Here is a 72,089-nt window from a genome sequence, read left to right as displayed (position 1 = left end):
CACTAACATCAGCAGCAAGAAAAGTATATCACCTGAACTCGTTCATTTTGATTCGGACGTGTCCATTCTTCTCTTCCAGTCATTATTGTGATTAATTTATAATGTGAACTCATGTTCTTTCGGCTTGATAAGCAGGCGGATGATGATGAATCATTTAGAACTACTCAGACGTGAAATATAAGTTACTGTCCTGCCAGTAAATGGGGGGTAAAGAGGAACACGTTCTGTTCTTATTATGCAGGCAGGGGGCTAAGTCATTTGACGTAAGGGAGAGGAGTGTTGAAAGAAAGAATGAAATGGACTGAGTGGAGAGATAAGTGCACAGATAATCGAGGTTACTCTTTCAATCTTCTCTCCCTCATTTCATGCTCTTGGCTCTCTTCCTCTCTCTGTCTGTCTTGACTTTACCATCAGATGGTTCCTAGTCTTGCTGCTTTTTTTTCCTGTCTTCCTTTCCTGTTTTTTTTCCAGTATTTTATTATTTCTAAAGTCTTTGTATATAAAAACAAAACATGGTCTTTAAACTGACACTGAAATAGATATTCTTATTTGTATTTATTGAATCTATTACTATAATTGGTTTATCATCAGTCTGAGTATCCACAGATCAGTGATGTGCCCACAAAACTGGAAATAACTGCCCTTTATGATATGATCATTATTCACGACAATTAAGACAAACACTGAGTAAACAAGATTTTGACTTATTTCTGTGACTCACACATAAAATATTAGACTACTTCTATTTTATTTTTGATCAAATTTAAAACAGAAAAATCTGACAGTTTTCAGAGAGCAAGAGGAACAGGCAGTAAGATGTATAAGAGGGAAACGGGAGTAAGTGAGTGAATGGGTACACTTCTCCCAAACTAGACCCTCCCCACTTCCACTCCATCACAGACTGTAACTCTAGTCACCTTCACAGCTGAACAAAGCGCTCTCCTTTAAGATGTAGCATATAAATACAGTGACAAGCCAAGAGACAAGCCCCTCTCCAGCAGAAACAAGAACTTTTGTAACTTTTGGTAACCATTGCGAGAAATGAAACTTAGGCTCGTAACCACAAAAACAGGGAGAAGTCAGTAATTTTTCGTAAGGCAAAATTTGCACTTTAATGCAATGGTCATGGTTGTACCTCCTCGCCACACATATGGTGTAGACAAATAAGAGAAACCATGCAGAAAAGAAAAATGAGATCTCTCTCGCTCCCTGCCTCTGTGTGTGTATGTCATGCTTCTTGACAATTTGAGCAGCTTCTGGCCTTTTGGCTGATCACTGCAATTGGACCTCAGTGGAAGTTAATCAAAGTCATATGTAAGAGACCATTCATCATGACTTACAGATACATACACACTCGAATTATTCAACATGGATTACATCTGCAAAGTCACACACATGCACACACATGCACACAGCTATACATGGAAATAGACAGCAAAGACCAGCCCTGTGTCGCATTAATGAGATATATGTTAGAGCCTACACGCAGTGCAGCATGAGATTATGGATACATGTGAGTCAGCATATTTGTGTGCAATTGTCCGTGCCTTTGTTGCCGAGTCATTTGCAATCTAATAAGAACACACGTATAGGGTGATATTCTGAGGTTTCCAGAAATGGAAGACAGAGATAGTGAGATAAAGACAAATAGCTTGAAGGGACAGCTGAAGATTGATTTTGTTTAAGATCACAACTGTGTGAAAATCTCTACTTGCACAGACATCAGTGTTTTCTGGCTGGCTATGTTCTTGTTTGTGTTTTTATTTTGGTTGCTCCGTCCAAGAAGTCAGAGGGAAGAAAGGAGAACTAGTTAATGGTGTACACCAGAGTAGGCTGGGCTCAGTACACCATGCATGATCATCTTAATGTCTTCCTAACCACAAATTGACATCATTTGCTCTTTATTGTTCTTTTGTTTCAAAACAATCACATACTTCATTTCATTCACACAGGCACTGATGGCATTAATGATTCGCCTACTGTTACACCTCATTTGTAATTTTCTATTTCATTGCTTTAATTAAACACGTTTATTTTGGTTTACGCGTGGTTCTTATTTCTTACAATTTTGGAATCAGGTTGTAACAACTGCAGAACAACTCTAGTGATTTAGTTTGACTCTTCCACAAAGTTGTTGGACTCTAAGGAGACTCAATAAAAATATTTGGAGCCTATTCCAGCTCATATTGGGTGAGATGCAGGGTACACCATGGACAGGTTGCCAGCCCAAAATTAACACTCGCCAAGAGCCAAATGCTGGCAGATTCTCAATTTGGCGAGTAAATCTTGGAGAGATATCAATCACACTAGCGAGTGAATGTTTGTACCAAAATAGTCATGTGAGAGTCTCGATGCTGAGAGTCACTGCTGTGTTTTGGTGTCATTTAGAGGTGTCTGGCTCTACTGCTCCTCTGCTGTCTGTGTCCCACTGCTGCACTGTTTAACATTCGGGACATCAGCTGATCCACTAACCTATCACTTACCACCTGTCTGCCGCAAGCTAGCATTGTTGCCAACCCATACTTGAAGGTTATGAAATAACATGTAGCCCCACAGTTTGAATCAAGACGACAAACTCTTTATGGCTCTCTCATTGTCAAAAAGCAGTGCATTAGCTCCACTTTTTCCTTTTTTTTTATCTTTCAAAATACAAGCCCTAGACCAATCCAATGCATCAATGCGTACCAGAGGGAATTTATTTACATGCTGAGGCTGTCTTGATGAGGTGTTCAACATATTTAAATAATTTTGCTTCAAATTTTGTTCTGGCCTCTACTTTACATTTGTTGTCATTCATTTATGCTTATTCACATGTATGGCCAATTTATAGTCACCAGTTAACCTAACCTGCATGTATTTGGACTGTTGGAGGAAGCTGAAAACCCCCGGGGAAACCCACGGTGACACACGGAGAACATGCAAACTCTGCGCAGAAGGGCCTCCACACACACCCTGGGTTTGAACCCAGGCAGTGCTCACCACTACACCACCATGCCACCTCTTCTGATTCATTGAACCTTATTTGGGGTGCAGTATGTTTATGTTTGTGGCTGGTGCACGTTCAGCCAAACAGTTTTCTCCTCCTGGACTTGCTGCCTATTAAACTGTCTGCTGCATGTCAAGGAGATGAAAGGAGCTCATGTAATTTCATTACTGAAGCCAAGCCCACCTCCACCTGGCGTTGCACCTTGCAACCACACTCACATCCAGTTTCATTACACACTATACAGTACATAGACATAAATGCAGACACCCACTCCCACACATTTATTTGCTCTATATAATCAGTGCTAAGATATATTAGCACAGTACCAGCTTTTCTTGCCTTAAGGCACACTCTCTCTATTGACTGGCTCTAATTTAGACAGAAACCCCCAGTGTCTTTTAAACAACTTGAGGTAAAAGAGAGTGTGAAGCAAAGAGAATGAGACAAGTGAAACAGAACGAGAAGGTGTAAAGCTGCAGAGTCAAAGGGAGGAAAGGAGGGAAGAAACCAACAGATGAGAAAGGAGAAAAAGAGGAAGAAGAACAAGGAGTTAATGATGCTTTCATTGTATTTAAATGTTATTAGGAGATTGAATTCACAACTAAATCTAGTAAAATGAAGTGGCAAGTTATGCAGCTGCTGAACTGTACTTGGGAAGAATTTATAATAAAAAAGGTCAAACAAGATACCACAGATTTAAACAATGAATCATTCAAATGTTTAATAAAAAGGTTTAATAAAGCTGAAAACAATCTGGAGATTTCATCACATTTGTTGGTGGTGTTATTTTTAACTCAAGTTCTGGTTTTAGCTCAAATCAAGCCAATAAATCCTTGGTACAAAAATATAAAAAATTGGCTGATAATAGTTCTGGGGCTGAAATGCGCCCATTTCTGTTCATTTTTCCTGAATTAAAATAAGTACATTTATCTGAGTGCCAGTGTTCTCTTTGTTTTTGGACCCTGTGTAAAAAAAAAAAAAAAAACACATTATGTATTAGGAAACCCCACATTCATTATGGTGATTCTGATCCTTGTACAATTTTATTTATTTATGTATTTTTGTATTTCTTAATTTAACCTTTTTTTCTAATAAGCTTGACATTCTGAATGTGCCACACCAGTACTTTGCTACTCAATGCAGATGTCACCTAAAAACCAAAACTGGTACCATAACATTTTTTTCAATGTTGGGATTTCTGAGAGAAGACAAATTATTTCTTGTTTTTTTTTTCAAGTTTTACAGCAGGAAGATAAAGAATGATATGAAAACTGAACAGCACTCCACAGTGGTGGTGCTACATCAACCAGGTGAGGTTACTTCTGTAAAAAAAAATTGACTCAACCTTCTCATAGTCAGCCCAGGCAGTACTGGGCTGAATGCCCAGAGTAGTTTCCCATAGACTGTAAAACATTTACTGTCTTGACAGTGGGGTTTTCCCATTTGTATGCTTCATATTTCCTCCTTTATTTCCCTCTTCTTTTTTCTTTTATCAGCCCCTTTTCTCACTTTTTATACATCTCCTACATGCACCCTTTCCCTTTACTATCTTTTTTATTTCCCCTTCCTCTCCCTCTCTCGTCTAAATGTTTTGGAGAATTGTTGTCCGCTGATAAATGTATTAGATTTCGCCTGTGCCGATCTCTCCCTCTCGCTGTTCCTCTCTCTCAGCAGGAGAAGAGGGGTACTCTTCTTAATCAAAGCGCCTGCCCCAGAGCTAACCCAGCATACTACAAAGTCTCATCACCATCATCATCATCCATGGGAACCAATCAATAATTCAGCATGCTGCCCAATGCATCACCATGCATAGAGATATTTCCGCTCAGTCTCGTACAGTTGGAAACTTTCTTACATGGGAAATGGAGCTATTCACTGAACACCAATAACAAGGAGAAAATGGCAAATACAAGCCTATAATCCCCGGTTAGTGCGCAGTAGTTCTTGCCCTAAGGCTTTGGGGCTTGCAGGAGTAGTGTACTTGGTACAGCGGCATTTGAAATGCAGACACGGTAATCGAGGGGATTTAAAAGAGCAATGGAGCATTCACAAAGGTTCTACCCCCTGGGGCACTAAGGATAATATGGGGGCATATCAAAATACTGTGAAGTGTTCTTTTCCTGCTCTTGTTTCCCCTCATCTTTGTCACTTTTTTTTCCTGGTCAGTGAAAGCCTCATATATCCAAGACACAATTTAATCTCTATAGTGGAGATGTTGAAAGAAAATGTTGCCATTTTTCAATATCAACTTCATCTATTCAAGTTTTGGATACAGTCTGACATAAAACAAAATATTATTTCTTGTGTTGTCTGTGTCCCTGGGCGCTGCTTCAGATCTGCTGTACTTACGTTAACTGGTGACGTCAGTGATACACAGAAAAACTACAACTTTTGCTTGTGTTTCTAGTCTTCACCTCTGGGTATCCAGGGGGGCAGTCTAGATCAGAGCATGTGAGCAGAGTGGAGCAACTCCGAGCGCATGTGGAGCAACTCCTGCTCTTTGCGCACGGAGCTGTACGTTCTGCCTGCTCTCGGAGGCGATGCAGACTGCTCCGCTTATTATTGCTCCACCCCTCACTCAGATTTCACCCCACTCCACTCGAATCGCTCAGTGATCGCTCCAGAAAAAGAGAATAAAAACATCTGCCTTGCATTTTAATTTTAGCTTGTTTGACTTGTGAGAGCGCAGGTGGTGCCTCATCCTCCTCTTCCTCATATTCAGCACTGCTGCTACTGTCACCCACGGTCACCTCACTATCCTCTTCCTCAGTGCCATGGAGGAGGTTCAGTGCTTTTATCATGTTGTTGTCAATCACAACTCCAATTACATGCCATTGCACGTTGCGATTTTTCAGTACACTTTTCGTACTTTTGGTAAATGCAATTCCAGAGGGAATCATTACCAACTGAAATTCTTTTTCTTGTGCCATATCATTGTCATCTGTTACTTTTACAGATATAGTGCACCTGTATGTACTGTATGACTTCTAAACTTCCTTTTTAAATTACTCTCTGGGTCAGACATGCTTCAGATGCATGGTGTAAGCGGTACTGAAGCGAAATTGGAGCAGGATGGAGCGAGAGATAAGGTGACGCCCCAGCCTTTACAAAAGGACATAGCCTTTAATTTATGGTATGCCCGTCCTTGCAGGTGAACTACTGGGTTTGTCCCTATTGGACAAATATTGGATGACTGGCTGAGGACATGGCTGGCTCATGGAAGACCTTCAGGATCATGAAGATAAACTGGAATAAACAACCGGCAGGCTGGGAGGTCAGATGATCGCTGAGTGAGTATTTTTGTCACCTTATGCTGTTTTTGGCCAACAAAGTAATAGGTTTGACTGTGGTGGTGTGTGTCACACAGCATCCAGGCATTGGACAGTAAGGCATGCCGGATGTTGACAGCACTGTAGTGTAGTCTGTTGTTGTTTTTTTATTGTTTTTTTTCTGGAGTTCTGGTCGAATACTGAGGCATGTTATTTCAGATGCCTTTACTTTTTGGAAACAAAGCTGCGTTGCACCTCCACGTGCTGGGCAGGTTTGGGGATTATTTGGGGGTTAAGCGTCAGGAGCTTGGACGCAATGCATCTTTGTGCATGTACTGTAAAAAGTCAGATTCTATGTCAATACAGCACACACAGAGGAATTTATTAACTGACCATATTTACCATCAATACTATTTGGATATCTACTTAAAACATGGTAAATCTCTCCTTTAAGTCTTCAACTTTGAACCTCCAAAAAATACAATTTGCATCTACATAGTCAATCAGGATGAGACCATTTATCCCGATGGGCACAGGTGCTATATTGGCTGTGCTAACCCTACACTTTATCCACATCTCCTCAGCACAGAAACACAACAGGAAACTAAGAGAGCTATACCTTGAGACTGTCTTACAACAGCTTGATCATTTTGGTTGCCAACAGTGCAGGTCCACTGCTTCTCCCTTTCTCTGATGGTGATGAGGAGGAGGAAGACATACTGCTGGGCAGGGACCAGCGGGCTTTGAATTTTGTTTAGCTCTGTCAGCTTCCTCCACCTCTTCCATCCTGTCCTCCTTGTTGGTGAGGCTGAACTTCCTGGAGGATATAAGGAACTGCTGCTGGATCTACTGTATACCTCGTCTTATGGGATATCTTGACGTCAGCAGTAGCTTCTTAGCAAAGGAGCACATTTCAACCCATGCCACTGCTGCTGTAAAAAGATATAGCTAGGAAGCGTTGGTGCCTGAAAAAGGGGATTGATATTCTGAGGCTAAAAACACAGGGGTTGACACCACGTCCAGTGGGAGGCTGACAGCAGACATGAAGTATCCAGTCAGGGTGAGTCAAATCTGGACTCAGTTAAAAAAAAAAAGTGGCAGTGGGTCTGTTTGCCTCAAGGCAGGACACCCACTGTTGTTTTCTTCATCACCAGACACATAAGCCATGGAGAGTTAATGCAGTGATTTGCATCCTCAAGCCATACCCCTGACTGTTTGGGAATTTTGTCACAGGTTAAGAGCACAGCAAGAGCAAAGACCAGCCTGGAGCAGCTTTTTAAAGCTATATTTTGTGGAGGAGAAGCGGGACAGTTTACAGCTGACCCTAGATATTCTTTATGCCAAAGTACATCAAGGGATTTTAAGATGGTTTCACAGTTCGCCTTTTGTGCTCCTTGCCTCAGGGATGCAAGGGAAGAGAGGTTACCTGTTTGTACCCTGTGTTTAATTGTAACAAAGCTGAGAGTTAAACATGTAAGAAATTAAACTTAAATGAATGCCTTGCAGTTCAGTGCCTCTATGAACCCTTCAAGTTGCAGTTACATTGCATTGCATTTTGTCCAGACTCATATGTAGCTATGACAGTAGAAAATGCTTCAAATATAGATGTTAGCTACACATTCTAAAACATGGATGCTTCACACACATCTTCAATCAAACATCACAAAAGATCTACACAATCGCCACAGTTTCACGATGGACACCCACAGGTGTCACGAATTCAGTAACTGAATTGATCCCGAATGTTTCTGTTCCAGAGCCATGGCATTAAAAAATGGCCAGAAAAGTATTTTTGCATAGCATAATGATGTCCTAGTGAAGTTTACCTATGAACTGTTAGACATAAAATGTGATCATATTTTTATTCTATCAGACATTTGTGTGAAATTTTGTCAGCGTTAGCATATGACTTCTTGAGTTATGGCTAAAAACACATTTTGTGAGGTTACAATCACCACGACCTTCAGCCTTTAACCACCAAATTATATTCAGTTCATCCTTGAGTACATATGGACATTTGTGCAAATATGAGAAAATTCCCAAAAGTCATTCTTGAGATATCCTGTTCACAAGAATGAGATGGGTACCAGGTCACATTGACCTTTGACCAACAAAATCTTATTAGTTGATCTTGGAGTCAAAGTGGGCATTTGTACCAAATCTGAAGGAAATATCAAGGCCTTTTGAGATATCACATTCACAAAAATAGGCTATGTTATCATAAAATAAAATTCCATCAACCCTACAGAGGGTCATCTCTGTACTTCATAAAAACACTGGATTGAAATCAAGATTTATTTTGGCAAGTTCGTATGCCACAATGACTTAACATAAAAGTCTATCAGCTAAAAGACACAATCTAATGTGGGTGTGCAATATGGTCAAAATCCTCTATCCTAGTATATGTACATGTAACGATAACAGAAGGTATGATACAATAATTGATCTGAAAATTAAGTTAAGAAATGGTTTAAAATAATCACATCATATTTCATTACACCTGTTTATTTTCTTCTTTTATTTGAACTCAAGCTTTTAGGCTCCTGGGAACAATTATATAAGTGTCATGGGTTTCTGTACTAACAATTTCACTCTCCTCCGCGATAATCCAGCCCTGATTAGCTGCACAGCTTGCCCCAATTAGCTCCCAAAAACGGTATTGCCAAATCAGAACCGTTGGACAGATCTCTCCTGTCACATGATATATGCCATCATATTGCCACACCCCTTAACCTAAGATGGTAGACATATCATTTGTATGTAGAGGAAGTACTTGATCCTTAAATCACCCAACTTTGAACAGTCTCCTTGGTATAAGAATGGCTCTTAACAGTGGCACTGATGTAATGTGGTGGCAACCCTATGTCACCCATACAACAACTTCTTATAGTAGATATTCATAAGACAAGAGGCAGAGGATCAACACGTGCTTGGAAGAGTGCATTCAGCAGAAAACACATCATTGGAAAATAAACAACAAACAAATTGTCTGGGATTTTACAAGTAGCGTGAGGGAAGAGAAGTTAATCCACTGAGGTCCTAAACAGCTCAGTGCTTTCCGTGCTGAAACTTCAACTAGAAAAAAGACACTTCTGTATGCCACCTGTCTCCATCCTATCTAAGGGCTAAGCCATGAAGATCATCTGAACTCTCTCCTCTTTCTGTGACAAACCTTTATCTAATATTGGGTGAGGATGTTCTCAAACCTTAAGTATTCAGCAGTGAAGAGAATGGCAACAACAAAACCTACATACTTTTGTCTGAGCAAAATTTAGTTACAATGATGTCTTGCAGTTCTAACCAAAATACTTTTGTACTACTGAATTGGGATATTAATATAATCCCAGAGTGTCACCAGGATTATTGGGATCACACTGCCCCCCACAGGCAGGGGATGAAGCTACATGTGACAGACTGGAGAAAAGGAAAGTACTTTTTGAACCTTTTGGGTATAATACAGAGTTGTTTTTTATCCAAGAACGTGGACTGTCCTTCAACTTTCTCTTTGCTGTGTCTCTCACTGTCTGCGTCTCAAACACATGCCCATAAGACACATGCACATACCTGCACGCGCGCACACATACACACAGGCAAAATTACCATGCAACTTGCATAGCCATGCTAAAAAACACTACACACACATTCAAACACAAAGGAAGATGCAAAACACACTTAAACTCTCAATACAGCAGGGACAAGTAGTACCTCTGATTTGATAACTGGTGTACGTGTTCCTCATCAACGTCACAGCACAAGGATACAAACACACACACACACACTCACTCGCAGCTGGACAGTAAGGAAAGTGTCAGGGGACCTAATTACGAACAGGAATGAAGGAGACTATTAGGTGTTACATGAGGGTGAGGGAAGGGACAGCGAGGAAGTTGATGAAGTCAAAGGATGAATACAAAGCAAATGCTGCTCAGAAGAGATGTCATTCTAATCTTCTAAACTCTTTTACGATCCATTTTTAATGTGATGTCTGCGCACATCACCTATCAGGTAGGTTAAGCTGTGAGCCAGTGCCTGCTTAACACAACTGTAAAATAGCAGAAATACATGACACCTACAGCCTTATACCTGCTTATGTATTTGCTTTTTGCAATAAAGTTGGGCAATTTCTTGGAAAATGCAATCACACATGATATACTGTATTATATACTAATGGCAGTGCACACTGTACAAATGGAATACGAGATCTGATGGTTTAACAAATCAGAAAGTCAACATTTTTTTAAGTATTTACTTACCATCAGCTGTCTTAGCGTTAGTCATGGTAATATGCAGGACTACAGAATTCTCATCTTCCCAGCATAGCCAGTGTCTTCACACACCCTCCAACTCTGCAGAAAAGCAGAAGAAAATGTATGCTAAATCATTAAAAGCCTGTTAAGAACATATGACTAGTAAATAAAACAAGGGACATAAGTCAATAAAATATCAGTTTTATATTGATAGACTGATATGAGACTAAATATTGTCTTAGTTTCATAGTATCTTAATACTGTACAGGGTATCCCACACATTCATTTATTTGTGGCGCACCACCACAACATCAGCACCAACCGCCACATATAGATTTGAGGTTTGGAGCTGCATCTCTTTTTTTCTCTCTCCCTCTCTCTCTAAATCTTCCCGTTCATTAGTCCCTTTAGTTTCAGTGATGTCTTTAGTTTTTCCAACCTACTTTAGATGAAATGGGCTGCATTCATAAAGAAACTAGGGCTGGGCGATTATACCTCAAATAAATATCACAATTAATTGGACATTTTACCTCTATTATTTTTAATTAACGATTATTATTTTCTTTTTTGGTTTGTAAGTACATTGTGCTGCCCAACCTCTCCTGACTGCAGGAGCTACTTCCTCTACAGCTGCCAACAGCTTGCCAAGATTCCCAGTTAGGCAAAGGCTGAAAATAAGGCAGGCCCCCAAATCACTACATCCACCCTTGGTAATAATATTGAGAGCTCAGCACGAGCAACTGGATGAGATTCTAAATAATTCCATCCAAAGTCTGACTAAACCTGACACTAAGACAAAGTAGTCTGGAGAAGTCTAAATAAGTCACTTTCCACTGCTGAATATTTGTCTGTTTGTTCATTCAGACACTTGAGTGCTGTGAGGAGAAGCTCTGCTCTGTTTGTCTCTCTCACTCCGCTGCTGCCAGACCATCAGTGGATTGATCCACGATAATGAAACGTAGAAGCATGTACGACTCAGCTGTCGTTCACTGCATTTTATGATTGTTCAACACTTCTGTTGTCGCAGTGTTTTGCCGTGAGATTTTCCTTTACGTGACAGAGCCCAAAGGCGTGAAACACACAACAGATGTGGAAGAGTTGGCAACCCTGGTGGGGAAAGGATTAACAGAACTTTTAAATAATCTACATAACTGACACGGGAAAGATTATGTCGGTTAGAGGTTCTGAATGACAGTTTCAATAGATTTTCAATTAATTTCTCAGCCCTAATAGAAACCATGCATAAAGGTCCACTGCTAGGTCTATCTCACAATAAAAAGTTTCCATAGCAATCAGTGTTAATGCATTTCAATGCAGGACTGAGAATAACCTGGCAGTAGGAGTATCAGTTTTAGCTTGGTGTTTCACCCTCTTTCTTTTTTTTTTGCATTGCAGTCATTTATCTCAAACTATTTTTTCTCCCCATCTCTTCCATATACAAATTACTTTTCACTAGATTTAGTAAGCGTGGTCCATAACACTTCATAGCTACTACTTCATGGTGAGCAGATGTTCCTACATGGCTAATCTTCCTGCACCCACTGTATTTTTCAGCATCTGAGATGCTGTATACAGGCTTATTATTCCAAACAAACCAACTCAGGTGAGCTTGCCTCCCACACCACCACAGGCTCTGGCACTGCTGATACACACACACACACCAACACACACACTACCTCAAACAAATAGACTGTAATGCTGTTACCGCAGGCCCAAATATTGCCAGCTCACACAGCTGATGAAATATTCTCTGTTTACTCTCCTCCAAATGTCCTGCTAAATCCTGCGTGTGTATGTGTGTAGAAAGCGGATCCTGAAATAACACAACGTAGCGAAGGCCGCTACCCAGGGCAAAACAACATTTAGACTAACCCATACACAAACACAAACAAACACACACAGAGGGGAGACTATGACATGATTAATATGATCTTCCGTGCTATTGGCTGTTTCCCCTGTAAATATAAAACCAAGGACACATAGCCTCATTGAAACCCAGGCTTGACTGATATTTCATGTTATTCCAGAATAATGAATCAAGGATGCTATCCCCTTCAAGTTTAGTTCTTTTGCCAAGGACATCAGGTCCAATCCAAATCAGAAACCTTTTTGTAAAATTCTCTTTGAACAAGCTGAAAGGTGTAAAAATCTACAAATATGTCTTTTAAGAAACAGTGTTTGTGTTACATTATGCCAGCTGCAATTCCTCTATATAGCATTACTGGGAAAGCCAGCTAAAAGCAGCTGTTTTGTAAAGGCTACCACTTTAAAACATTAAATGTAGTATCAGATTTCTGTGAATAATTTATCTTGCCTGGCATGATGAAACCAATCAGATTATCCCCAAAACCAAGCCAGTCAGCCTCGCAGACAAACTAAAACAGGCAATCAATGTGATTGAAGGGACATGAATTCATCAGGGAGTGGGCCTTAGATGCAAATTTCAAAAATTGGGTCTCATACTGGGACTGGACCTGAAGGCTCATTATTAGCTTTTATTACTCTTCTATACATAAGAAATCTCTTTATATTGGAGCTTGCTATATTACAAATTCAAACGAGAACCTCTGATTGATAGTTATATATTAAGTAATACTATTTCTGGACGTCTGAGGACACATTCCAGTTTATGAACTTGCATCAATTAGAGGCCTAACCAAGAGAGGAAAGGCCAGAAACCACAAGGGTGATTTACTTAAATGATAATGATACTCTTGGCAGATTAAGACAAACCTAAAAGAGATGGTGATTTACAGCTGAGTTCAGCTTTTTTAACACTGTCTGAAGATGTGGCAGTCCTAAAGGAGGTAGAGTCCTGTCTTGAATGATATCAGGTAACTTCTAGCTGAAAGGAGCTGTCAGTGTTGGCAAACAAAGTGTGTCGACATCCAGTAGGGCTGGTTGTGGTGTACAGAACAAAACAGAAGTGCACACCCATGCCTGTGGCTCTGTGCTTTGAGCTAACTGCTACCATCAGCATGCTAAACCATTCAAAGTGCCAATGCTCTCATGCTGATGTTAAGCAGGTATAAAGTTTACTATGTTTACTTTCTCAGTTTAGCATGTTAGCATGCTAGCATTTGCTAATTAGCACAAAACACAAAATACAGCTGAGGCTGATGGAAATGCATGCCTGCTCATGCACTCCAATGAAATCTTGCCTCCCAGCTTGTTTATTGCCCAGGAGCTCTGCTGTCACTAACCCACGAGTGTTGCTTGATGTAAGCATTGAAGCGCATGGCAGAAATCCAATGCATGCACTTACCCATTCACACTACTTGCCCGTGCATAAGACTGTCTATAAGTTAATTTTCAAATAATGTGGTTTTAACAAAGATGCAAAGTTCGGGATGGCACTGAGCATTTAACTGGATAAATGAGACTTGGATTTTACTGTATAAATTGTGTGAGAGTTTGTAAATGGATGTTTGTGATATAGTTTTGCTGCTGTTAAACTCAGCCCCCTTTTACTACTACATTCATAATTCAAAATAAGAAGGAAGTCTTGATGATTTATGCTCAATGTTGGATTCCTATGCTTTCATCATTACTCTGTGTTCATTTCCTCAGTATTTGTGTTTTCTGAAGGCTTACGAATACAGACAAAATGGAGAATTACCAGCGGGAGCATTTCAAGCAAGATACGACCATAGGACATTAAAAAGACATTTTAAAATGGGAAAACAGAATGAATAGTAATAGTAAAAGTAATCCTCCATCTACATGTTTTATGTATTTAATGGCCTCACAGACCACCATCATCTACAACACTGCCTCTGTTAAGGAGGTACATTACTATGACCTCCTCCTACATTGCCATATTTGCTTATGTCAGAAACTTTTGACTCCCTCTAGTGCCATCTATTGGATGTGTCTATGCCGACATACAGGATGGACGAAAGAACGTGGGCAGAGATGGTCACATTTGTATTGAATATATCAATTTCATACCAAAATGGTTTATCAATCAACCTTTGGTCATTCAAAGTGGAGGCATTTGAGAAAAAGGTAATACAGGGAGAGTAAGATGCAAATGATCATTTTGCAGGTGAAATATTGTTTTGCAACCACAAATGTCCCCTAATGGTGATGCTAGAGGAAAAGCCAGAGGATCACCAAAGAAAAGATCGATTGTTTGACAACCATGCATGTCTGGTACAAAATTTCATGGCAATCCATGTAACTGTAGAGCTATTTTGACCCAAACCAAAGATGTGGACTAACCAACTGACATGCTACTTACTTGGCTAAAAATAACAAATAACCTGTATTTCTCATGCTTGTCAAATGGCAAGTGGCAATTATAAACCTACAACAATTATCGAAGAATAACAGAGAAAAAATTGACTATGTATCTCATCACTATTCCACCACAGTACTATGAATGCGTGGCTATTATCTGAGAAATGTTGAATGCCTCAGAGGAAAAGGCTGACAATAAAGCTGACTCCAATAATAGAAAGCGCCAGATTTAACTGCTGATGCAAATGTAAGAAAAACTCAGTTTGTGAACATAAATTTATTTCCTTGGTTTCTAATTTCCTTTTCAATTTACCTGTTTCCAATGCACCTACTGTTTGAATTATCTGATCTTCCTGCTGAATGATTTTGAAATGATTACTTGAAATGTTTCTAATACGAGGACTCATTGCCAATTACCAAAGTTATTGCAGCTTTGTGAGCTTCCTGAATGGGATTCCTCAACCAAAGCAGGAAATGTGACTGTAAACATGAAATTGGACTTTAATGATTTCAATTCCACTGGGTTTTCTGTTTATGTATTGTATCCCATACTGAATATATTTATTGTAAATGTTTCTGTGAAGTTTAAAGAGGATGTTAAAGTATCATCTCTGCTTCACAGCTTTAGGTATGAAATCATTTTGAACAAACACCTGACAAAACTCAAGTTGAAAACAGTTATCAAGCCAGACAGGGCATATGTCTTAAAGAGTTAAATGCCTGAGATGATGTTGGGTGTTAAAACTAAGAGGCCATTGAATGGTTCATGGACCGGGCAGAATGCTGATAGTGACGCTGATGCGATATTCCAACTCGTTTGTTTCCAGAGCCATCAGAGTCTTCTCTGTTGAGAAATGACCGACGCAGAAAGGCATTAGGAATCGATTTGAGGACGCTCTACACATGTGCTCTCTCCCTCTCTCTTTCATACACACTCTCTACTCCACACGCACGCTCATAGACAGACTTCTTAGGCACACTCGCTCTCACTGAAATCTCCTGCACAAACTCTTGCTTTCTCACACTCCGCGGAAATCAGTCAGCAAAGCCCATAGCTTTGACAGCAGACATATGAGCAGCAGACGCAGAGTGTGCAGGCTTATCAACCATTTAGCAGCTGATGACCTGTGGAGGGAATGGCCCTATCATGATAAAGTGTCTGAACCTTGCACATTCAATTACAGGTCAGAGGGCAGCGGGTACATCAGCATGCAGCATCCATCACCATTGCTATTGATTGCACTGCGATAAGTGTGTATGTTGTGTGTGTGTGTGTGTATGTTGTGTGTGTGTGTGTGTATGCTGTGTGTGTGTGTGTGTGTGTGTGTGTGTGTGTGTATGGGTCTTTGCTTTGTGTAAATGTATGTGTGACAGAGGTGTGCATGCTGCTGGGGGCATTGAGGGGGTTGTGCTGCTTTGGTGGGTGCCATAATTCAACTTGAAAGGCACAAATGTTTTCTGCCAAAACTTAAGCAAAAGAAAAAAGAAAAAAAACGTAACGTAAGCAAATTTGGCACAAATGAAAGCAGTGAAACGGCACAATTAGATTTGAGTGAGACGGCCAGTGGCAGCCATTGTAGTGAGTGACCTGCCTGTGTTTTTAATTTGTGTAATCCAATTCAGTTGAGTCTGCGGTTGTCATCTTGATTTTATGTGATTGCTTTTTTTCCCCCCAACTTCATTCAAGGTTGATTTCTTTTCTTCTTTTTTTTTTATCGGACTTGCTTTTTTGTAATTTGTTTTTCTATGTAACATCATTCAGTTTTATCAGTGCAAATAAGCAAACTGAACAATATCCCCTATGATCTACCTGCACAGACCCACCTTTAATGGAAAGTGTATATGCAGCCGAATTTAGTTATTGATATTATTCTTTCTTTCAGTACTGACTCAGCTTGCGCATCATTTCTAGTATCCAATAGCAGTCAAAATGTCTGTGTAACAGTTAGAGTCATTTAATCTTTACATGTACTTTTCAACAACTTTCAGTCAATTCCAGTGTTGTAGTCAAGATCACCTAATTTGAGACCAAGTCATCACCAAGACAAGAGTGTATTAAGACCGAGACAAGACTAGGACTTTGAGAGGTTCAGATCAAGTCAAGACCAACACCAAAGCAGGGCACGATCAAGTCAAGACCAAGACAAGACCAGACCACTGTGAGTGCTACACTGCACAACACACTTCCGATAAAATGTGGAACATGCAAACCATAGGCACTCTTCAAATAGATATTAAAGATCAACTTTCCTACACACACGGCCACATCATTCACCTTGTTTATTGACATGCTGTAAGTGTACCATAAGAAAATGTTTGTAATGAGGTACTGCAGTGGTGAATTTTATGTGTGAGAAATTTCCTGTTTTCAATAAGCAAACAAATACAAACAGAACTGATATTAACGGAACAAGCTTTACTTAACACTTCTTTGTAAAGTACTTGTTGACACAGACCAGACCGAGTATTAATGTCATTGAGTTTGAGACAAGACACGAAACCTTCAAAAAGTAGTCTTGAGAAAAGTCTTAAGACCAAGGCCGATCTCAAGAATTACAACATTAGTTAATTATCAGGTGTGCAGGGCCACAAAGCACTTGTTAACAGTGATACTCTTTGCCCAAACCTCTGACACTGTTTAGATGCCTTATATTATCTGTCTTATGTGATGCGGATGTTTAAGATCCACTATAGACTGATATGCTACTTCCACATCCTTCCTGCTCTCTGAATATCTGATAGCTGCACCCATGACTCCCATCTTCAACTCAAGCATTTCTCTCCAACATCATCCCTGAGATATGAAAACAGCCAAGAATGGCGATAGAGACTGCACTTCCTGCATGCCCCCTAGTCTCCTCTGACTGATCAGCCCACTGTCTCACTGCCCTGCATATTATTATACATGATGGATTTCAAATTTTTGGCCACACTAGAGGTTGCAGCTCATTTACTGGTTATTGATCACCTATAGTTAGAAAGGTTAGGGATCACAATTGCAAATTGCAATTGACCAAACACCGTAACATCTCTTTGTTGCTATAGAACAATAATTCAGGAAACTTCAATTCACAGCATCTAGTTGGATATTTTATGTGCCAGCAGTGAACTTTGCCCTCAGATGTTCTGCAAATGGGAGCTGCAACATTTCATTGATTTAGGCTGTTTTGCAAGCAAGATTTAAAGTTGCTCCTTTATTTCTTTCATTTTTTTTGCTGTGGTTTTGTTTTGCTCTAGGAGTTGACAATTTCTAGCAAATGTATTGGCTACAGAAAAGGCTCTCATCTTTGAGGGAGTTTTGTGGCTTCCCTTGATTTCCAAAGCAAGATAATCGCAATAAAACGATTTTGTGCCACATGACGAGTCTACCAATGTTTCTTCCATTTTATCTTTTATATTGTAAATCAAGCGCACCTTTTCCTAGTAGATGTGCTCGGCCCATCTCTGCAAAGTCCTAACTGTTTCAGGTAGAAAATAGTGAGTCATGAGACACCGCCTCTCCGGCTGTTTAGAAACTTTGGTGTCTAATTTTGGTTCTGGATTGCATGCGTAGCGAGATAGAGCGCAAGCCCTAATGAATGCAAGTGGGGAGAGCAAACGCATGTGCGCCTGTGACAATGAGGCTGCAGCGACCGCATTGCATTGTGTGAACAGTTGAGGCTGTTTGTCAGTGAATAAAAGCCACAACTCCTTAAGACCCAAGCCAAGTTCCCATGTCTTGCCTGCCATCTGCTGATTACAGTAAAGCAAGTTCACCCCAAAGTTAGCAAGCTAAGTTAGTCTCCCTTTGGAAACTGAATTGCAGTGACAATCTCAGCCTCTCCTAAACACATAATAGAGAAATAAATAAAAGAGAAATGTCTGACTGCTGCTGAGTCAGGGTAACAATTATTGATCCCAACACAAAATTCATTTTGCCATTATTACACTATAACACTATATACTATACTATATACTATAACTGTTATGCATTCCTAAAATCATTGTCGTAATTTTTATATATTATGTGAATGTGAAAAAACTACAATCATATGAAAGATGTGTTACATAGTCATGGCTGTGTTAAAAAGAAACACTGGAGTAAATGTTCAATAAAAGCATGACGTTTTTAATGCCAATGAGTAAAAATATCAAATAATAGTTAAATAATTGTGATTTAAATATCAATCTAAATAGTCAAGAGTATTATTTTTGTTATTATCAAACAGCCCAGGCATCAAAATGCATTGCTTGCACAGTGCCCCCAATTCACCAAGAGCGGCTTAAAAACAGGTGAAAAGGATATTGTGTGTGAGAGAGGAAGATTGTTGAAAAGCACTTATAAGCACAGATGTATGGATTTGTCCACGGGCAGAGAGCCTGTCAGCAGTTTTCTACATCAGCAAATTCCCTCCCCTGCTTCATAGCATGTGAATACGTCACTTCCAGCGACACTGAGGCTTGGACATTTCCTGCCTCATCAGGCTCCGTCCTCTGTCGATCACTCTCTCTCTTTCTCTCATTAAAAAGCCCTTGCACTCAGCATGTTAGCATAAATACATAAATTCATATCTCAACGCATTTCTTCTCTCCTAAACACACACACACAAACTCATGTGTGCTTACACATCTTTGAGGTTTATTCTGAGGCCTTCCTTCCAGGGAAAAAAATCTCAGTGTTGGGGATTTCTCTTTATGTTGAATCTTTCCAGCTCACAACAAACTGTTCCAAAACAATGCTTGAGGAAATGCACATGGAGACATACGTATTTGATAGTGCAGAACTAATCAATATGCCGATGAATACAGAGATGCAGTGTCAGTGGAGATGAGCAGAGGATAAAGACAGGATCTAGTGCATCGCCAAATGTTTTGAAGTGGGTATGAAATGGAGGCAAAAAGCAGAAGAAACAGAGGAGAGAGATGTTTGAGAGATCGGTGTGTGCTCATGTGCGTGTTTATACATACTTTTTTATTTCTTTTTTTGCACAGCAGTAGTGCCTGAGCTCAGTAGCAATGGAGCATGTACTGTAATCAATACCACTTCAGCCAGAGAGCAAATCAATGGAGGCTGCACAGTAATGGAATGCATGGTCAAGGGAGAAGCAGAGAGGTAGAGAGCAAACACAAAAAGATGTGAATGTAGGCCAAGAGAGATGAGAGAGAGGTGGGGTAAATGTGAAAAGGAGAATTTGAGGATAAAAAATACATTTACTGAATTAAACAGGAAATACACAAGGGAAATATGAGTTTGTGAAGGTTGGTAAAAGGAAGAGAGTAAATTTAGGTGTGATGTAGAAAAAAAAAACAGAGGGACATTTATCAGCGTAGGCAAATTTCTGCATAATTGTGCTGCGTTAGTGAGCTTGTTCAAACCCCCTGTGAGGCTTAGGAAAAGCAATACAGGGAAAGTGGCTCCAATGAGAGGAAAATTAAAGATAAAGAGAGACAAAGAGAAAAAACAAAGAAAGAAAACAGCATGTGAAGCAGGCACAGTCTGTTTATTTGCATAAAAATGAAAGAACAAAAAAAAAATATTTGTGTGTGCACGCAGATACATCCTCAGTTTCAGGTAGTTCTTATCTTTCTCCTTTGCTTACGTGACCTGTGAACGCAGCTGACAGCAATATGGTGCAGACACGACTCCTGCCCTCTGAATTATTGGACTGTATTTGGGGTTCAGTGAACTTCAATAGGCACTGTCTTTATTTCCACTGGGACTTTAATGGCAGTTTCATGACTACAACAGCAGTGGAACAACATGCTGTATTCTGTCTCAAACACCACAGCACTCTCAGAGCCAACGCCTGTTTCCAAGTTTAACTGTATGGGACAGGTGTGTAAGAGACCCAGTGTGGAGCCAGGTGTCACTGAAACATGATAGATATATACAGGTACATTCACAATAATGCCACTTACAGTACAAATGCAGCAAAAGTGAAATGACAGGTGCTGATATATTTAATAAGTGCAGATTAGGTCCTATCACTCAGCCTTGCTCACTAAAATATGGTTACGGAAAATCTTTCTGCCACTCAAATTCACTCTGACACTTAACTGACTGAACACATCTAACATCTCAACCGCCAACTGCTTAAAAACATGTCAAATCACTGACAACACACAAAAAAAGGCGGGCTTGCGTACAGTACATCTGTGTGTGCAGTGGTGTGAGACTTATGCAGATCTTTTATCTAAAATTGCAACTGTGATGTGAATAAACTCTGAAGACAATGTCCAGTATTTATGATTTAGTTTAAAGCAATCAATATTCTTATGTAGACAATGATTTAAATTAATGTGTACAGTGACATCCCGCAGGGAATTATCTCCCGACTCTACAGTTGCAGCTCTATGGAGACTTGTAACTTAATTTCGCCTATTGTTTTGGTTTTACACCCCACAAATTAACTATTTTGGTCACAGCCATCACTTGCACTTACAGCTAAAGCAGGCAGCTCTATTCAGGAAAAAAAGAGATAAATCTTCTGTGCACTGCCTGCACCAAACCGCAGACAAATTGAATGATTGGCAGCTGAAAGAATAGATATTTCCCTCAGGAATCGGTGGGGACCAAAAACGGAGCTTAAAGAAGTTAATATCCGACTTAAGTTAATCAGATGGACAGAAACATGACACTCAAAGAAAGCTAATGTTGCTCAGTAACTGGTTAACTTGTAAATAAGCCAATAAGCCGGTGCTGGCTAACATGCTGGTGGCCATGTGTCAATACTGTGTTTACAGTTTTTTACTGTCCCAAAGTGACAATTACTGCAGGTTTATGTAAAAATACAGAAACAGTGAAATGTACTAAGTAGCAATATAATATGTTACAGTACAAGGTTGTCCAATTGTACAGCAGTATTCACTGCTAGAAGGATCTTTTTACAGAGTCTTTTTACAGAATTGATCTGTCTATGTAGTAGAAAGACACAATAATTTTGAAATTAGTGTTTCTGAAAACATTTTAGGTAAAAAATAGACAATGCATTAACAGAATCTTGATGTATATGTGATATGAAATGCCTTGTTTCACTGTTTGATCAGAGTTTGGCTTGAGTTTGAGAGCACGTGAGGGAGGCTGGTCTCTCTCTCTCAATCTGCTCCTATACTCTTATTGTCTGTGGTGATGGCAGGCAGCAAGCTCACAAAAATGAGATAGTAGTATTTATACTTCAGCCCCAGAGCCAGTGAAATGCTGGCAAATGAGAAAATGTGGGCACTGGCAAGATGGAGGGAAGTTTACCACAGTTAATTTACACATTGTTAGGATACAAAGCTGGTTGAAAATTGGCAAAGTATCCTTCTAAGAACAGTACTTGAGTAAATGTTCCTTGTTACTTGGTACCATCCCGTCTTTATGTATGTGCCCTCATCAACGTGAGGACCCCGACAATTGGTAGAAGACAAACAGCCAGAAATAAAACAACGCAGTGATGAGTCACCAAAGTTAAAAAGCTTTCCCTCTATGGAAATGAACTAAAGTGTCTCAGACTGCATTAAACACTTATTATTTGTTTGCTGATAGATGGCCCTGTGTGCATGTGTCTCTGTGTGTGTGTGTGTGTGTGTGTGTGTGTGTGTGTGTCTGTGTGTGTCTGCTCGTGTGTGTGTGTGGAGTGTGGCAGTTTAATGGGGATTGATAATGTGTTTGTGTGTGTTTCTTGATGAGCTAGGAGATGAGAGGGTATCTCTCTCAGCTGCATACATATTAATAACAGTTGGGGTGTTTGGAGGGAATGCTTCTGCTCGACTATTACAGATCGCATGCATGAACGCATGCACATGCACATGCACACACACACACACACACAGCTGCACAGAATCATAAGTATTTCTATCTTTTCTATCTCTATGTCTCCTACACATGCAATGACATAAAGATGCATAAACACAGCAAGTACTTTCCCTCTCATACACACACACACACACACACACACACACACACACACACACACTTGTATCTGCTCTCTCTAGGTCTGATAAACTTGCTTATGACAGCTAATAACTCCCCTATTCCCTCTGGTCTTAATTAGGGCCAGTTATTACAGAATGTTTGATGCTCTCTCTGTCTCTCGTTCTCTCTCTCTTTCTCTCTCTCTCTCTCCGTTTTTTCTCTCCCTCCTTCTCACACTGTTGCACAGCTTGATTCCTGCGTCTCGTTGAGAGTGAAATGTGGAGAGAAAGGAGGCAGGATGACTTCGCCAACTCCTCTCCGCCTCGCCGTTGGGGGTCTGAACAACCAGTTTTCACACCACACAAGCATACCCATCCAAAACACACACATAATTACTATTCCTTGCTTCTTTCTATTTTGCATTTAGGTTTCTTGGCTTAACTTGGCTCCATGCAATTTGTAGTTTTTTTGGCAGTTCAAAGTTGAGAACAGAATTATGAATATAGGGTAGCAAGCAGGCATGAACTGGACTTGAACCCACAACATGACTGATGTCAAGAGTGCTTCTTTCATCTCCGAAAACTCAATTTTTTGAGGGAAAAAAGGTGTTTTTCCTCATTGACATTCATAAATGTTTTCAAATTATACAGCCTACTTGCAAAGTGTTTCGTGGGCCCAAGGTCATAAAACCTGTTTAAACACACAAAGGATGACATTACCTTTAGTTTTACAAAAATTAAAATTGCTTTGGTTAAGAGCTAAGACGCTGTGGTATGTGCCTCATCCTAATTAACTAAGAATTCCAGAAAATGGTGAAAAGTTTTACCCCTTTGTAGGGCTGCAGAATATAACCATTCTTTAAATTGTTATTGTGATGTCAAGTGTGCTACCACAGTCAGAAGAGATGTTTATTAGAGATATTTATACTGCACCTTAAAATTTAATTATCATTCGTTATTTAATTTGTGCCTTCTGTGTTGAATTTGATGATTAATACGTTGTATTGTAGCAGTTCAATGGAAGAAACAATGGCAGAAATGAGTATACTTTATCTCTTTATTGCAAGTAATATCATTATTACACTATTCAAAAATGCTATTGCATTTTTTTCTCATGTCCTGCAGCCCTACCTCTTGGTATTTTTTTTATTTTTTATGTAGAATGCCATAATTTGGATTCACATTACTATTACTAATTACTAATTTCCTAACGCCATTGAGATATCATGTTCAAGAGAGTACTACAGACAGACAGATGGACGGACACGCTGACAACCTGAAAACAATGATAATGAAACAATTTAAAGTCCATGTACAAGGTTGTTCAAGGACAGTTATTGAATTACATCTCAGACGGAGGAATTCTTAGATTTAAGTTTTTTCCAAAGTATAAATTTCCGATAAAGATGTTTTATATGAAGCATTTATATGAGGCTTACTGTTTCCTCTGCACTACCCATAAGTCTCCAACTTCTTTAAACTACTCAATATTTGATACAATGCCCCCAGTGTATGGCACAGTGAAAAAACAGAATACAGAAGAGAGAAAAGGGAGGAAAATCTGGATGCAGAAGGAAGAAGCAGTGAGGACAGGGGTTTGGATCAGTGATAGTTTGATTTGATGCACGAGTGACCTCATGTATTATGCAGAAATTATCTTTGGTCCCAACATGATGTCATGATCTGAGAGAGGAGTATGTAGTGAGACTCTAAACATCAAATATTCATCACACACACACACACACACACACACACACACACACACACACACACACACACACACACACACACAAATTCCCACACCATCTTACAGCATGTTAATTGGCTGTTTTGATTGGAGTAGTCTTGAGTTGGACAGATGACTCAGATTCTTTCATTCAACACACAAATGACAAGATAATTTGGAGAAGGGTCACCTTACAGCAGCTATTTGTTCAAACAGCCTGTTGTTTTATGGTTTCCTTTATATAGTGACACAGTTTTTGTGTTTGTTGTAAACTATTTCAGCTAATTTTCTGTGAAGTGAGAGTCAGGATGTCTGTCTTTTTATGACATGTTCCACTGTGGCTGCAAACTGTTTTGCCATTAAGTTTGATTTGGCAGTCAACATCGGGTGACCAGATGGCACAGCTGAGCAATAAACAACTGAACATCAATGACTCTATAGTAACATTATTGTGACTTTTGTCAGCAGGGCTGTAACCTATTTGGGACAACCCCTGTAGCCAAATATATACAGAAATTCATGTACCGAAATATGTTTATCTTCACTGCAAAATTAAAAAATAAAAAAGGTTGTAATACCACACAATACATTTGGAAAGCCGAGTTGAATCAAAACATTGCATGAAGGGATACTGCATGATTATAATGAACGTGATACACATAAAGCATGTGGCGCATGTCACATGCTATACCTCATTTTACCATTGTAAAAAATACACTTATTTAAAGTCAAACATTACCTTTTTTCTAAACATAACCGAGGAGTTAATATGACCTTTATGGGAAGAACAACTAGCTTGTTCTGGCCCTGTATTGGTTTAGCTGCTAGTCTGCTGACAGTTCATTTGAAATTTGTCTTTGAAAACCTTTGCTAGAAGACAGATAAACTTTTGTCTTTTTTTTTTTTTTGCAATGCAACTTATGGCTATTTCATGATGGATGAAGCATGCAGTCCCAGTCTTCATATTTTAATAAGTCAGAATGGCTTCACAGTCCACCCAGCTTACTTCATCCAAGAGTGCTTGCCGTCTGCCAACTCAGTGAACATAAAAATGTGGGTCTTGTTTATTTGAGCTGACAGGGAAGCTAGGCTCTCTAAAGGGTTTTGCAGAAAGGGAAAATCTATACAGTACTCAGGGCTGTGGTGTCTCTTTTCCAGTTTGCCAATTCAGTGGTTTTAATTTCTGCGTTAAAGTTGAAAGTGTCAATTAGAGGGTCTGGGGATATCATTAGTGCTCGCTCAGTCTTTTCCATAGTTTCAGGGTAAATTGAATGGGTTGTAATTGTGTGTCATGGCAGTCGATGAGATTGTAAGCTGTGATCCAGACTGATCATGGCACAGTGGGTAAAAGTCCACATTAAGGTTGATAGGCGAGGCTCAATTTGAGAGGGGGTACAAGGGAATAGCTACTGTTGCAAAAGTGAGTAATCCGGATCAGATACAACTGGGGTGCAGTTTTTTTTCCTCGCAGTTCAGCATTGTGCAGCTGTCCATTCAGTTGCTCTCACAGGCACTGACTGTCCTTTTCTGTGGAATAAAGTTGAGAAATGGGTATATGTCCAACACTGCAGCTGCTCGTAAGATGTGCACTGATGTAGAAAACAAGCTCTGCTTTATTTAGTGTTCCTCTGTGGATGGGTCACATTTAAATTGCAACCAAAAAACACTGCAAGTTTGCATCTGGTCGTCAACATTTTAAGGATTTAGGGCTTGTATTAGCTGACAACAACCAGATTACTTTTTTGAGGGATTAAATCCAGTTGGCCCTGGTGGGGACCAAAACCAAAAATGTCTAATTGTGAGGTGATGGTGCTAACAATTGAACCAACTGGTCAGAGGTTTTCAAAAAAATTGCATTGCCAGTATGAGCTGTTGGGCGACATTCTCGTAGTGCCTTTATACTGAGTATTTAGTTCTATGTATTTTTCAGGCAAAATCTATATATTAATATCCAACTTTTCCTATAAAGCATCTAACTGTATTCTTACATAACTTTTTTATATTGCAGTTGCAATAATTCTGGGCCGTACAGGTGGTTAGAACCAGACAGTTTGTGCACTGCTTAGAGATTCTGTTCATTAACACCACAAACAGATTGAATAACAAGGCACATCCCCAGCAGAGCCCAATGTCCAATGCAGAGAATGCAGTTCTGACTGTGGGGTCACAAGGACCCACTAGATGGGTTTCCGTCAACCCTCCAATTGCGCAAATTGAAATTGCCAGTTCAAAATACACCTAATGGAAACACATTAATTTTGAAAAAAAAAACTCCCATTTATCGCAAAAAGGTTTTCACACTCGAATGAGGTAATATTTCAGGCAAGTCAAAAAAGCCATATTTCGCAATGGAAACACTTTTTTTCACTTTTATAGCTCATATAATGTGTAACAACGGGTGGGGGTAATACTACTTTATGGATGCCAACCGCCAGTAAACCCAAAGAAGAAGAAAAAGTACAACAAAGTCACATGACATTCTACAAAGCATGACCTGGTATGTGTGGACGGAGGAAGAGACCGAGATCTTCTTAACTCTTATATGAAACAAAGAAATGACAGCGATATTAGATCGGCTTTATGGAGTGGCTGCAATAGAATTATACCTGCCAATGTCTTGGAAATCCATCGCAATAGTGATTGGAATGTTATTGCGAGAGGAAAATCGCGTAACATTGCGAGAGAAGTCACATAATATCACTCAATGGAAATGCAGTCATCTCGCAATTGTGTTTTATCGAAATTTCCATTGTTTCTTCATTGTTTCACAAGAGAATTCAAATACCTCCCTCTGAATCTAAGGCTCGACTCATGGCCTGAATCTCTTTGCCAGCACCATAGTATAACCTTTCCAAGAGAATGGAAACGACTTGCCTGGTCTTCCAGTCCAGGCACTGTCATCCCCGTCTAGGTTTGCACCACAAGGAGGGACCAGGCAATTAGTAGACAATTTGCAGTGACAACTGTAAACCCTCTTAAACCTTTCATAAAGATACAGTGCACTGCCAATGACCCAAAAAATAACTCTAAATGGGGCCTCTTTGAGCTTCCATATGACAGCTGGATACCATTAGTTGAAACAAGGCCTGATAGGCTTCTTAACCTATGGCCCCCTGGAGTTTCAGATCGCTACTGTTTACCTCCAGGCAACATAAAAGACAAGGCCAACAAGTCCAGAGACTTCATTGTCTCAGGGTGAGACTTACACACAGGTGCCTTACACTGACCGTCTTTTTAACTACCTCAATGACCTTCACTACAGAAATGGACAAGGCCCTCCATCTTTGCCCCTCTACAGAAGATGTGTCATTCATGTTAAGAAGTGTTCCTTCTATCGTTATTCTATCGTTATTTTTTTCTGTGTTCAAAGTGTCATTATGTCAGAGTTATGTGTCACAGTTAAGTTTCACAAACAGTAATCAAATTAAGCTCAAGCAATCTATTGGTGAGGCGTATGATAAGCTGTCAATGTTTGGGTGTGATATAGGGCAGATGACGCTTGGTTAGTGGATAGATGGACTGTGACCTTATGCTTCTGCACTGTATGTTAATCACCATAAACATTTCATTAATAGCACTAACACAGTGCTGGGCGACTGTCTGTTACCATAACTTTCACTGACAGCAAACATACTCACACACACACACTCAAACTCACACTCATGAATCTCTCAGACTTAGGCTTGGATGGCTCATTGACTTGCCATTAAAAGAAAGAGCCTTCATTAGTTAGGATGTCCCTCCTCAAAGGATACCAACTGTGCAAATTTGTGTGTGTGTATGTGTGCGTGCGTGTGTGTGAGGATTGTTGTCTGAGACATATGCATCTAACCATTCAACCAGTCTCCAGCACAACACGCACCCGCGAAGGCATATTCATTAGCAGGAGGGGTGCCATTCCCCGGCACTTGGAAACTCAGTGGAGCGTTCATGGCTGTGGCTGGATGCAGAAAATAAAAACATATTGGGACAGATTCAGATGAACAGAATGGAAGAATGCAAGCGGAACATTAAAGAGCATTCCACAACACAGCGTTAGCAGGAGACAATCAGCTCCAGTCAGGGACAAACGGGATCGGAAATGAATTCAGGCAGAAAGCTTGGGCATTTTCCAAGCTAGAAATTTTACAACAGGAAGGACGAATAATGACAGAAATTATGTTCAGTGACTTGGACATAATATAATGGTAAGTAAGCTTCCATGACAAGGAGTGATTTTACCGGTTCCTGCTCTCAGACTGAGAACTGGGGCCATCAGTCATCACTTTAATATGTATTGCCTTGTAGTAGCTATAATATTCTTAGATTAGTCTCACCTGCTTTCGTCGACGAAAAACAAAATCTGCCAACAAATATTACCCATGCAACATAAGACTAATAAAAACACGGTAAACAACATGCCCATCAATTGAAAATGCATGCTGTAATCATGTTATGCTATTTGTTGTGAGGAGGGAGAATATTTAGTTTTACCCTAACCAATCATTTAGTTGAATATCTGTTGTCCTTTCCTCAAGCCAACTTACAAAGACATACAGCTGCACAGATGTCATCAAACCTATGATTACTATGGTGAACAGCTAGTTTCTCATAAGCATAGTCAGAAACACAGCAGAAGAGCAACTGGTGTATCTGTGCAACCAAATATACCCACGCTGTTTAATAAAGCCAGTCAATAATAATTGCAGCCGCCATCTCATTTCATGCTGTGCACAGTGTGAGTAGTTGTCCACTCAACAGCAGGACACTGTTAAAAGAGCTGGTTATCTTACTGAGAAGTTGGGGATGTGCTGCATGTTGCTTGAAACTCTCTGTTTTATCACATCATGTCCTGCAATATCTTAAACTGATCTGCTGTCAAATGCCAACAATGAGTGTCATTTTGTTTTGCAGGTGATTCACAATAAAAGCCAACAAAATTTAGCCAGTTGAAAGCTTTTAACGTGTTTGCAAAGGAGAAATTGTTCCATTTGCATTAAAAGAAATTAACTTAATACAGGTCTGATGAAGTTTTTGGAGAGTCAATAGTAGCCTAAACAACATTATTGTTACTGTCATGACCTGTTGATGGTGAGATGGGCTACACTGGAAAGATTACATTGTTAGGAGATGTTGTTATATCTAAGCTGGCTAAATTATTATAGGCCCCAAGTAGTCAAAAGTGGACACTTATTAATATGCTCCTGTGTACTTTAAATGTGTATTGGTGCAAGTGCGCTATGCAGATATTGTCTGTTTTAGGTTTTTGCCTTGGTATCGTTTCAGTATCGGTATCAAGACACTTTGGGAAGGTATCGTATCAAAGTCATCATTTTGGTATCGTGACAACACTAGGTAACACCTCTGCTTTTTACTGCCCACCTGCATGCAGCCTTGTACATAAAATGTGTTGGATTTTATTTGAAATCCCCATATTGAAAACCTTAGCTAAATTGAACAGCTGCATATTTAAACAGTGTGAAAAGAGAAAGGTGCCAGAGGAAGAGGAACAGATAAAGATAAGCACATGAACCACCACTAGTGCATAAAGATTATAATCTCTATTGTTCAGGCGATGTCTCCCCTCACACCCCTCATCAAAAACCAAGCTCAGTATAATAATGCTGAAGCTCAGGACTAGTCAAGAGGACAATATTTCCAATGCGCCAGGGTGACTTTTGTTTAGACGCCCTGAATAATAGCTGTTAAACGATGAGAGGATTGTTGCAGTGGCAGATGTTACAGCATGAGTTGTTGAGCAGCAGCATGTTCTATCGATGTGGATGATAATCAGGTTTCATTAAAGTTGACAGATGCATACAGTGATGGTAAGGCTGTTATACAGACACCTGCACTGTGTTACTTGAGTGAATGTGTGTCATGATGTGCTATCAGGTTAACATGCATTCTCTTTCATTCATGTGATTGTTGTGACACTACAACAGCAGCATTAAATGAGAGTTCCTCCCATTTCCACGGACTAGGAATGCACAATATATATCAGGCCAATAAAAACTGTCAGATTTTTTTTTTTTTTTAATCGTGTGTGTGTGTGTGAGTATCAACAAAAGAGTTAAAAATTGTAAGACTAGGAATCATTAAGATAATAGCTTAGCCACCTTTGTCGCATCAACATAACAGGGCAATAATACAGTGACTTTCCTATTTTCCTGCAGCGATTTGGAGGGAAAAAATAAATTATAAATTCCCCAATCACAGATTTACAACTGTTTAACACAACACCAAACAAGATGCAGTCAAGTCTTCAGAGTATACTTGTCCTGTACATATTGCGCAATTAGTTGTGAGATAATTAACACAGCAATTTGACACTCAGCCACTTGAACATATAAGTAATGAAAAGCAAATAAACAGTAGCGACACACATGCCTGTATGTATACACAAACACACACATTTTAAATGAGCACCCCCACCACTTCAGACACAGGCACAGGGGGATAGAGGAAAACTAAACAAACCTTGGAAGTTTTGAAAAGTAACTCTCTGAATGTGAGACTACAAAACAGAGCAGCCTACATCCTAAATGTGGAGATGAAACTGTCTCTCTACTTGGACGACAACCTTTTAACACAGCAGTTGTGCACAGCTGATCCTGAAACAGCCACAGCTTGCCTTGTTGGGTAGACGACCCTGGCTGTTTGATCATGACCTCATAGACTGACAGAGCCAACTAAAAACAGCAAGTGTTCTCAGTATAGAACATAGTGACCAGGTGAATCCATGTGGATCTCTTTTTGTTTTACCCCTAAATCCACTTTAATAATCAAGGGAAGATGTGGGTAAAGTAGAAGAGACAGGATAAATAAGGATTAAGGCAACAAAGACATGGATTGTGCACAAGTGAGTATTAGAGAAAGGCTTCTGACAATTTTGTAAATCAAGATTAAGCCCCCCCAACCCCCCCATCAGGGCATTTAGCCAACATCACAGCTGCAGCAAAGACTACACTTTAGAAATGGTCAGAGATGAGTGCAACCTGGGTCTCGGAAAGCATTTCACCCACTGTTGTGCCCTTTTTACTGAAATAAATGTGCGTACAGTGTACTGGGTCTAGCTAGTACAAGCTCACAAATGTTTACTCATTTATGTTACCCAAGATAATCAATCTGCATTTTAAAGTATAAGGTACAGGTTTACATGTTTGACTTCAAGCTGCACTAATCAATATTTATACTAGTTTGACCAATAATTAGGATGTTTTACAAACTATCTTTATCAATGTCCAATAGTGGTTGATAGCTGTGCAGCTCCACCAGTCACATTAATCATGATTAACTATTGTTTTTTATTTGTTTGGGTTTTTTAATTAAATTAAAATTAAATTTTGAGCTAAACTGTGATTTTAAAAAATAATCATGATTTTAAAAATTAATCATTTGACGGCCCTTATTTAAACTTGTATTAATATGCATTTTTAGGCTGGACTATAGACTGTTTATTTCTGGCACATGAGTTTTGCCATGTGGGGTAGAGTGTAGACATAATATCATCTGATTAATCAGCTATTGGCTTTTTCCTGCTCCAAACGCAAGTTATGAAACCCACTACCAGTAAACCCCCAATCCATATATTAACAATATAACGATGCATTGCGAAGCAGTTAAAAATTGGTAAAAAATATGTGAGACTCGAATCAGTGAGATAAAAAATGAACCACGATACTTTTTTTGAACAGCAGAGGGCGTAATCTACTTTTGACTTAGCTTGCTCGACATGACAGCTCACTTCGTGTTCAAGGGTCTACATCATGTCCGAGACTAGAGACAGCTCGCCAACGAAAATGCAGATATTGAAAAAGAAGATGCACCCTTCAGTTTCAAATCGAAAGTGTGGCGGTATTTGGGCTTCCTGAAGTCAGAAAGAAATTAAGGCGAGAAGATAACAGAAACGACAAAAACAGTCAAATAGTACAATTAACATGATGCAGCATGTGAGCCGGCATCATAGTGAAGAGCTCTGGTCAGCCCCGCCTACGCACATTTCTCCTTAAAGATTCTCCTTAGGTTAGTCTTGGATGCTGATCGAAACTTCTTCGTTTTCCTCTGGGTATCTTAATAAGTTTATGATAGCAATGTTTAATCGACTAATCCTGTACATCCCTGGTGACACACTTGTCGAGAATTATCCCCAAACCCTGAAGTTCCTTTCAGCTGAACTGTACTTTTTAGCATCTTTCAGCTCATTGTTGTGGTCAGTGTAGCCCACAATTTTAACGTCCATTCGGTTCTCATCTGCTCCACTACCTGTTACAGCAGGCAGTTAAAAAAATGAATAATCTCACTGTTTGTTACCTGCACATTACCTAACAGCATACAGCTGGAGAACATAGCTGTATTTAGTAGCTTAAGAATTGTACATTTTCTTTTTTAATATGTCAGTGTTGTGGTTGGGCTCTTATTTTGTTTGAATTTGGACCAAAATTTGCACCCTCACCAGTAACTTGATGAGTCCACATTGTTACTCTGTAGAAAGTGTTTAATGCTTATAGTTTAAAATAGTTTTGGCAACACAATCTCTGTTTGTAAAAATTAAGCAACTGATTCTGTTCCATCAACTTTTATTGAATAAATGTATTTGCTTCAATCTCTTTCACTCTTTTTTATTTTTTCACTGAACTTCTTCTGTGTGCCAGCATAAATTAAGCAGCATTATCTTGTCTCATTTTAACATCCTTTCCCACTGATTCCCTGCCCTCAGCAGATCCATTGTTATTGAGAGTTTACCCACTTGATTTTCTTTGCCCTTCATTTGGCAATTAATTACTCGTTGCTAAATTTTAGCCTTCATCAAACAATTCTGTATTAAAAGTGAATGACTGAGAAACTGGCAAGGCCAAAATGTGAGTGCAACAAACTGGTGCAAGAAACATTTCAGCTCAAAGTGTGCAAGACTAATATAACCTGTTGGCTTTTTTGATGTAGAAATTTACCCTCCACATCTGTGATTCATGCAGTGTACTCGCAGCAGTTAAAAAGAGGTCTGTGTTTCTTCCTATGTGATTGAAATGTAGTGTAATAAACTATCCCCAAGAAATCACGTTTAGGCCAGTTCAAAAAATAAATGTTCCTTATCACGTGCTGCCATGCATGTCATCCATCTCATCATTGTTTGCATTTTCCTGAGATTTGAGTTTGCTCTTTCTCCAAATGGTCTCCATGCTGAGTGGGTGGATGGGCCTCGTGAATTTGCTCTTAAAATGCTATCACAGCTCTCCTTAATTATTTCCATGGCAGCCTCCACAATTCTCAAGCAGAAAAGGCAGACATGTATGAAAAAAAAGAAGGAATACAACCCCAGGGACAAATGTTGACAGATGGCCTCTGTGTTTGGTCATTTCTGGTTGAATCCCTTTGAATTTTCTTTTCACAAATTACAAACATGACAGACTGACTTGGATTTAAAGTGATAGCTCAGGATTTGGGGAAATACAGCTATTTGCTTCCTTGCAAAGACTTAGATGAGAGGATCAATATCACTCTCACATCAGTGTGTTACCAATGGATCAAGAGCTGGGAGCTGATCAGCCTCAGTGTTTGCCCAACACGTTCTCATACCAGCTCACCTAATACAACCGCTTTGTCAGTGGACCTTTACGTCAAAATTTGACATGCTAGGTAACCTCCTGGGTCAGTTTTAAACGTTCAGGGATGGCATACCAATTTATGCTTGTTACATGCCTTGTGTTTTTTTTCAAAATACACTTCTCCTTTCATAGGAAATGTTTCTACTCCTCAAATGCAAACAGTCTTTTTTAAAATAAACTCACACTGCAGGTTAAAAAAATAATAATAATTTTCAGGATTACTCCCTGAAGTTTTGTCAACAAAAGTCTGTGGTTAGGTTTAGAAAGTGACATAAGTGACATGTTACACCTACTAACACAATACTCTGTTTTTAAAATAACTTCATTGACTTTTGGTTTGACACGGCAAACAAACAAAGGGCTCCCAGGTGAAAGTCCGGAGTTCGTTCGACCCATCCACCACCCCTCCCACGCGCCTTATATGGATTGTCTTGCTTGTTATACTACAGTAGCTGCCCGCTGCATCAGAAACAGCCACCACATGGTGTGTACTACTATACACCCATTTTGTCTGAATATTTTCCACAGATGCCCTATGGAGAAAGAATTATAATAGAGCTGCCTCCATTGAAAGTCAGAGACTCAAATCATCAGTCTGCAACCCTTAGTTGACTGAGATCACTTCAAGTCCAGCAGTTTGTCTTTGTTTTATTTTTTTGTGCAGTGTACTTCTCTGAATTTTTTGGTCCCTAGAATTTGCTGGGGAGTGAGTGGTCTTGACTTTCACGCAGAGAGAGGGTAAGACGTGGAGAATTTACAGCTCACAGTAAGTTAACATCTGGCTTTTGTTGATATCTTGTGTCGGCAAAAAATTTTGCGATCCACCATTTGCACTGTTAGCTTGTTAACTATATTACATGAATGCCGCTGTAACACTGAACATCCCGCAGAGCACATTCAGACTTTAAAACTTTGTATGTAAAACACTATCAACTGTCTTATATTCCTATGGAACAGCCAAGTCATATTGGACTGGCGTATGCAGCCCTTAAAAAAATCAAATGTAACCCTCAATTCTCAATGAGTCATCTGATGCACAGAAAATATTATATATATTGACGGCAAAGACAATCAAGTCTAAAAATGTGTATAATTCAAATTTGTCAGTAGCCATTCTAAAGCCCCTGCAGCAACAAACCTAATGTCATTATTTCATGCCTCGTCTGCATTTTGCCAAAGCATGGGTTTATATTTTACCTTCCACTTTGGCCAGCAGAGCACATTATTTTAAACACACGCAGCATTCAGCAATGTATTAACTGTTATTGATGAGTTTCTGTGTGTTCATACAGTGCATATGAAGACAGTTTGACCTTTGTAATTGTGGTGGAGGATGGATGGATGAGCAGATGAATAATAGATAGCCAGCAAATCGAAGATGTGCTATCATTCCTGTGTTCAGAAATGATCTATTCCCCTGACTCCTCACGTGTTAATGCAAATGCTCACACAAAGTGAAACACATACACACATATGTAAACATGTGTGTATGACCACAAACACACAGGACCACTCAATCCATGTTCCATTATGTCTATGCTGTTGTGCACCCCCCACTTGGGTTGTGCAATGCATCTCTTTGTAAATTTACATCAAGAATTCTATAGCAAGTAACACTCTCTTGTATTGTAAGTCCAAAAGAAAGGTGGGCACCTACAGTAAAGAGCATTCTTCAAATTTACACAGCATCACTTGGATTTGCCTTGTACCATCTATGCTTAGTGACTCAAAACATGTCTTTGGAGAAAAACAATTCATCTACATGCACTTTGAATGAACCCCGTCTCTCTCTCTCTGAGCTCCTTCCTCAACATTTCCCCTTTGAAAAGCCTAAATGGGCAAATGAGACGACTGCAGGCAAGAGACCCACCAAGAACTGTCTGGAAAAAAGTGAGTGGGACATGTTCACATTTGAACACAGAATTTTTTTTTCTTTCATCTCATTTTAGATCAAAATTACGGAAATGCTGGACCCCCCTAAATAGATGACATCATATCTCATTGCCTTGGTTACTCGCCCCGTTTCCATGGCGTCTCATGGGGAACCGATTTCAAAAGGAGATTTGATTGGTTGCTGGGACTGCTTCCCTCTGTGCTGCTAATTAGCAGTCTCATGGCTTCCCTCAGGTCTGTAGTGAAGTTGGTGGGACAACAGACTTTCATATTAAAATACACACACATACACACACACACACACACACACACACACACACACACACAGAGAAAAGCATGCACGCAAACACACATACACATTAATGTTTTCTCACACACGCACTCTTTGTCAGTGTGGTGCTACTGTGTGTGCAGTCAGCGGGACAACTGCACTTTTGTGCTTTTATCATGCAAGTTCAACTTGAACACAACTGCCTCCCTCTCTGTAGTTTATGTGTGGTGTTTTTCTCCCTTTGTGTGTCATCACTTCCCCCCTGCCTTACTCAGGGATGTAATCAGGGAAACAACAAAAAAACAGAGAAACAAAGCAGAGAAGTCAACTCCCATTGCAAATTTATGGAAACTGAACGTCGCAAAATAATACAATCCTGGAAAATAAAAGCCAGCTGCCTGCCAGCTTTACCCTGCTGTTTGTTTCACTATATGATAGCTGCATCCTGCCTCTCTTCATCTGCCTGTCTTTTTCCTCTAACTCACTTTTCTCTACAACTCCCTGTCCACCTTCCTCTCTCCATCACTCTCCCTCTTTGCTGCCTCTCCTGTACTCTGCCTCTCTCCACCTCTTCATTATAGCATCAACCCTGAAGTTTTGTTGTTTTTTCCACCTCTTATGCTAATATGGGCGACACTAAAAGCGTAACTAATGCCTCAAGAGACATATACAGTACTCTGATGGCAGAAAAGTCTGTGGTGTGTGTAGATAAATTAATAAGCACTGGGAAATATCTTTATGATGCAGCCATGTGTGAATGTTATACTGAGGCAAAGACAAATACTACTACCCAAATACGATACTTGGGATTACACGAAAGGAAGAAACGTAAGAAAATTAAGTATGAAACCAAATTACCACCTCGCAGTTGCATGCCTTTATGAATCAGTCAAGCTGCAGTTTACATACATGTCTGTTCAGACTCATACATCGTCATGACCAATGACATTGCTTCAAATACGGATGTTTCTGAAATTCAAAATTCTACAACTTGGTTACTTTACACACATATTCAACCCAGCAGCACAGAAGATCTATACAACCAGCACAGTTTGAAGATGTATGACTCCCAGTAGGTCACCAATTGAATATGTGAATTATTTTTTGGCCAGGTGCTGTCACATCCTTGAGTCTTGTCACCAGGAAGTGACTCCAAAGAAATCTTTTTTTTTTTCAAATGCTATCAATTTTCTCTTTCAAGTCTTAGTAAGACAGCAGATTGTATACCCTTTAATATATATAAATATATATAAATATATAGACACACACACCCCTAAAACAATACATTGTATCAATTAAATAAACAAATAAATAAATTAAAAATTAAAACTTTATTCCACTGTCTGTTAAATGCTCAGTATTTACAGACAGTCACATCTTAAAATATGTATGACCTTCTTCTGATAACTAATAACCTCATTAGCATCTATTAGTGTCGTGTCAGTTTGATGCAGTGTTGGATCTCATTCAGAATGAACCCTTCCCCAACATTAAAGGCAGAGCTCAATCTCACAAACAAGATCTCAGAAGCTTTTTTTTTCCTCTGATGCACTCCCTTGCATCATTCCCTACTTCAAATCAGAGTTTATATGGATCATACAAAAAAATAAAATAAACTGCCATTCTCCGAGGGAGCACATGATGAAATGGATCATTGTCAGGTATGATGGGAGTCTTTTTCCGAATCAATGTACGGGCTTATAAATCAGGGCACAACAGCTTCTAACACTTGGATCCCTGTATGCTGCATGTGGTGGTTTTAAGGTCCTGACTTTTGACTTCTTAAAAAGGAGAGAAGGGGGCAGGTTAGGTGAGGGGAAAGTAGTGAGGGGTTAAATTTAAAAGCAGCTCTAAGTGATATTCAGGGCATTAATAAAGCACCTAACCAACATTTGCTATGTACAGATATAGTGGAGTGATGGCGTCTTGGGCTGAGAATGAAGTCATGCTATATGTGTTGTTACCTGAGCTTCTCTGTGGTTTGTTGTGATAAGCCAGTCCAGCTACGTGTGCATGTTAGTGCATATCCCACTGGCTAGCTAATCGCCACCGCCCTCATAAAGTGGCTGTGGTGCCAACAATGGGATGGTGCCAAATACACAACAACATTTTTTTTCCAACACTAGATATCAACAGAAGCCAGACACTGTATGGTATTAACTTGCACTCAGCTCTTCTTCACCTTACAGTGCGCTCTCTCTTTCCTTTCATGCCACTGCCTGCATGTCTGCAGCTGCAAAGAGTAATGTGAAGGTCAAGAACACATACTCAACAGCTAAATCTGGGGACCAAAACGTCCCCAGAAGTACACTGCACAGAAAAAAAACGACAGCTTGACTAAAGGCAATTTCAGTCAACTGAGGGTCTCCAACTGATGATTCAAGACTCTGACTTTCAAAGGGCTGCCCTAGCCACTGTCATACTAACACATTGTCACTGACATTAAATCTCCATAATGCTGCATGCAAGAGAGACATTTGATATTTTTAGCCCAGGAGATAACGTTAGCCATCCTGCCGCTGCAACAAGGGCTCTGTTGTGATCGTGTCTTTCTCAGAGGCTCTTCAGAGGGTTTTTTTTGGAGACTTAGTAAAAAAAAAATCCATAATGATAAATTCAACAGTGAATGACCCCTGTGATTATATATCTGTTTTCCAATCAAAAATTAGTTGAAAAATGTTTTGGTAAAACGCTGCACTACTGTCCCCAGACATCCAATCACAGGGGAGAGGGGGCGGGGCAAATACCACAAAGACCAGCAGTCATAGAGAACAAATACAAGTGCTGAACAACAGCTGGTGTTTTCATATAGAAAAAGAAATGCTTTGGTGGATATTCCAAATAACGACCCCTAATGTGCCGCTTATCACATCAAAATATGGAGAAGTAGAACAACTAGAACAGCTTGTCATTTTTTTCTTTTGAAACAAAATTTTCCAGGAATTGTCTTATGCATGCATGTATACCCTAGCCCTGCAAACTGTGGGCGAGTTGGTTTGTGTATAACGTATCTATGACAACACGCAGAGCCGCCCACGAACAGACGAGAGGCTATGTGTTGCAAACTGTAGTAAAAACCCCAGTTGAGACTCATTCTAAACTGGCTGCATACGTTTAAAAAATACGCCTCCTAAAACCCAAATATTACCAGCATATCCCACATATCTTACTCACTAAATTCAAAAAACGGCCTGATTAGGAATATATTAAATGGTATATGTTTCACATCACATTCAGAATATTGTTATATTCTGAATAATAGTTGAATACTGATGTGATACTGATGTGCATGTAACCATTGCCATTGTTAGCGCTAAATATGAAGTTACCACCATTACCTGCTCTCCGCCACCTCCATGCTGAGAACCTTGTGCAGACAAGTCAGACCTGAATATCACAAAGAGTTCATTTAAATGCTATTAAACATATGAGTAGAAGAAAAAACAGGGAGACAGTGGAAAGCAGAACGCTTGTGCAAAATTTCAAGCGAACAGAAGAAAATGTTTACAGGCTGTACAAACATATGGATGGAGGATGAGACAAAGGGGTAAGACGGCAAGATCCAAAGAGACGGGACGGACAGACGGTAAGAGATATACAGCAGGTTATGGAGATAAAGACATGAAGAAAAGCGAGACGGCAAAAAGGATGGAGGCAAGGAGGGGGATGTTTATCCTCCCCATGATCATGTAGCCGTCTGTCTCTCATTTAGCCCAAGGTTCTGATTAAGTCGTTTGTGTTTAAAGAGGAGGAAGCCTCTAATTCTCCTCCTTTCATCTAATTTAATTATGTGCTGACATTCTCCCTTTCTTCCTTAGAAGGATAAAAAGCAGCTTAAGCTTTTATGTGGAGCTTTAATGACAGCGGCGAGGAAACTTTACTCGCTGATTGCTTAGCCTTAAGTGTGTTTAGCTTTAACACAGCGCTGCACCAAACAGTTGTAGATGCGCTCACGCAAACACACATACTGTACTCCACACAGCTGCGCCACACCAGCACACGGGTGGCTTTTCACGCTTTTCACACACACAATGAAACACATTAAGTCTTTTTTTTTTGTTTTACTAAAGCTCGGTTAGAGAGCTAGAAACACAGAGCTCTGTTTAACATGCAGCTGTGTTACTGCCTTTAGGTGCATTCTCACTGCTGTGTTTTGAAGTTGTTGGCATGGCGGATCAGTGGTTAGCATTACTGCCTCACAGCAAGATGGCTGGGGTTCTTCTGTGTGGGGTATGCATGTTTCACATTTGTTTATGTGAATTTCTTCAAACAGCTCAAATAAAAATGGAGGTTAATTAAATTGGAAAATGTAAATTACCTAGAGATGTGAATGTGTGTTTGTATGTTGTTGTATGAAGGGATTGTTAAGTTTGCATTAAGAGCAAACAGCAGCGCAAACAAATTCTTGCAGTAATATCAGAATACAGTATTATAAGACACACAAAATATCAAATAAGAGCGTGTCTCAAAGGCTCTTTTCAGTGGAGGTAAATACTTTAAAAGGCCTGGCCACCAGAATGTTCTGGTAATCTCATGTACAAAACATGAATGGCTTGAAGCAGGATTTTATTTTCTAAATTGCAGTCTCTCCAGTGTGCACCCTGCCTCTCACCCAGTACATACTGGGATAGGCACCAGCTGCAGGATAAGTGGTTTAAAAAGGTTTAGGGGTGGGGGAAACATTTCAGTCAGCTCACTGTGGATTTGATATAAAGAAAGAAGCTTTGGAAGCTTTTTATAAAGATGCACTGCAGAAAATCCCAAAACTCCATAAATACTGTACAGTGTTTTTTTTTTAAAAAAAACCTTTAGAATAAGGCTACATCAACAATATATCATCCAGTGTACATATATGGATAAGATAATACTCGTTCTGGTGTTTGGCACATTGGTCAATTGTCGTCATTTCTGTTGAGTTCCTGAAAGCTTCCCCAGTCTAGGTAAAGTAGAAAAGTATGTAACTATCCAAAAATGAATAAATAAATACATATGTAAGCATTTCTGCAAAAGATAATTAGGACCACAAACAGAATTTATATACAAACCCTCACGTGAACTAGCAAACGCTTGCATTTTCAAAGACACACTCACAGGGAGCTTCGTTAATACTCCGGGCATGTCTACTCTTCACTAAAATAATCATCCCATTCCCATCAAAAAGTAAGTTTGGAGACATTCATCAAACTACTGTACAGCATCGGCTTAACAGCCCTCAGCAAGAAGTGTATTGTAAGAATCAGCTGTATAAACAGCGCTACACGGGTGGGGCCCAGCCAAATCAGCAAAAATATCTTTAATTAGGATGAGGGCTATGTGTAGAGTCACACAGACAAACAAACAAGCCATTAATCACCTCATTGGCAGTCTCATGCACACATTTTTAAGAGGCAAACTATGTGTGTGTGTGTGTGTAAGGAAAAAGTCAGAGAGTGAGAGCAAACAGTCAGAGGCTAAAAAAGACAAAAAGAGAGCAATGTGAGAGAAACCTTCATAGGAGACGATGAAATGACGAAAAGACACATTTAAAGAGGCCACGAACAAGAGATTGTTAATGAGAGGGTCAGAGAAAGGCCACATGTTAGAGTGGTGAAGAACAGGAAAAGACAGTGGGTTTTATTAAATAATGAAGTCAGGCAAGAATTTAAGAATGCCTAAAAAACAGAGAAATCTAACAAAAGAATGGGAGTCATAAAAAAAAGAAGAGTGAATGGAGTTTGCTTTTTTGCAGCTGCATTTGTTCATGTGTCATACAGAGCAACATTCATCATCATGTGTTAATGAACCCCAGTGGCTTAGGAGCATGACCCTAAGCACTCGCTCACACATATATAAATCCACTTTCATGCATATACATGTAAAACCTTATGGTTTAACAAGCAGCCAGCCACCATTTAGAGGTACCGACTGACCATTAACAGCCTGCTAACCCCTAAATTTCAGCAGACGCAGCTGCTCCGTGATGCTGAAACAATGATCAACATTTTTTGATCAATTGTCTGAGATTTTATAGACCAAACAATTAATCAAATAATCAAGATATAATCAACAGATTAATCAACAGTGAAAACAATCTTCAGTTTCAGTACTACGCTCAAAAATACACCTGTAGACTATTTTTGAGTCGCGATGCTTTGCACAGAGCAAATCGACCCAGACAGGAGGTGTGATGGCAGCATGTGGTCAGTTTTCCAAATAACCATCCTGAGGACCATGAGGATAAATGTATTTTTAACAACTTAGCCACAAATCTTTGATCCATGCTATTCACAACTTGACGTTAAGTAGTATTCATTTTGTCTTTTTATGCCAAAGCACAACAAAAAAGAATAATAACATTAAACATAATTAAAACAGACTGAGATGTGCCCAGCCATCTTTCATGAAAAAGAAGCAATTTCACTGAATTACTTAAAAAAGTAGCAAAAATATCAAGGAGAAATTTCTTGAAAGTCTGCAAAATCAGGCGGGCAAAATGCTTCTGAAGTGCTCCCAGCATGGTATGATGCAGTTCAAAGGACAGGCATTATTAAAAATTAAAAATAATAAAAATCTCTCCAACATGGCAGCCCTCGCAAGCGCTGAAAGTTTGCATATACATACACTACCGCAGGCTTGTGGTGTCCAGTGTCATAATTTGACAGGATGTTGTTAAACACTATTGCTTAAAGCACTTAAATGAAACATTTAGTCGACTTTGTCTTTCCCACCAAATTTACCTCAGGTGCTCATCTTTGCACTCTGAACAGCTGATACGCTGAATTCTAAAATAAGATATGGCTTGTCTATTAAGAAATTATTTTATTCTAAGACTGTCTTTACAGAGTGATTGATGTATTGTGTAGTTATTTATTTTGAAGTTATTCATTTTACATACTCATTTTTTATGTTTTCTGTTTAATTTGCAGTTGGATGGAAATGGCTATTAGACAATATCAATTGCTGTTTGTAAGATATCAGCGAAATGTTCAGAGAAGTTTGGAGAAAACAATTACGACTAAATTGTGTGTGTGATTTTATTAGAGTTTCTGAATTAAAATGAATAAAAATAATGAGCCTATGTGTTATGCGCCATATTTTAAGTACAGTGCACTGAAATACATTTTGTTTTAAATAGTAAAAATGTATTAAAATGTATTTAAAAACTTTAAATCTTTTGATTAGTCATATAATTAACATATTTGGTTAGTTAACGAATTTTTTTTAGGCAAACACTTTCAGCAGAAGTTTTGAGTACTCTGAACATATTGGTTTTACGGTGATTATCTCCTACGTCAACTGCAATAAATCCATAAATCTGCTTAGAAATCACAGAGAAAACAAGAAACTTCTGAACGTGCCTGAGAAGCATCACATTTAGGCTTTCCTCTGTTAGAAAGTTATATAGTGGAAAAAAAAAACTTTTTTCATTTTAAAACAGAAGGATGTTACTCTGGAGAAGATTTATATTTCAGGATCAAGTTTGCTGAAAAACAGCAGGTAAATGCAGCTGTAATCTTTAGAGGCACTGGGGGTGAAAAAAATCACCCACATACACACTCCAGACAGAATTAATCATATGCAAACAAACAACACAGTATGCACACAAAAATCTACTGCACTGCAGTTTTAATGCAGTATAAGCTATGCTTCTCCAGCACTGAAAAAACTCGTTTCTCTTTCTCCAGCCACTAAATTTCTAACTCTAACAATTTAAAAAACTGCAAACTGTAAAATGCCATCCTAAGAAGTGCATATTTTTATACCTGAACCATACACAGGCGCTACACACATGTACACACACACACACCACACGGAGGAGAGGGACTAGAAGTCTAATGGGACCTGAACAAGGGATTGCTAACGAGGAGCTCTAACAGGTGTTTCTCATTAAAGCTGGAAGAAATGAATCTAGTGCAGAGAGAGAGAGAGCAGAGTGTGAAGAGTGTAGGGGAGAGGAGAGAAGCAAACGATGAGCTGATATATTCCCGTGTTATTCATTAGTGTCTTACAGGCTGCTGATATTAATGATTCACTGTCCATAAGATTCCCCACCCTCTCTCACACTCACACACACACACACACTCACACACACGAAAAACAAACTCAGGCTCGCAAACACACCCTATCACCTGCTATCTCTTCTCTTCTGCGCTCTCTGGCCTCTTGTGTTCTCTTTGCCAAAAAACAGATTTGTCTTTTAATCTCGACTTCCTCTGCGTTGTTTTTTTTTCTTTTTTTTTTTTTCTAATTTTGCCTCATACATTCCTCTTTTATTTTTTTAAAGCCTGCTACTGCCTGTCTTTTATGGCTGCTTAATGTTATTCCTGCCATCTGTGGGTGAGTGTGTGTGCATCTGGTGATCCACAGCAGGAGTGGGTCAAGACTGTAATTGATGAAACTGCAACCAACAGGTTACTGCAATGATGTCGTCAAAGAGAAGCTGTGCACAACTAAAAGCACATATGTGCCCACACACGCACGCACGCACGCACGCACGCACGCACGCACGCACGCACGCACGCACACACACACACACACACACACACACACACACACACACACACACACACACACACACACACACAAAAAAAAAAAAAAAACCTGGGCACATGGCTCTTTTCTCCCACAGCCAGACATTTTACATCTCGCCTTTACCTGCCCTAATTAACCAGCTGGACTGATCCATCACCTCGGGAGCTGCTCCCATTAACTCTCAACATCCCAAACTTGCCTTTTTTAACCCAAACCCCCTCACCTGCCTCAGCCCTAGCCCCCTTCTCTCAGCCACCACTGGCAGCACTCCACTGCACATCGATGCCTCCGCTCCATTAAAGTGGACTGTGCCAAAACCCACGTGCAAAAAAAGGAGAGGAGGAGGACAGAGGAGGAGGATGAAGAGGGGGGGCTCTCATTAAACACTATAGGCCCCGACAGAATCAATTACAGTGATGTATCGATTTGTCAGCGGGTCCCAGTGGCTCAGTCAGGGCACCGGGACCTGCAGCTGAACAGGAGGGAGCGGGGACAAATGGAAGGATTAAAGGGAGAAAGGAATGGAGAGGTGGGAACGTAGAAGGACGGCGATGGAGATAGACATAAGTAAAGGGGGAATTTTAGAGCGAAAGGCGAGATGGAATTGGAAAGGGCACGCTGCAGAGGAAGGCAAGAGAAAGCAAGGTGGACTCAAGGGCTGGACTTAGGATGAAATTAGGGATGCACAATGTTGGATTTTTTTCACCGATATATTACAACTCATTTGGCGGGTAACTAATACTGATATTCCTACAGACACTTTTTTCCCCCACATGATTTCAGTCATCTCAAGCATCTTCTGTATGGAATTAACGCTGACGCCATGTTATGCAAACTCTTGTCGTGATGGACAACCAGCAGATGGAGACAGAAATGCAATGCTTTTCAATGTGTGTAATACTCATTCAGTGTACAAAATAAGAAAAATACTTCAACTTATGGTTGACTATTTGTACATGATCACTTTGTCAACATTTTGTTTTAAAGCCAAAATCTGCCGATACCAACGACGATATTATTGTGCATCCCTAGATGAATTTGTTTCAGGAGGTAGGATAAGTGTAAGACGAAAAGGGGAAAAGGGTGCGGTTTAAAAGAAGCAGATGGATGGAGGGAGAGAGGGAAATATAGACTGGTAAATGAGTGAGGGGGAGAAAAGAGAGGAAAATACATTTCCGTTTCAAACTAGAAAGCATTCTCACTCAAAGTGCTGCCCTGTTTCTTTCATGTACTTCGCTCACCTTTCTTTAATTTCTATCCTCCACCTCCTCAACCTCTGGTTCTTTGCGTTCTCACTTCATCTCCCTCTCTCCTCTCCTCCATAACTTTCTCCACCTGAACTTTCCATTCAGGGCACACTGTACTTCCATCTCCAGTGTGTGGGGGTCATATAAGTACAGACAGGGCTATAACCTTGAAAGTAATATCGAGCTACGACTACATTAAAGCTGTGTAGGCTGCAACATGTCAGGACGCCGCAGGGAAATGGCTGCAGAGACATAATAATACTATGTGTCCACGAAACTGGGATTTGTGTTGATTAAAGTCGGAGAAATATGGAATCCTTTGGACTCCAGAGTAATAAAACTTTATCGCTGGCTTGAGACACTTTTAACCTTCAATCCATCTATAATGTAAAATAACTGAACCTTTGGTGTATTTTTATGAGCATATACGTGGTGTTCATATGTGCACAAAGATATCCCATTATTATCTTTCATTTTTTGCCAAAGTCATCTCACACCTGTGTTACACTTTGCTGCTACGTCTACTCAGAGCCTGGGAATAATAGGGTAGACACATATACGGCAGCCCGCACAAACTAAGTAGCTACGAGGCTTTTTATGTTTCACAGATGACAGACAGCACGTATTCTCCTTCTCCTGTAATGAGGCAGTAGGGCTCCAATAGACAACATGGGACATGATTAGATGGCACATTCACAGCAAATATGACTCCAACCTGACAACCACAGAAGGAAAGAAGCCAGTCATTTATACAGCGGTGTAGATGGTGTGCTTAAAAAGGCGTACAGGTAAGATATAAAAAAGAGTGATGGTGCGTGCTTCGCTCGTAGGGTGCTGTCAGGGTCAAGGGTAATCATGTTGTTTGTTGAGTAGAGGAGATAAGTATGGCAAGCTGAGCAGAGGTGCATTCTCCGCACCTATCAGCATATGCAAGCGTAATGCTAGAGCTAGAGAACAGAATATTCTCTGCTGTTTTGATTATCATAAGGAGCCTATCATATTTTTCTCAAATTACCTGGAAATGCACATTATGTAACCACATAAAGGGCAACACCACCTAAATTAAGAATTTTAAATGTTTTTCCAATGGCTTTGGAAAGTTCAATAAAAATTGTCAAAAACAGGTTCTCGTCTTTTAAAAGCCAGAAAGCAGAGAAAAAAAGTCTCACAATTGCAGCGTCATGGCATAAAGGTCTGGAATTTCTTTTTTTTACACCTAAATTAATTTCTATTGTGGTGTGTGAAACAGAAAATGTACATATTTCCCAATTTATTGTCTACAGAGCAGCTCCTGACTTTTTAATAACAACACAAATTTGAGTTTTAGCACTCTAGTTTTTGGATTTAGGAGAGAGCTGTTAATGTTATCTAGTATTTTGGACTTTCTTGGGCCATAGTAACATATGAAATTTGATACTGGCGTAGTTCCCCTTTATGCATTTGAATAAAATCACTCTTTTTGTCAGCTACAGCTTTATTCCATGTCCTTTGCTCCTATGGGCCAAACATCAGTGGTTGTTTCATGAGTATATCCCCAAAAGTTCAGTTTTCTGTCATAGACAGAGCAGTTGGCTACACAACACAAGAGCCACAGACTTTGAAAAACAACTCACATTAGCTTTCCTGCTGCAAAATCCTTCTTATCTCTCTTACAAACATGAGTTTCACCTGTAGAACGAGCCTCCAAACAAGCCCTCACTTTGGAGAAGTGCACTGCTCCGTCAGTCTGTAAGCTAGTTACCTAATGAGCTGCTCAACTGTAGCACATTAAAAAGCATGTTCACTTACCAGCAGTTGTCACATCGGTACGTTAGATGCGGGTGAGCTCCTCACTCCTCAGTAGCACAGATAACATCCATGACGTGTGGGCTGTGATGTAGCTTTTGGGTGTAGTTCCACTTCCGGAGCGCAGCCTGCCACCTTCCCTTAATGAAGCACAAATACATTACATTGTTTTCTTCCACTTTAATTGATAATACATTGGAAAAAAAACAAAAAAAAAACTATTAACAATACATTAATGTTGGGCACCTGGTAGATCAGTGGACAGAGCGGTGCTCCATGTACAGAGGCTGTGTCCTTGCCACAGCGGCCGCGGGTTCGAATCCGGCCTCTGCCTTTGCTGCATGCCACCCCCCCCCCTCCATCCTCCCCCCTCCTCCTTCATTAAAGGCAATAAAAACCCAAAAAAATAAACTTAAAAAAAAAAAAACAACAATACATTGTTGTTATTATTTTAAAATATAAAAAAGGGTGACACTTCTGATTGATTGATGATGATGATTATACTGACAAGTAAAACTGCATGTATAGAAATGGTTAAAAAAAAATTACAATATTTAATCTACCATCTCTCTTGAGATAAGTTGTATACATTAGCCCATAATTTGACAGGTTTCCTCATGTTCTCTGTCAGTGCCCTAAAGTACTGTTCTTCAAGTGAAATGGTGTCCAAAGTCATTGGTAAATAACAATGAGAATTATTTCCAGATGATATTATCCATATAGTTAATAATGTCTGAAGAAGAAATAAGTTAAAATTTCACTAGGCTATTTTTTTCATGATTTCAACAGGCAGTGTCACAAACGGGAAAATGTACATATTTTCCAATTAATCGTCTACGGAGCAGCTCCAGACTTTAAACATGTTATAGTAACACCCATATTTGAGTTTCAGCACTCTAATTTTTGGATTTAGGAGAGAGCTGTCAATGTTATCTAGTATTTTGGAGTAACTATGAATTTTAATACTGGCGTAGTTCCCCTTTAATACATACGCATCTGAATAAAATCACTCTTTTTGTCTGCTTATTCATTGCAGGTCCTTTGCTCCTATGGGCCAAACATCAGTGGTTGTTTCATGAGCATATCCCCAAAAGTTTTCTGTCATAGACACAGCAGTTGGCTACACAACACAGATGCAACAGACTTTCAATAACAACTCACATTAGCTTTCCTGCTGCAAAATCCGTCTTATCTCTCTTACAAACATGAGTTTCACCTGAAGGACGAGCCTCCAAACAAGCCCTCACTTTCCGTCAGTCTGTAAGCTAGTTAGCTAATTAGCTGCTTAACTGTAGCAAATTAAAACGCATGTTCACTTACCAGCAGTTGTCACGTCGGTACGTTAAATGCTGGCGAGCTCCTCACTCTTCAATAACACAGATAACATGCTATCCATGACGTGTGGCGATATCACAATAACACAGCCATGGTGGGCTGTGATGTAGCTTTTGGGTGTAGTTCCACTTCCGGAGCGCAGCCTGCCACCTGCCCTTATTCAAGCACACGCGTCACATGACAAAAGGAGTATTTCTGATGTTTTCCTTTGTTTTCTTCCGCTTTAACTGATAAATAAAAACATTTAAAAACTTTGAACCATAAATTGTTGTTATTATTTTTATATATTAAAAGGGGTGACAAAATATTATTTTAGCTGGACTTTGTTGGATGACATTGTCGCTTCTATATTTTGTATTTCTTTTTCTTTTAAATACACCTTCATGGCAACTAAAGTATGATTGGTGTTTTTATGGTTGTGTTGAGGCAAATCAAAGCAGTTGGTTAAACCATCATCCTACTGAGTGGGGCAACCAAAGACCCTGAGAAAAAAAAAATGTCATATGTAACAGGTTCTTTATTCTATCATTAAAAAAAAAAGAAAATCAATTGATTCGTTCCCAATGACTTCATATAATTGTTTTCTGTTTCTGTTTTGGCTAGCTGCTTTTTAAAAGTACACACATCACAAAAGTTGCAGGCATTTTGAGATTGCAAACATCATCTGCTAAACACCGGGTGATATGACCAATATTATTAATGTTGGTACTAAAATCTGACAATGCTTGAAACAAACATTCTAATACAAAAAAAAAAAAAAAAGGAAGAAGAGCAAAATTTACACCCCAGCATCAGTGCAGGCAGCGTCCATTCTGCATTAACAGACAGGACATCCCAGGACGGGAGGTCGAGGAGCGATGGGACCCTGAGAATATACGGACTCTGGGAGAGAGGCACATTGGAACCGATGATTTGTGATTTCTTTGAATCTCGACTAGAAGTTTGGGGTTTTGGAGAGGCTCCACAACATATGATTTACTGCTCCCTCTTCATTCTGGCATATGATGGTTGTTTCCGAAATTGTTCAGTAGTTTATCTGTGGGGTCCTGTGGGATTCCAGCTGGTAGTCTCTGTTAGGATGAGGGTCAGCGTTTTGGAATATTGTGGTCTTTAGTAGCCTAAACTTTACACATACAGGAAGCAGGATAAAACTAGTGAAAGTCCTGCACTTTATGCCTATGATTCATCCCGACCACTTTCATTTAATTTTCTGTGTGGTACAAGAACCTAACTGGACAGGAAACATTTTTATAATAATCTATGCAGCAATTAGATTTCCTTCAAAATGTATTTGGCAAAGCATTTAGTAAATAAACATAATTCATTGGTGATGAGGTTAGCACAGAGTATAACATTGAAAGGACTGGAGACTAGAAAGACAGAACATTTTGTTCTGTTCCCTTAAGAGTTCCTAAAAAGGCTCAGATGTTAAGAAATAGATTAACCAACCCCTTTCTACATTAGTGGTGCCCTTTCATTCATTTTTTACCCATTTCACAGTTTATTTGTGGACTCAAATTGTCACACATGGATGCAGCAGCTGTCCCTTGCAGCTCACTGTAGGTGATTTGTGAGACTCTGTGAACAAGCAAGTCCTTTCAGGGCTTTCTGGCTGAGGAAACTTGAATGGGTTTTCATCAGAGAACAAGTGGACATGCAGCCAGAGGCAGAACAAAATGTTTCCACTGTGCAACTTGCTGTCAAAAGAGAATGTCAAAACCCACAAAAAGCAAAAATACTAATATGTTAAAAAAAAATCACAGCAAGTGTTGGGAAAACAGAGAGGGGAGAAAGGGAACTGCATTCTTTCATTACATTTACCACCAATGTCCACTGTGTCATGTTTAAACAAAAGTTACCTGATTTCTATCAGTATACAGTGAGAAAAAGTTTACTAAATTCTCCCTCCTCTCCAAAAAAAGTTTCATAACACAGCATGTTAAGTTGTCTGCTTTTCTCGCAACACACCTGGTCTGAACTCCAGTTCCGGAGAGGGGTCAGTTAATATAGTGCAGTTAAATGTCAACTCCTCCAGTTTCACTGTCTTTCTGACAGCATCAACAACATCACAGACAAGTCCAAATCCAACAAAGGTCAACCCTCTTTTTCCATTCTCTTTCCCCTTTTTGTATGCATGTGTATGTATGTGTGTGTGTGTGTGTGAACGTGAGAGGGAAAAAGACTGAGACGGAGAGAGAGAGAGTGAGCACAGATCTCAGAGTTGTTTAAACCCAGTCTAGCGGTTCGATATCCATCAGATTTATGTCTCTGTTATTTTCCCCTCCTAAACAGTAAGTGATAAACTCAGTGAAGGACACAATAACAAAGATCTACCTTTTCACCTCTCTCTCTCCTTGTCTATCTCTTGGTCTCTCTGCCTTTCTCGCTCTGTCCCCCGCTATCAATCAGTCTTGTGGTGATTGCTGTTGGATTACAGGGCTTTTGCTGTCCGTCCCAGCGATTAACGTCGGGATAAATAAAATACCCTTATATCCCTTCACAGTGACTGAGGTAAAGAGCAGGGCCACATGCACTCACGCTCATATTCACACACATAACCTCATGCGGTGCTTGAATGAACCTTAATCTTAAATTCAATCATAGAGTTGGCACCTTTGACATCATCCCACTGGGTTTCTGTGGGTTTGGTTGAGTAATAAAGGCATGATTTTCTCTCATGTCTACCAGATTGTCCTTGTTTGATCCTCAAATGCACTTCAGCTAGTGCAGCGGTTCCTAGCTGGTCCAGCCACCTGGGTCCAGAATTCTCCTTAATCATTAGTTCAAGGCTCGCACATAAGAGAAATGACCACATTTTCAATTTTATTTCGTAAACTGTAAATAACATGAGAGCTTAAAACAGCATGAAATCAAACCTATTGCAAGAATAAAGTGCAATTAGTTTGGTAGTTTGGTTTGGAAAGCATGCTTCTCAAAAAATGTTTTTAGCTATTTGTTTTTTCTTTCAAATGTTTGGCCTTTTTTTCCCTTGAAAATTTTTAATTTTTTACAAACTTTTGGCTTTTTTTCCTTACATTTTTTTGGCTGATTTTTTTTTTTTTTAATGTTTCGGTTATAATTTTATCTGTTTCTTTGATACATTATGGTCATTTTTATTTTTTTTCTGGCAATTTTCTTTTTAGCAATGTTTTTTATCTATGAAAATGTTTGGTTATTTTAAAGAAAAAACACCCCTCAAAGCTGCAGTCACACCAAAAAAAAAAAAAAAAGAAAGACATCATATATCAAAGCCAAAAACTGTAAAAATAAATTCATTCATTGGATTTCCAAATTTCTGATGGTTCTTTATCCCATCATGTGGAAGAAACACTTCATATATTCCCCCCCTGTAAAAACGAACAGTCCCTTAGGCCTCTTCTTATTTTCAGAAAACAAACAAACAAACTAAACAGGCCACATAATACCAAGAGTTGGCCAAAGAAATAGTTACTTTTTGTGGGGGAAAAAAAAAGAAAAAATTACTCACTCTTCAGCAGGAAACTGCACTTCAAAATAAAGGCTGTGTGCTGCAAATTCATTGTAAATCAAAATTAAGTGTTTTTCACAAACTTGATATGGTCGCGAGTAGCTTGCAGTCCTCACAAAATGGACCTGCGACCCACTTCTAGACAGAGACCCACCAGTTGGGAACCACTGAGCTAGAGATAAAGCAGCCGCTGGTGGGTTGTGAACTCAGCTGAGGATAGTGGCAGCCATGATAGATTAGGACTGGATGTGGGCAATAATGCACAACAGCACAACTGTGAAAAACAGCACTCACACACCAACATGTACACCTTCACCACAGAGATGACAAACCAGTTCCAGTGCCTGGTGTTTATCTTCCCCCAACTCCTGCACACACATACAGACAGATGGCAACAGCAACCATTGGCTCAGGTTCTTATTCCCTCCCTTACAAACATAATTTATCACCTGCAGCCGCGTCTCAAGTGTGTATGTGTGTGTGTGTGTGTGTGTGTGTGTAGAAAGTCTGACCTGATCCTGTGCCACCCTAACCTTATTAAGAAACAAACATATGACAAAAGGGAAAAATGTAGTGTGTTTAATCCCTGTAGGTAAAGTTGGCAGCAAATCATCCCTCAACGTCTGTCACTTAACACACACATACACAAATCAACAAACACAAAGTTGAAGGGATGCAAGCAGACTCCACGATGCCAGCAGACTCCACGAGCATGTACCTCAAATTAGTGTATAGAAAATGTGGGAACATCGAAAAAGAGACACACATCATAACTCAAACTAAAACAGCACTGAAGCGATATCTAGCCATGTTTTCACAAAGCATTTTTGTTTTCTTCTAGTTGCACAACATGCAGATTTAGTATGAGGAGCATCTGCAGCAGCATTTAAATTAGATCCATCTTGTGTTTCTGCTCACTTTTGTCTCATATATATTCTGTCTGCATGCACTTATTTAACAAGCAAGTGAGTGTGTTTTTTGTGCATGTGTGTGAATATCTCAGGGTAGTAAGAGGACACTCTGCTGGTCTCTCTGTGCAGCCGCCTCCTCATCCTTTTGTTCCTCGCTGGCTCTGCCCCTGCAAGACCAAATCCACCAATCAAAGGCAGAACGTACACACACAGCACTCAAATACCTGCTTATGATTAAAGGAAAGATGTACCGAGCCTGTTGGAACTAGTTTCAGATGCAGACATCATAGTTTTTGCAACAGGAACATTTGCAGTGTATTCAGGCTGACACACGACACACCAGATGAAAGTGAGGTTTGTGTGTTGTCTGCTTTGGTCATTAACAGGGTTGTCGTTTAACAGCATACTGAATCCAATATTGAACTCACCTATAAATAAAAGTTGTTTGATACTTTTTTTGTGTGAAATATAAGTATAGACAAAAAGTTGTTAATAAGAGGGCACTGACCATTTTCAAACACTCACATACAGGAGGTTCAATTAAGTGCACCAACGGACATGCGTTTTTTATTTTATTGAGACATTTAGGAGATGCTTTTCCTTGTGAAAAGGGCAAATCTGGTCAAATCTAAATATGGATTTTATAAAGACCGCAGGCATTTTAATGCCATCCACACTGCCCACCTGATCTGACACTGACATCAGAGGAGGCTGGTGTCAGCCTACAGTGGTCCTCCAACAGATGATATAAACATCCTTACTCACCGTTTGTACTATAACCTACAGCTGTTACAAATATTATTCATGTTAATTTTTATAACTGCTAACACATTCCCATCAGTCAGTTTTGTGTATGCACTCTCAGCTCTCAATGTAACCACTAACAAGAAAGCACTTAGCTGATGTTCAGGTTTCACAGGAGGTTAGTCAAAATAGTCATGAAGGGCCAATTACAGAGCATGTTTTTTTAAAAAAAAATATTTTAAAACGTATGCACAATAAAAGCATAGTTGAATCTTTGTGTAGCAATGCTAAATGTACACATATACATGCTTTTAAATTGCTTTCAGAAGATTACACTACCAAGGAAGCCAACAGCTCAGCTAATAATGGTGAATCTAACATAAGCTATTTATAACCAACCACCACCTGTAGCTTCTTGTTGCTATACTATAGATACTGCACTGTATAAACTGTACATCAGAACATTAAGAATACACCCATTTTCTAAATATTAATATGATAGTGCTGTACGAGTACGCAATGACTGAAGGTTAGATCAAAGACAGCCAATAGACAGAGAAAACACTGCCGCACAGCCAGACAGCTGGGAGCTGTTGAGTTAGATAGATGATGAGTCGTTGTCTGGATATGAGATAAACATAGGTTAGGTCACAGTCGACACACACATCAATTGATGCACAAACCCTGCACTGAATATACTGTGGCTCAGCATTCACTTGTATCTTGAGTAGGAGTACTTTAGAGTGCCCTATTAGTGCAATAGTCACCAAAATAAATGTATATTTTATAGGTTTTATACGAGACTTAATAATAAACCCACTCAAGTATTCCTAACAACACTTATTATATATGGCGGTGGGCAGCAGAGACCAATCTATAGTATATCTCAATTATCATGCATTATTATCATGCATCTGGTCTGCAATGCATATACAACCATCACTCAACATCTCAGGGTACGTGGTGGCTGAGAGAAAAATTCTATTGAAGGGTCCTGTGGCGATACTATAGCAAGTAGTAAGACAAGTTAAACTTTTTAAAATCTTAATATGCAAACTGCATTTAAAAAAAATAAGTGAAAAGAATTAAAAATTTACTAAGCAGGATTTTCCTGCACTTGACCTTTGTACCAAATTTGAAGCAATTCCCCTAGGGCACTTTTGAGATATCACATATACAAGGATGAGACAGACAATTCAAAAACATATTGCCTTTGGCTATGGCTATCGCCTGAATAAAGGCATTAAAGAGGGTATATGTATCATATACACATAATCCCTTTCAATCATTACTTATGACACACTAGAAGTGTGCAGCGCTATATTTTTCCGCAGAGACTCTACCCTCTGTACATTGTTCTGGAGAGGTCAGGGCTTTAAGGTAGCAAACAGGTGCCAGACCATAAGCAGCAGGCATCTAAGACACAGCAAAAAAGCAAATATAGTACAGAGAACACCTAATTTGTGGTTAGCTTTTACTAGTGAGTGTGTTTACAAACAGTAACTGGCAATCCTACATCATACATGTTTAAATGTACATACTTCAACTTTGGTTTCAAGTTCACCTGAGAAAGCAAAACATTTTCTCTTTGGTGTAGAAGAGGTGATCGTTTTGAAACAGAAATCTTTTTTTCAATATTTGAAGAATTGCATAAAAGACTAAAGTCACATCGACCAAAAACTGCACAATGGTAGAGAATGTGACAATAATGATAAGGGTGAAGGTAATACAAAAACAGAAAAAAATAATAAAAATGTGCAGCTATATCAAATTAGTCTGATTAAGTGCATCTGTGCATACATGTATGTGTGCGTGCTTGTGTGTGTGTGCGTGTGCGTGTGTGTGTGTGTGTGTGTGTGCATGTTTGAAGGATGTAAGGAGCTGTTTTGGGAGCCCTCTGTGTAGTATGTGTTAATCCGGTTATTACACGTCTCAATGTGATATTCACAGTGCTCTGCTCAGCACAAGGCCTCTAGCGCAGATTATGCCCACTACACACAAACACACACACACAAAAAACCATCAACAACGCACAGACACATCCACACACATCCACACAGTTTCAGAAATACCAGAAAAATACACTGACACTCTCCCTGTGTCTCTAACATACACACATACACACGCACACACACACAAACACATTAAGCAGCACATTTAGGCCCGATACCCAACATGCTGTCAAAGCTAAAGTCGTTCTGCTGGCTAACGATCCATTACACACTCCATATATCCGACAGAGAGAGGGATTGACAGAGCACAAAAAAAGAGGGATTACCCCCCATCGTGACCACTGGGGTGGTGGAGGAGTGTGGGGGGGGGGGGAGCAATGGATTACATGCCGATCATGGTGAAAAGACAGACAAGAGCAGGAAAACAGGAAGTCACAAGGCTACACTCAGATTCTCACAGGGAAAAAAGGCACATTTGCTTTTCAGGATATCAAATTGGAATAGAAATTTTAACAGTTATCTACGCTGCAGCTGGTACTTTTAAATTCTGGAATGCAGAACACAAAACATTACCAACCAAAAATACCGAACGGAGATGAAAAAGTGTCTGACTTTAACCCTTTCAGATTTGGTAACACTAACATACGCCATACCCAGAGGTACTGCATTGATTTAGTTATCTTTGACTGTTTAACATTTATAAGGTTTTGCGAACACTCTGGGAACAAAACAGTAGCTTAACCCTTTGAAAGTTGAAGTGTCATCAATTTCCTTTTGCTGCTTTCAGAGGTCTTTCACAAGTATTTAAACTTTTGAACCCTGACTAAATTGGTGCGATTTCTTTCAAATACATGGGAAAAAGGCATTGGGATTTGGTAAGAAATGTTTCACAAATTGCAACAAATAAACACATTATGAAAATTATTTTAGAAAAGCTAGAGAAAAACAATATGATTATAATTAGATATTTAAAATACAGTTAAAAAATTATTATAATTTTTAAGCACTTTCTCCAGATCATTTTCTTATTTTTTAACTTTCTTTTTTGTCCCATTTCTTTTTCTTTTTTTTCAACTAATTTTCAAGTAACTTTCTTTTACTAATTTCTTGCTAATTTTTGAGTCATCTCTTTGGTTTTTGCTCATTGAATTCTTCCCATGTTTTTAAAAGAAATCAGGAATTGTTCTGTTTTGTTTCTGGGAACATAACTATAAAATCTGTAATACCAAAAAGGCACAGTCAGCCAATAAAAATAGCAATTTAAAGGTGCTACAGTGAATTCTGCAAGCTTCGCAAACACAAAAAGAGAGCCAAAGGACTTGAGTATATCCCCAAGGGACATACCAGTCCCCAAGGGACACATTGTGTGTTCCTTGGGCAATTACTATATAGGAGCAGGTAAAGTTTGCGTGTGCATGTTACCCACCGAGTGAAACGACGATTTCCATACTGATCTTGACTCCCACTGTTTTCCGTACCAAATACTGAAGCCTCCTTTCCAGTTTCTGCATTAGACATTAAGGAAGATTAATGCTAATGGCAGAGTTATATGTTAATCACAGGTGGCCACAACATGATGGTGTGTTTGCATACAAGACTTGTAATGCACTGTGTGTGTCTGTACCCTTGGCCATAAGCCTGAGTTCCTGCTCCAGACCATGGAGTGTGTGTGCAGTCGTGTCAGTGTCCAGGTCAGGGTCCTCACAGCCTGTCTGGTCCACCCTGCAGATCTCCAGGATCTCCTGGGCTGCACGGGACAATGGACGAAACACTGGACCCAATTCTGAGCTCAAGGTGGGATGAGAAGGGGAATGAAAGAGAGAGGAAGACACAGGTGCAGAGAGAGGACCTTGGTTTGTCTTTGGATGGTGAGACAGTACTGGCGAGGACTTGCCAGACAGGATAGACCCTGACCCTGAATAACAAGAAAGGATGAATGTATTAATGCACAGAGGGATAGGTGGGTGGAGGTAGTGGTGTACATGAGGACATACAGAAAGGGTATCTTAAGAAAACAGCTACAGAAAGTGTGAGTTCAAGAGAGAGTTAAGAGAAAAGTAGAGGAAGACGGGAGCGGTGTGCAGCTCGGGATACAGGGAAAGAGGCTGAGAGACAGAGAAACTATCACAACAGTCAGTAGAATGAGTGGTGTCTCATCCCACTCCACTGCAAGCCACATCAGATTGAATCAGATTGAACATCCATCCCCACCTGCTCACTGTAAATTACATCAAGGCCCCCATTGAGAAGCTATGATGGTGTGGGTGTGCATGCGCCTGCCTGTTTGTGTGTGTGCGGCACACTGATTCCTCACGCTGCGATCTGTCTAACCAGTTTCAGCTCCAGTGTTAAGTCTTTCATTCTTTCAATCTTCCATTGTCTCCTTAACTCTCCCTCCCTCCCCCTCTCAGTGCCTGGCTCCGTCTTTCAGCTGGCAGAGAACCGCCACTTAGTGCCTCACAACCACCAGCACTGTTAAACTAAGCAGCATGGGAGGAATGATGCATGCAGTACGGTGCTGCTTACACATGTGCACTCACGCATACACATTCCCGGAGACCCAATTTTCTTCAATTTCAAAGCAGATAGGACACAGATCTAAATTTTGGTTACTGATAAAGCTTGGTGCCAGATTCAAAATGTAGTCTGTGTAAAACCACATTGTGATTAGAGTCTGATCTCTCTAAATTACATCTATTAAAAGTTCCTTAGGAAGGTCAGATTTCAGGTACATCTGGGGTCTAACTAATGTAAAGCCTGAAAAAATAAGGCAAGCCAAATGTAAACTTTAATAAGAGTTCCCTGCTCATAAAGATGCTCAGGAACAACAAGCCATTCAAGACATTCATTAATGACACATTGGAGCCAAAGCACAGATGTTTTGGCACAAAGCCCTCTTCACTGTGCTGTCAGACAGTACACCAGAGCGGCACACTGACAACACAGCACCAAGTGAGGCAATTACCGAAACATCAGTGCTTACGCTCCCTTGTGGAATTAAAAATATAAAACTCTTGCTGAGCACCCAAGAGACCTTCTGATGCTGTAATCAAACGAGTTAAAAGGTCTCGAGCTCTTGAGAGGTTTTTACAAGTGCAGACCTCTATTCAAAGTGTTAAACAAAACTACACCTAGTGAGCACAATGTGGGCCTTACTGCTTTAAACTAATTGCTTTAAATAAAAAAAAGATGAATGAATGGAATGAAAGAGAGAATTAGAACATATAAAGGATTTAAAAAATCCCACAAAGGTAAAAATGTGAAGAATGGGCGAGATAGAGCAGGGTAAAACGGCTTGAGTGTTGAATGTGTAGAATTCACAGCTGTAGTGTAGAATGAACAGCTGGAATGATATGAACAAATCTAAACACATTTATCGGGATTCCTACAACTTTAGGAAGTTAGATTTAACACTTTTAAAGATTTTTTTAATGCTAATCAGCATGAAATTTAAGACCGTTTTTTGTCACTATGTTCAGACACCACAGTCTCAATGCTTTCTGTGTAGACAAACCCAAATGTTTGGAGATCTGTTGCTGATGACCCTGCTGCTGGCATTGGAGGTGGTGGTGGAGGCCTCAGCCAGGTGCATTTACATTTCACACTCTACATGTGGAATTTCAGTGCCTTGATTTTCATCTTGCCTAGTTTGAAATTTTTTTGCATAAAGGTCAGCCAGCCTAGTATGCATTACCGTGTAAAATGTTTCAGTCATGCTGCAAAATTATAGGCAGATAGATGATTATTTTTGCTGAATTTGCACTTCCCTATGTCTGGGTACAGTGACAGCTAGTTAGCAGACATTGGATCCTCTGCTCTGAGCATCCTGGTCTGAAAAACAAAAAATTAGTGTTTTGTGTGTTCCACTACCCTGATCTTTGTGACATTTTATGCTGTTATTTTTTTTTTAATGTTGTTATCAATTGTTTTGAGGTTTTGCAATGAAACGTCAGAAAAAAAATTATAAAATCCTATTTCCCGTGTCTTAGCATTTTAAAGACTTTTATTACAGATTAAAGCCTTTTTCTAAATTAATGAAATCAATGCTGTTGTGACTTTTTAAGGATCAATGGGAATACTGTTTGTTTACTGTAAAAAGTGTGGATGCAAAGAGCAACACAATCCTGCAGTTATTAGATATATCACTGAGCAAAGTAGATTATCGTCTTGTCTCTCAGGTGTCTCTGGTTGTGTGTGTGTATCCACATAAAGAGATTATTTCAGTGTTTCTGGGATCTGAGCGAGGGAAGTGATGAGAGGACACATTCCTGGACCAACTCCCAGTCCTGCTTGTGTACCATATACGTACGAAGAAGAGGCGTGTGTGTGTGTGTGTGTGTGTGTTTGTATTTGAAAATGATACAATGTAATCTCTTCCAGAAACCTGCAGTGCCAAGACAGTGTGGCTGTATGCAGAAATGAGGTGTATTAATTGTGTATGAAATAGAGTTTTGTGTGTATGAGAGTTAATAAGTAAGAAGTAGAGCTGAGCGAGCATGAATAGAATTTACACGAACAAAATGCACATAAACATGCACGCAAACACACACACACTTACCAGATGTTATGAGTTCATGTGCTGATATTTCTCCTCTTTTGGTGGGTCTGGCTGAGTGAATTTGAATTCCACTTGGCTGCATGCCATTGCCCTTGATCATGCTAAAAAACAGGTGTTCCTCAGTGCTGGTACTGAAGTTGTGGCTTTGCCCAAATCCCCCTGACCCTAAAAGAGTTGGAGAAAAACTGAGAAAAGGGACACACCAAGTCTGAGTTGAGAAAAAAAAAAAAAAAACAAAGAACAAAACCATTGCTTCAGTATGCTACAGCACGCCTGTCGGGGGCTCCTCTCTTGCTGCTTGCTTCTCTGGCGGTTTTTGGGCACACATAAAAGTAAAAATATTTTCAACTTTTCAGCTCAAGGCATGGAGTTGCACCGCTCATCAATGTCACTTTTGGTCAAGCGCAAGCAGTATAGGCATGCAGCCCTGCTCCAGGAGCTCCCAGCTGTTTTCCTAGATATGCTTCCAAGGCGCTTTTGGAGCGGTCACGCCTGGCTCGATGTCTCAGTGTGATCCTCACTTAAATGTACTTATTGCATAACATCGTTGAACCAGGGATTTTGTGTGTCCACCAAAACAAAATACCCAAACTGGCTTTCCACTGGCGTTGTTTCTATAGTACCATCACATAATTATTACACTTAACATACCACCACCACATCATGCGGTGTTAAGAAGTTGTGGTCATGTCACGTATTTCTGTGAAGCTAAGCTGATTAGCCTATTGATAATAATAAATATCTAAATAAATTTAAATGAATTTAGTAAATTACATGTGATACATTCATCCATTTGTCTATTCAGCAGCAGCATCTGCACCAAACCAATATTGCTTAACAAGCCTGTTCAGCCAATCCTGACAGCTGCAATGCAATTACTGCTGTTTTCTTCTTTCTCCCCAGTGGTTACCCAATCAATTAATACTATTGACTGGATGGAGAATCTACTAACTAGTCTAAATCAGCTGCAAATGAAAAGTGGAAAGGAGGAGAGCAGTCAGACAACTCTTAAACTCACAAAAGAAAATGGAGAGTGTTGAAATGCACTCAAAGATACCACTAGCATGCTTTCAGTCTGTCCTTCTGCCTGTTTCTTCACACATCTGTCTGCTGCTCTTTCATTTCCTCATGTCTTGTCTGTCTACTTTTCAGTACATTATATTGCTTGTTTCTCCATAAAGCTGAATATACTGTATCTCTTCTTTCGCTTTCTCTATAGCAGTCTGATCAGTGTCCTGTCTGTAGACCTGTCTGTCTATCTGTCTGTCTCTCTCTTTGCATGTACAAGAGACAGAAACTGCACACTAACAACCTCATTTTCTGACTGACCGGGTGACAGGGAGTAAGAGCAGAAAGGAGAGAGAGGTGGAAAGGTAGAGCAGGAGACATATAAAACCTGTTGGATCCCAGCCCTGTCTGAAAAAAAGAGTAAAATAGAGAAGACAGATGGAGGGATGGAGGGACATAAATGAGTGCAGAGTGTTGTCAAGGTGATATTCCTCCTCTCTAACCTTTCTCTCTCATTAACTTTGGAGCTTTAACGATGGTGGCAGAGACAGTGCGGGGTTTGACGAGCGGCTGGCTGCATGGTGCGAGGAGGGTAGTGGTGCCCTTGTGGGAGACTCTCACTGTCAACCTCATTCATTTAACGCAGACTCGACAATGAAACAGTGTAAGCTGGGCTTCAAGACTTGATGAAAGAAAAGGTTGCTGGGATCACTGTGGACAATAGCAATTTACTTATGCAAGTAAAGAATGAATTAAAAATCATTGCTGAATTAAAAGAGTAAAGCCACTGTTTGAAATTCATGTATTTCAAAAAGCACGTTATAATAAGCACTAGATGAATTATAGCATCTGATTCGATCCAGATATTATTATTTTAACTCTGATGTAAATTGGAGGTGAAGGAACTTTTACTTTTACTAACTTTTACTTGAACTTTTACCAGCCGTGTGAAGCAATCTCAGCACCTCATAGACATGACCGGGGTAAAATCATTAATGTTAAAAAAAACATTTTCAACACTCATGCTGCGGGTACAAATAGAATATCTATGAGATACCTTGGGGATACTTACTTTAATGGCAACAGCATGGTCTACCAGACACAGTTAATGACAGAGTTTTTTTTTTTTTTATTTAAAAAAGCATCTTGTAACAGCAGGATTTGTCTGCTGTAGTTCAAGGTGAAACTTGGCAATGAAAGAAATGGCGATGTAAAAATTCAAAAAACATGCAAGCATTTTCTTGCTGACAAGTGAAAGGTTATAAAGAAACATATGCATTTTCTAACAAAAATGACTGATTAGTCAATACATCTTTTGAGGTGTTGTATAAGAACAACATAGGCCTTTAAACATTCTTCACAAAAGTAAAAAAGTAAACTTTGAGAGCCATGTGAAGGACACAGGCACTATTATCTGCACTTTTCAGCTGGGAAACAAACAAGTAGAAAATACTGAGTATGTCTTTGTGATGAAATATAGACTTTTACAACTTTTGGGCAAACTGTGTTCACATACAGCTTAGGAAACTAGAAAATATTTCACTAAATATAAAAAAAGAAGCACATACGGGCTTAGACACACATGCATACAAAGGCATTCACACACACAAACACACACACAGACAAAATATATATAAAAAAAGGCATCACAGGAAAGCTCCCCTTGGACCCACCAGTAGTAAATTATCGGTGTTGTCCCCCATCTCTCGTTTTCCACCAAGCAGCCAGCGCTCCTCTGGGTTTAAAACTCATTTTCATCTCTCTTGTAAGCTCTACGTTTTTACATATTTGTTCTAAATCCTATTATGAGGCCTTTGTGATATGAATAACGCTTGCAAATTGGAAAGTATCTCCAGGCAAAAGTTGGACACAGAGGTAATCTTCACAATCTAATCTCTTGAAGCACAAAAACAGTAACTGCACTTTCTGATGTAGTTTATGGGAAAACATGAGCCAGTTTAAAGACAAAAAAAATCTCAGTAAAATAGAAGCATAAAAATTCATACACACACGGACACCTAAAAAGACTTCTTTAACGTACCTGTTGGGTCTGAACCCTGCGGTAAAGTTTGGCATGTGTGCAGCGGCTCATGGTGCGTGTGTTCTGGTGTGTCAGAATGACCAACACTCATGTCCAAACCCAGAGGCGGCAACCCATCCAGATCACACAAATACTCTGATCCAGACCCAGCACTCTGGTTGTTCATCACCTAAGGGGATGTGGAAACAGATGGAGAGACGCAGGAGACACAAGATGGAAGGAAGGAGGGGGTAAGTGGTATAAAAAAGGAATGAGTATGGCCAAAAGACAGATCATGTGAGGATGAGATGATATATAGAGAAATAGATTATGGAGGGGTGCATTGGGGGACATGGGAATAGTGTGAAGAGAGTACAGGGGAATTAAGAATTAATAGTTTGGTCTTGAGTATCATTTAAATCCAAACACAATCAGTTCAAAGGACGAACTGAAATCCAATATCAATTTAACTTTTATTAAGACAGGTAAGTGTGTTAAAATTTGTGTTTTTCCATTTTTGACTGTGTGAAAGCGTATTAATAAGCCGGTGTCTTTCAGTAGAGATTATTCCCCTCGCTCCCTGTTTCCTTTGTTTCCACTTGATGAATTGATTTTTAATTAACCCCTGGAGCTGCTGAGAGCATCTCACAACGGCGTGTCGGGTTAGCCGCTCTTCCTTTGCAAGTGTCCTCCTGTGAGACGGGGGTAAAATGAGGAAGCTCTGTTTCGTTAAGATTAGATCTGATGCATTAGCATGCTAGCCCTTGCATCGCAAGACACTGCAGATGGGCCAGGAGAAAATAGGAAGCAAGGCATGGGGGAATAGTGTTGCCAAGAAGGAGGAAGGAGCGAGGATGGAGAATGACAAGAGAAAGACAGGGCAAAAGAGAGAAGAGAGGACTAACAATGAAACAGCAAGAGACCAAACACAATCAGACTGTGACAGGAGAAATTTGAGTTGCATTTGTGCAGACCAAATTCTCCTCACAACAAAATGATGCAGCACTTGACCATGTGCTTGAACTACAGGGTAAAGGTAAAACAAAAAGCAGGAGGGGCAGGGAAAGTGGGACAGAGAATAGAAAGAGAAGAAAAGATGGACCAAAAGAAAGACAGGAAGACAAAGAATAAGAAATATACAGAGGACAAGAGATAGAAGATTGGGTCCAAAAAGAAAGACACACACACACAGAGAGAGAGAGAGAGCTGGAAAAAAATTACTATCTAATCATTTTAGGAGCAGTTTGATTCAGATCCAGAGGCCACAGATAACCACTATCCTCACAATCATGAACCTCATTTTGCTCCAGCTTTTTAATAAAGCACCAGCCCCCCTTATTTTTTTTTTTTCATTCCCCTGTCACAGTATAAAGGATTCATACCATTAAATGGCTGATAGGTCATTTGGGACCATTCAAGCAGTGTCTTTTTAATCCATTCTCTTTCTCTTTTCTTCCCTCGGCAGGGTGCACCTTTAACACTGCTGCCTTGGGTGTTTCTGAGCTATAGATGAATAATGTAAAGTAATTAGTGTGATACAAATGTTATCTAATAGATCAGGTCAGCTACAATAAGAGATTCTGACTGTATGTCGCTGAGGTCTTCTCATTCTATGGAGCGATTATATCTGGCGTAATGATGTGGTTCTCTAAAACTCCTAAAACTTGCCCATTTATTCATTTTATTACCCCGCTTGAAAGACAAACTAACATATTGGCGTATTAAAGCCTCTTTGGTGAGACTTTCAGTCATTTGTTAGCAAACAAATATTTTCCCCCACTGTAATATCAATTATAAATTTTATCAAGGTTGCTGCAGCCCTCATTAAATTATTCAAGGCATTCGATTTTTTGCAATAAAAAATGGTGTGCCTATAAATTTTCTTGAACTAGTGATGAGCACCTCTGGATTGAAAACAGCTGTATGTTGGCTTTAGCTGTGTGTGAGGCATGTCTTATCAAAAGTAATGAGCTGGTGGTGTACACTTTGAACAAGCAGCACATGAATAATGATTTCATTCTAGCTAATATTTCATCTGAGTGCTATTTTCTTTTGGCATCTTTTTTTTGAAAGTGGTTACCAGGGGTTGCAAATGGACTAAATAATGAATTCAATTTACTTTGCTTTTGTTAGTAGCACTGGTTTAAAGTGACATATCTTCTGTCTTGGTGCCTGATTATCAGCTTGGCAACCACTGACAGAATGTACTCACATTTCAGCCCTCTGAATGCATAATATTCCTTGTGCTCTCCATAAAATAGCCTTCTAGCCCAAAGTTTTCCTTTAAGGGGCAAAAAGCATATGGGAATATGGAAACATGTTACCATGTATGGTTCTGACAGCTGTCTTTGCTCATCAGTCTGCAAATCGTTTTCTCTGTCTGCATCTGCTGGAAAAAAGGGATCTTCTGTATGAGATATGGCAGGATTCCCTTCCTCTTCTTCTCTGGATCTCCCTCTCGTTAAACATCCGTGCATCTGCGCTTCTTCGTCTGACGAGTCTTCCTCATGTGGAGCCAGGCCCAGGCTATCAATGGACATTTCGTCACCACTGTCTTCATAAAAAATATAGATATACATTTTTTAGATTTTTTCAACCTATTTGATATACAAAATATAGCACTGAATCTAAATGGCTCAATGTGACTTTCAACGTGAAGGTCCTTGATTCATCAGGCTTTGAAACACTGAGACAACATTTTCATCGCTAACATCCTATGAAAAATTTAAAATGTGATGTCCTTGACATTGCCACACACGCATCAAGCTCTAATAAGCTGATAAAGCAGGCTTTCAGTGTCAAACTGGTCAAAGAGCTGTAGGAAGTGAAGGATGAGAAGGATGCAAAGGATGAAGGAAAACACGGAGATGATGGATGAATAGAGGAAGAGAAGTGGAAGTGTGACTGAGGGAAGTAAAAGCCAGAGGAGGAAAAGTGAGGAAGGAAATGGCTGTTTTGAGCAGTCAGCGCAGTTTACACTTTCCTTGGTTCTCTTTATAAATTCAGATTTTAGAGCGACTTTTAATTCCAAATAGAGAGCAAATATTCACAGATGTTTCTGAAAAAAAGAACTGCCCTCAGCAAACCATGCCCTATGCACACGCATTCACAACTTCTGAATGTGCGCACGCTCAGACACACATACAGCATACAGCATTCAGCAGTTCAGCAAAAAACACTTCAAACAAATTGTTCCCACATGCGTATCTAATAAACATGCGTGTGTGTGTGTGTGTGTGTATACCTGCATGTAAGAGTAAGAAGCGTGTACCTGTATCAGTGACTCCTGTGTGTGCGTGTGTGTGTGTGTGTATACTACGGGGAATTCAGGGCCATTCTTTATAGTGTAATTACCTCCCTGTCTGTTGTAGCATTATGTCAGATGTTTACTTAAAGCCCTAATCGATATTAAAAAAAATAAAAAACACTATTTATGGTCCGACTTAAATTGGCGTTGACAGCCCAGTGAAATTAAAGGAAGCCATTATTGCTGAGATACACAAGCATTTTCTTCATAATAAACTACCTGGCCATGGAGAATTGTGTTCAGGGAAAATGTAGCATGACAAAGTGTTCTATCAGGAATCACTTTACTGCAAAGACCTGTGCTTCCCCAACCATAAATAAATGTGTGTCTTTCTTTTTTTTACTTGTTTTTTTGCAACCCAAATCTTAGTCCCCAGAAAGATTGTTTGGTCTCTGGAAATTTCACCATTTAATACTACCTTGAAATGAAAAAAATTTATCAAATCAATGTACAAGATACAACTACAACTAGAATGTAAAATAGAGGAACACTTATACAAACAGCAGTGGTGCAGTGAAAGGAAAGGATGTTCAGGTGGATGGATATATAGCACTTTTTCCCCCCAAGATTTTTTTACAATAAATCTAACTCTATTCATATCATTAACTGAAACCAATTTTTACCCTTAATTATACTAAGCATTTTTCCATTTTTTTTCATCTGAATGTTGTATTCTGGTCGTCAACAACCTTACAAATCCTGCAAAAAAGCCAATTGCCATTAGCTGTTTTACAACAACAACAAAAAAAAAACTGGATGGCAGCTGGCTGCTTGCACTGTGTGCTGAAAAGGCCAAAAAATGAGGAAAAAACTACTGAGTTTGGGTGAGATCCTGGATGGAGAGCCATGGGCAACGCAAACTGTATAGTCTACTTCAGGTAAAGCTGTTTACTGGTATGTCTCCCTGTAGCAACTCAACCTGAAGACTTAAGATTAGATCCTTTACATATTATACTCTATAGGCTCGATTAAAGAATCTAAGCTGCATGATCTAAAGTGCTTGCCAAAAGGGCATTTAAGGCGTTTCCAACTCCACTTTTACTCATTAAACAGTGCATAATCTGAACGCAAAGTCAGGGACAAGGGAAAAAGGGGTTGTATTTAAACCCTTTATAAATCATATGTGTGTTTTGGGTGTAACATGAATTCAATCAATGAGAGTGTCACCTTCCATTCCCTTTAAAAGCACCATATACATGTCTGGTTCAGTAAAATGGAGAAGCCAACTCTTTTCTGCTGAGAGCAATGCAGTAAGAGCAGCAATGTCACTGTAGTAAAAACCAGGGGACATTTAGGCAGAAAGCGAAAAAGTGTAGTTATAAACTTGACAGAGGAAAGAGAACTAAAACTTCTGAAATAATCAATAAAGTTATGTTACTCCTCGTGAGTAAATGCAAACAGTGTCTCTCTTAATGGGAAGTCTGGTGTGGAGCAGCAGGGGACAGCAGCTCTGTTCTTCTTTCCTTACATTTCAGAGAATGTAACTCATAATTTCCTCATTAATGATGTATTATTTCACCCATCCGCAATCCGTCCCTGTGTGTGTAACAAGCAGTGTACGCGTGTTTTGAATCCACTTACGTATGTTCATGTTATGATTGGTTTCTGAATAATGTGTTCCTTGAATAGCAAGAAAATACGCCATTCTTACTTGCAGCCAGGCTGTTGTTAGTCATTAGAGCAATCACTTTCTGCTGCCTAAAAATAGCAATACAACAACACTCCTGACCACACTACATCTACACACCCATGAGCACAGAGAGGCCAACAGACATTTGCTCCATACACATCGTGGCGTGAAAATGACAATTGCATCAGTCTGCAACAAGCAATGACGGTTGCACTGCACTGTGAATCATTTGCACAAGGTATAAGATAGGGCCCTTTATGATTTTATCTGTTGACTGGCAACACCAGCTAACCCAGACTGGAGCAGACCTGGTCAAAATTGGCCCAAGTTGATGCCACTCTTAAAACATAGTTATAATGTAATTCCTCGTCTTTACACTTCCAGGAATTTTTAAGATTTTTTGACATATGAAAATAATTAACCCAGTAAATTAACCAGCCATTAACAACTATTTCATGATCAAAAAAAGTAAATATTCTGTTTCTAACTGATGCTCTAATCACCATCTAAGCACCATCAGTGTGCACACAGTTTACTTACCTTCCGATAGCTCTTCTTCCTTTTGGATGGCATTTAGGAGACGTGGTGGAAGTGATGCAATGCACTTCATATCCTGATGTGAAAGAGTTGATTCATGGTCACCAGAGATGGGGGTAGAGGATATAAAAACTGAAGCTGGAGTTGACCTTCGTCTGCAATATGCATCCAGAAGGGACTTGTTACATAGGGATAAACTGGATAAGGCCTTTCTATGTGAACTTGGTTCCAGAGGTTTTGGCGGTGGATTTGGATTAGAGGACACAGGTGACAAAGGCAGCTGAAGTTGATTGTCTGATAGGAGAGACTGTGGGTCACTGGAGTAATGTTGGAATTGCCTTTGGGACTCCAGATTGCTTGGGGTCAATTGGGAAAGCTTCACTGAAGAGATTGGTTCTGGAAATAACTGGGAAGATTGGGGTTGTTCTGATAACATAGATGTGTCTGAGCCTTCTTGTAATGGGGTTGAATGGTAAACTTTAGGCAGTACGGTTGAGTCAGTGGAGTTTGATGGTGAGACACTGAACGTAGACCTAAGAGAGAGGCATAAAGATGGAGAAGAGTAGACCTGCTCCTCTGAGTTCGGGGGTCTGGTAATAGCCAAAGGAGAAACATCAGGCTGAAATGAGACAGGGGAGCGTGAGGATTTAGGGATCTCTGTTTGGGAATGTCCTAATGAGGAAGAGGACAAAAGCTGTATTGATCCATGGTCGGGCTTTGATTTCTGGACACTGGGGGAGCAATTGGGCTTTTGTGACATTGAGGTTGGCGTCTTGATTGATGTCTTTGAAGTCCTGGGAGTGGGGCATGCTGATGGCTTACTTTTAGAGGACAATGCTGTGAAAAAGATAAGACAAACAACAATAAGGATATTAGTTCCTTTTGCACACATATGGTCACATAATTTTCCTTGTAATAACGTTTTTCACCAGAATAGGAATTATTCAGTTTGACATCGACTAAGGCTATGCTGCAAGCCTCTAATGCTTTACTGATTTATCTCTAACATCCATTTTTTTTACTTTATTTTTTCAGAGTGGCAGATGTACATTCACCTTTTCCAACAGTTAACTGTGCAGGATTATAGTTCCTGTTTTAAACACACTTGCCAGCCAAAGCGGAAGTAAAAGCTGACCCCAGATTCATTCTCATTTGACCTTTTTTCTCATTATATTCATGTTTGTTACTCTTGGATGCCTGCTGCTTACAGTCTGACTTTTTATAAAGCCTCAGCCTCACCTGAGCACTGTGGGGTGCACACCCATAAAGGTCCCAAACACAGAAAATGAAGAAAACATAAGTAGGGCACAGATTCTCTGGAGAAAAGTACACCACCACAAACTTCTAGTGGGTCATAAGTGATAATTGAGAGGGATCACTTCTGTATGAGTTAATACATCTTTATTTAGAAAAATCCCACATAGTATATCTTTAAGTCACAGTGGCATTACACACCACCACTGGTCCTTGGAGCTTATTTCATATAATACAATACAGCCTAACTAACTGTTAAATGGATACATTTTACAGCTACGGTTATCTGAGTTTGATTATAGAATAACTGAACTTCTGTATTTTGATGTGAACTCTTAAAATGCCAAAGTTAAAGCCTTTAATAATTCATAACTGCAAACAAAGCATTTCCCTTTTATTCATCCTCATGAAAAAAAAACCAAAAGCTCACATTGTGTCAACTGTTGTGCTTCATAAGTCTGAGGCCTTGATGGATGGAGCTTCTGAGCAGCTTTGGATGGTGCAGGTACTCTGGACTGCATTGATGGTTGTGCTGGGCTTAGAGACAAGCACCTGACTCTTGAGGACCCACTGCTGGTTAAAGCTGTTTGAGGGACCAGTGTTCCCTTACTGAGGACCTGCTGTACAGAGGGAACCCTGGGTGGGAAATGGAAAACTTTTTCAGAGAGTCAGTGTCCACTTTTCCATGGCTGCACATAACTTTCTTGGCCGACATTGTTACACTTAAAGACTAGTTAGACTTGTTAAAGATATAACAGATTTTACTGTAATAATATAATTCATTATTGAGTACTGGGTGAATTTTTATATATGCTATTTTGATGTTTGACTACTGACACCAACCTTCACACCAATGTTCTTTTTTTTTTGTTAAGATGATCATGCCAAGATGCACCATATATAAGGTTACTCAATTTGCTAATAATTTTCTTCTTTTGCTTTGTGTCAAAAGGAACAAAAAGGCAACTCAATCAAATAGACACCAGCTGTTCACCTGATTGTTTACCAGTTCCCTTGTCTGTAGAAGAAAAGTGTTGTTCTATAATACAATGTTTGACAGACGTTGCCAGTTAAGCTTTTCACACAGGTTAGTGTGAATGTGGTAGGCACTTGTGAGATAACAGCATACTTTTCTTAAAATTGAGGCTCACTTGTTGTTGTTCTCTGTCCTCTGTTCACCAACAAATCCTTCATTTATGTCTCTGTCTGTCTGTAGAAAACAAACAAGAACAGTTTTGGCACGAATGTGAATGAGACAAAGAGAGAGAGAGGGAGATAAAGAATAAGCCAGTGTCTGTGAGGCCATGTGCAGGCGTGCGTCAAGTTTCACTCTGTGTGTTCATGCAGGTAAAATGTGTTTGTTAAAATGAAATGCTCCAGTCATTCTCACCTCATCCAGGACTTCTATGATGAGGCACGATTCAGGTGTAGTAATCTGAGGCTCAGTCCTGCCCCTGCTGACAGGGACAGCAAACAATGATGCACAGTACCGACGGAAATCCTCCTCCTGAGCTATAAACAAATGCACACACACACACACACACACACACACACACACACAAATCAAGACAGGGCAAGAGCATCTTTATATGTTACAATTTGAGGAACTCAGAGTATTTTCTTCTGTTATTTTGTTTTTTGTGCCTGATGACACCTTTTCTTTTAAGATATTTTTTAGCTATTGCAATAAGAACAAACAAAAAAACAAAA

General features: G+C 39.6%; 1 protein-coding gene across 1 annotated transcript; it reads right to left on the bottom strand.

Moving 5' to 3' along the window:
- Nucleotides 1-55,480: 55,480 nt before the first annotated feature.
- LOC121943415 lies at nucleotides 55,481-71,817 on the bottom strand. Its single transcript, XM_042486937.1, has 10 exons — nucleotides 71,770-71,817; nucleotides 71,531-71,589; nucleotides 70,810-71,015; nucleotides 69,129-69,962; nucleotides 65,976-66,205; nucleotides 63,673-63,841; nucleotides 60,624-60,788; nucleotides 57,690-57,980; nucleotides 57,492-57,570; nucleotides 55,481-55,529 (listed from the first exon to the last, which is right to left on the bottom strand). Exons 3-10 carry the CDS (start codon nucleotides 70,898-70,900, stop codon nucleotides 55,481-55,483), a joined length of 1,908 nt encoding a protein of 635 aa, XP_042342871.1. The 5' UTR covers nucleotides 70,901-71,015; nucleotides 71,531-71,589; nucleotides 71,770-71,817.
- Between the last annotated feature and the right edge of the window lie 272 nt (nucleotides 71,818-72,089).

This window comes from Plectropomus leopardus, chromosome 5 (genome assembly GCF_008729295.1).
Source record: "Plectropomus leopardus isolate mb chromosome 5, YSFRI_Pleo_2.0, whole genome shotgun sequence".
Lineage (NCBI taxonomy): Eukaryota > Metazoa > Chordata > Actinopteri > Perciformes > Serranidae > Plectropomus > Plectropomus leopardus.
This window is presented reverse-complemented; position numbering and strand designations above follow the sequence as displayed.

Excerpts from the sequence above, each read along its gene's own strand:
- LOC121943415 (XM_042486937.1), bottom strand. The coding sequence starts at position 70,900 with ATGCAGTCCAGAGTACCTGCACCATCCAAAGCTGCTCAGAAGCTCCAT. Across the intron at positions 66,206-69,128 it reads GGAAGAAGAGCTATCGGAAG|ACAGTGGTGACGAAATGTCC; the intron begins GTAAGTAAACTG and ends TTTTTTATGAAG. Across the intron at positions 63,842-65,975 it reads AGCTGTCAGAACCATACATG|GTGATGAACAACCAGAGTGC; the intron begins GTAACATGTTTC and ends ACATCCCCTTAG.